The sequence below is a fragment of the Chenopodium album genome, chromosome 3 (assembly GCF_948465745.1).
Source record: "Chenopodium album chromosome 3, dcCheAlbu1.1, whole genome shotgun sequence".
NCBI classification, from domain to species: Eukaryota; Viridiplantae; Streptophyta; class Magnoliopsida; order Caryophyllales; family Amaranthaceae; genus Chenopodium; species Chenopodium album.
Genome location: NC_137836.1, coordinates 44460145 through 44532233, shown reverse-complemented (window position 1 = coordinate 44532233; position 72089 = coordinate 44460145). Strand labels below are relative to the sequence as shown.

Genomic DNA, 72089 nt, shown 5'->3' with positions numbered 1-72089 from the left:
CACCTCAATGTGGTGTTTAAGCAGATGAATGTTCCTATGAGCCTAGTTGATAATGGCTCTGCAATCAATGTATGCCCACTCCGCACTGCAAAGAATCGGGCATAAAGAATGAAGAACTGACTCCCTCTACTCAAGGTATTCGCGCTTATGATAATACTCGTCGTCAAGCCGTGGGTACTATCATACTAAACATAACTACTGGGGCCATTAAACGTCGCACCTAGTTTTAGGTGGTGGACATTAAGGCTTCTTTCAATCTGTTGTTAGGACGTCCTTGGCTTCATGAGCTAAAGGCGATTCCATCGTCGTTGCACCAGAAAGTGAAAGCCATAGTTGGAGGGGTTCCAATTACCATTGATGCCTATCCCATGCGCATTCAAGTTGTCGACACTCCTATCGTCAATGTCGAACATGATGAAGAAGATGAAGATCTTTGGGGGTTTTCACTCGATGATATTCTCATGATCGAAGAAGAGGAGAAGTGTCATCTCGACTTCGATCCTTAATCAAACACCAATATTAATGCCATTACAAAGAAGCAAGGGCATTTCCCTGGAATGACCCTCGGACTCAAAAAGAAAATAGCTGAACTTTGGGGACATCCTGGTGCACTCAAGAAAGATACCTTTGGCTTGTGATTCAAGCCAACAAAAGAAGATGTGAAAAAAGCCCTCTTGAAAATGAAGGCTCGCAATAACGCTTGAATCATGAAGACGGAAATGTCCATGGATCCATATCCATTCACCCTCAATGGCCAATATATCAAAGAAGGGGAAGACTTCCCATGTTATGAATTCCCTAAACCTTTCGTCCACAATGGGAGGTGTGAACCAGGATTCGAGATGTTCCTTGATTGTGACTTTGTCGATGAAGGCGAAGAGCTCTTCACAACTAAGAAACCAGCTAGCCCAAGCTCTGATGATCTAAGCATTAACCTTCTTTTTGGACTAGAGAAGAATGAATCCAAGCCTGTCTGTAATGATAATTCCGAGCTCATTCAAGCAATTATATCAAACAAGGATTTTGACCCCTCCAAGTTAATCGTCCAATCTGATGATATTTCAAAGGGATGGCGCAAGACATTGAGGATCACTACACCAAGCGGAGAGAAGTTTGAAATAACCGCTGGCGAAGGTCCTATGTTCGATGAGTCTGAGTCGTTTAGGTCCGTGTCCGAGTCTGAGTCTAAGTCTGTAGACGAGTCTTTAGGATCTGAGGCCGACCCTCTTTCTGCTACAGAGTCCAATCCCGAGTCTCTTGTTGAGTCTTCTCTTTCTAGCCCAAATAATTCCGGTGAGGTCGCAGCTGACCTTGCCCCTCTTGATGTATTGACCGATGAATTCAATAAAATGAGTACCTTTGCTTACGATGCGTGTCATTCCCCTAACCCTGATCAATACTGCTTTGCTAATGATAAAAATGACAAAGAAATAATAAAAGCAATGGAAGAACACAAAAATATAACGACAGTTATCGAAGATACAGAAATAGTTGATATTTCCAATGATACGACTATTAAAGAAGTAAAAATTGGATTAACACTAAGTCAAGATGAACACAAAGAGCTAATTAACTTGCTTAGTGAATTTGTTGATGTATTTGCTTGGTCATACCAACATAAGCCAGGAATTGACAGGGATATAGCTCAACATACGATACCACTTATTCAAGGTATGAAGCATGTCAAACAAAAGCGGCGCCGAATGAAACCTGATGTCACTCTAAAAATTAAAGAAGAAATCAGAAAACAATTGGCCGCAGGTTTCATCAAAGTATCTAAGTATCAGAAGTGGATAGCAAACGTGGTTCCAGTTCCAAATAAGGATGGAAGGGTCAGAATGTGTGTTGATTACAAGGACCTCAATAAGGCAAGCCCGAAAGATGGGTTCCCGCTACCTCACATTGACATTTTGGTCAATAACACAACAAACCATGCACTCCTATCGTTCATGGACGGCTACGGCGGATATAATCAAGTATTAATGGCCGAAGAAGATATGGAGAAAACTACATTCATCACGCAATGGGGTACTGTAGGAAATAATTTCAAGCGTTAAAACCCCTAGCTTGAACCCCACTGTGATCATACACTAAAGTACGGTGGCGGCCAAAAGGGAAGAAGATAGAGCAAAAGAGTCGCCAACAAGTTTTAGGAACTTGTAAACCGTACACAGGGTGAAGGTTACACCCCTTAACGATCCAAGAGATCGTCAACTCCATAAGGTCCAAATAAGGTTTCGGGGATGAAGGTACAAATCCAACCTAAAAGAGATTGAATCTGCCCTAATAATAGGCCTCTACTTTATTCTGTTCGTATTCATGTGCGCTTTCTGACTAACATGCAATCAGTAGGTTTAACCCTAAACCTGTTTATCTATGTTGGTTGAATTTAATGCACAAACAAATCTATTATTGGCGATCACTTGAATTATAATCATATTAACCCTAACAAGATTATTAATTATCTTATTAAGCGTGATTACAAGTACAAATTCCCTTTAAACATGCATAAAAAGGCGTGATCAAGCAATAAACAATAAATATCAAGCAACATAATAATAAAATAATCACAATAATCATCATAATATTATAATTATCATAATAAAAAAAAATTATAATTAAAATAATAATAATAATATTCATAATCATGTTAAAGCATAATAATAATAGCAAGATCCTAGGCATGATACTAACAAGATTAATAACAAACCCTAGCATGTCACTAAGCAATAAAAATCAAATCTTTAGCCCTAACATGATACTAACAATCATAAATATTAGAAAGAACATAAAAGCCATCATACTAATCATACTTGATATTGAAATTACCCTAGACATGATACTAGGAATCATAATAACAATCTAAGCATGAACTCTATATCATAACATCAATTAAAACCATTAAAGCACTTACTTGGATGCTTCGTACCTCTTTCTAATAACAAAATACACACGTTAGTAACTTCAAGGAAAATAATAAACAAACAATTAAATTAAATAATTGAAAGAGAGATTTGGGACTAAACCCTCAGAAATTAAACCTTTCACGTCTAGGGAGAAGGCAACTTCGAATATGGCTAGGTGTTTCAGGAACTAATGAATGCGGAATTTTTATATTTTAGAGAAGGCTAGTTTAGAAAAGGGAGAGAGAGTAATCAAGGAAAACTTGATGAGAGTTGGTAAAGAGAATAAGAGAGAATCGATGAGAATTGATTAAAACTGGTTTTAGATGATTATCGATGAAAACTGGTTATCGAAAACGGAGTTTTTAATACGTTATTTATAGAGAAAATCAACCAAAAAGATAAAATATCAAAACAGAGTCTGGCGCACAAAAAACCGAACCAGCGCCAACGCTGGTTGTTGGCGCCAGGCGCCAAGCGTAGCGCCAAGCGTAGCGCCAGGCGCTACAACTGTCGTTTGGCGCTGATTTAGAAAGTCACGCGTTTTCTTAAAATCAGATAAAAATTACCGTACAGGAGGATAAAATCGTATTTTTCCTCAAAAATGCTCTTTTATTTTAATTAAAACTCTAAAAAGTCAACAAAAGTCAATTTATCAATGCTAATTGAATTAGGAATGAAAAGAACCTTCTAGAAGAATCTAGAGGACTAAAACCATTCCTAATTGCATTAGGAATGATAAATCATATTAGTCCCTCCTCTAGATCATTGGGCCGCATATAAACCTTAGCTTAAACCGGGCCCTGTTCAGTAAATTGGCCATAACTTCCTCAATATTCATCGGAATTAGGCTTATAATATATCGTTGGAAAGCTCTTGTAAAGCCCCATTTAACTACACTAATATTGGACCCATATCATGGACCAACCAAACTGAATTGGCTGTTTTCTTAAAATAAGTTTTCAAAACAGAGAGAAGAGAAAAGAAATTAAAAACTTTCCGCAACACCAAACTTTCCACACTTTCGCTTCATTTGATTATGATTCAACGTGAAAGGAACTCATCACTGGGTTTGGTTTTGGGGATACACAAATGGGTGTCTACAGAAGCCCTCACTTTGACTGAGTTTGGAGAAACGCAAGTTTCGAAAACAAAAGTCAAAGTATTGATAGGGACAAAGAATGATTCAGAACGTTCTGTGACCCTAAATCACTCTTGTAACGCCGATACCTGCAAACTAGCGTTAGTTAAACAGATAAAAGATTTAAGAAACGCGTATCTTGCACCGTCGAGCACACGTCTCTGAAAGTAACCGATTTGCTGCCGCTTTACTGATTTTGATGACCTCCTGCAAGCTAGAGAATGCCATCCCGCTTGAAAACCGCTACGCCTGTAACTGCTTCCAAATTAGAAGATTGCTTCGCCTGAAACAATCCTCTTCCGCTTTGATAATATTCCACGTCCAAGGGAATACCATCGAAGATAACTTCGCCTGAAATCACCTTCAGTTGCTTTTTGACAACTTTCCGCAATCGATGGAACACCATCTTGCTGTTTGTTTTGACGATCTTCCGCAATCTAGAGAACGCCGTCGATCAATGTTGCTACATCTTGAGTCTTTTCTTGAATCATAGTGACAACCTTTCCAATCATAGCAAAAGTCTTCGAAGACCGCCTCATCATGAACCGCTCTTCTCATATCTTGGTGACAACCTCCACAATCTTAGCGAACGCCGTCGAAGACCGCCCATCTCGTGCTATCTTCTCAAATATTGGGTGACAACCTCCACAATCTTAGCGAATGCCATCGAAGATCGCCCATCTCGTGATATCTTCTCAAATCTTTGGTGACAACTTCCACAATCTTAGCGAATGCCGTCGAAGACCGCCCATCTCGTGCTATCTTCTCAAATATTTGGTGAAAACTTCCACAATCATAGCGAATGCTGTCGAAAATAGCTTTACTTGAAGTCAACCTCAGTTGTTGCGATAATATTCCGATGAAAATTACCGAAGACCAACACTTGTCGATCTTTAAAGCTCGCTTGAACTTTGCTTCCGCTAAAACCAGTATGTCGGTGTCTCCGTGATGAGCCAATTCTTAGGCGCTTTAAGCTAAGTGAGACGATCTTTCGTCAGGTCGATCACTTATTTGCGGTTGTAATCAAATCGACTACTCAATCATGTCAAATTGCTTACAGGGGCTAACTGGCGTACCAAGGAACCCGAAATTGCTGTATGAGATCGAAATAACCTTTCTGAGAGGCTTCGAGCTCTGTCGCTGCTGAAATATCTCTGGCGCCAGGAATTGGCTCTGTCGCCAGACGCTGGGATCTAGCGTCAGGCGCTAACAGCTATTGCCAGACGCTAGATGTTTTCGTCTGGCGCTGGAGTAGGGTCGTCCTTATTCTGCTACACATGTATTCATTTTTTACTATATAACTTTGCTAATCTTTAATTATCTTACGGTTGACCTAAGTTTTAATATCGCTTGACTCATTGACTCAACACGACTCAAGGCATAAACTTGACTTGCTGTGATCGACTGACTCGAGGTTGACTCGACTCGAAGAGTTTGACACATGTGTTAGACTCAAATCAAAGTGATATGACACGACGTGACTTAATGTGAACATGAATCGTGTGTGCATTGTAATGTGATCGTGGCGACTCAAAAATGCAAAAAAATAAAAATTTTCCGTCATTTTTGTGGAGGGTACCGACTTTCTCCCGAAAAAGAAAGACGCGAAAAAAAAAGGATCAAAGTCTTTGAAGGTGCATGTTGAATGAGCTTAGTCAAATGTTGTTTGATACCATCTCTCAAGGTTCAAGTATTAACCCATCCTAGGCTATCTCAATGGTTGACTCAATGATGAAAGTATTTAGGTAACTTAGGCACGGAGGCTTAGCACTTCATGCTTCGTGATGCAATGACAATTGTGATGTGACAAGGCATGCTTCAGCGTTATGTTAAGATTCCATGACAAAGGGTTCCTAATGGAAATTATATTTGGTCATGTATCTGTGATGTGTGTGAAAGTGACACTAAAGTTAGGCCGCAAGGGCTAAGTGTGTGGAAAGATATCATTTTTTTAAAAGAGTCAAATGGTGGTGACTCTTAGGCTAGGTAAGCTAATGATGTAAGGATCAAGCCCCCAAGTCTAGCTCTACATGGATAGGGATGAGCATAGGAGATCTCTTGATAAGATCAATTATGAATGTAAATATGAATGCATTTTTATTACGGTCGCACCTCGATGTGAGTCCGTTAGGAATCGGGCCGAACGTAGCTCTAGCCGAACCTCGCACAAGTGTATGTATACCTCAAAAGGTCTTTTTAAGGGTAGTAACGTGGTTAGGCTAAAGGTTTGAAGAAGAACGGGATAAAGGCTCAAGACTCTCGATAAGCCCCCAAGGTGTGCAACCTCGCTTTTGAATCTTTATATTTTTATGCTTGAATTTCTACTCTGTTTTACCTCTCTTTTTTTTTTCTTTAGCATTTATTTTATTTTAATAAGTGTGGGTAATCTCGATCATGCGGTCTATCACTCACTTGGCATTCATGTTTCTCAGGCACGGTACCGAGCACTCGATAAGAGACGCAATCTGAGACGTGTTCTTATCGAAGATATTTTCATATCAAAGACATTGGAACACTTTCCCTTTTATACACTTTTATTTATTTTTTTCTTATTTTATTTTGATCTTTTGAAATCACTCAAGCCTTTTTAGAATTGCATAAGTTACACACCATCCCATCCCAAGGTTAGGTAGATGTAGGTTGAAAAAAGAAAGGTCTATCGTTAGACGAGGCTCAAAGTGGTTTATGAAGAAAGGATTGTAAATTGAAAGGTGAAAGGAGATATGATGTGGCTACAAGGGGTGCCTCAAATCATTGGTATACCTTGTGCTTAATTCGACATGGATTTTTTTTTTTTAAATGCAATATAATGAAATGATCATATATAAGGAAATAAATGCTCATTTTATTAAAAGAAAATATATAATTGTCCTACAAAATAAATATAAGGATAATAAAAAGGTTCCTATGCTACACTTATTGGGGAAAGGGTAAATAAAAAAGAAATAGAAAAAAGAGGTCACGAAATCTTGTCGTTGAAGCTCGCCTCTTGTCTTGTGTTATTCGCTTCATCATCACTCGCTCTTCTTGTTAACTGGAGGCATGGGAAGCTTGTTATTATCAATCAAATGTTGGATATCCTCCTTTAGCTTCCAACAGCTCTCAGTAGCATGACCCCTACCTTGATGGTACTTGCAGTGTTCGTCTGGATTCCAACTAGGCAATCTCATTTCAGGTGCGGGATCTTGAATAGGTCTAATGGGAGTAATGAGTCCTTTGGCATGGAGTCGATCGAAGGAAGTATCGTAGCTCATCCCAATGGGGGTGAAGTCTTTCCTTAGTTGCTTCTTAGATCCTTGGTTATCCATGGCTAAAACTTCACTGAGATCAAAGGTACTAACATTGTTACTAGAGTGGGCGTTCTCGGAAGAAGAAAGATTGTTGTTCTTCTTTCCTTTCCATCCACCGTGGTTACTATTGTTAGTAGCTTTTTGTTTTGCGAGGTCATTTTCGATTTCAATTCCGATGTCATAAACGGCCTTGGAAGTATTCAGATTGTGTTGATATTTTAAATGCTTCGAATACTTCTCTTGGAGATTCTTGATGAGCATCCTCACATATTCTTTTTTAGTGGGCACCTCAATCATCTTAGCGGAAGTTTCCCTCCATTTATTAAAGAAAGAAGTAAAGCCTTCATTCTCTTTTTTGTATTAGCATCTCAAGTTATCTATGATCGGTTTCAACTTGAATATTGCACTTGTATCCATCAATGAAAGTGTTTACTATTGACTCCCAAGTAGAGGTTTTCTCTTTGTCAAGGGAGAAGAACCATTGTCTGCAAACGGTTTCGAGAGATAGTGAGAACAGAGAGGGGAAAACCTTCTTATCGATACCCTTAATGTTCATTATAGTTTCAAAATCTCTTAGATGGAAGTAAGGGTTATCTGTTGCCTTGAACTTAGGGATGTCAGTGGCGTTGAACTTATGCGGAAGAAGTTCCTTGTCCAGCGAGACCCCTTGTGAACTAAAGCCCTGAAATTTATAGTCACTAGATAGCTTGCTCAAGCTTTCTTGCATGAGGTTCATTTGTTGTTGCTTCACAGGGTCATCAATTTTGAGTGTGAGGAGCTTCAGTGTCTCAGTCACGGTAACCAATTTGTTGCTAAGCTCATTGACTTCTTCTTGACTTGCCATTATCTTTTTAGCCTTCCTCTTTTGACAAATCGGTTTATCAAAAAGCGAGACCTGAATAAAGAGGTTGTCCTTGATTAATCGCCCTTCTCTCCTCGACCAAGTACTGTGGAAAAGGAATTTGGGGATACTTATTGTTAATTATTTGACTCAAACCTTATTCAACATGCAATGGATGGAGGAAGTGAAAAAAGATTAGAATAGAATGTGAAGGAAAATGATGTAGATGGAGGAATATGAAGAATTAGGAATAGGATGTACCCCCCAACTCAAATGACGGAAAAAATCGATTCATGCATGAACCTAAAACATGGTTATGGTGATATGTGTACTCAAAGTGTGTGCTAAGACTAGTGAGTGTAGGTGCTATGTTAAGACTCGTGTCATGACCATGTGGCTAGACTATGTGACTTAGTGTCTAGACTCAATTAATGACTTAACAAGGTATGATTGACAGTAAAAATTAACCGAATTATTTAGCAAACTGTTTAATTAGACACTAGATGATGACTCAATCAATAAACCGAACTGTCGCCAAAACGACAGGACTGGCGTCGCACTATGTAGTGTAGCGCCAGACGACAGAGCTCTCGCTAGGCGCCACACTCCACAGAGTGGCGCTACAGTCAAGACTTTGGCGCCAATGCTGAAGCTTCAATCTGGGACTGTTTTCGGTGTTATTAATCAACAGGGGTATACCTAAAGTCGTACTAGGTCAATTCTGATTAAAATATTAGACTTTATTGACTCAAATTAATTAATTAATTAATTAGGCAAAGTTCTTTAAGTCATTAATTTATTTAATCTCAACACAAGTCAAATAAACGGTTAAGAAAAACATAAAATATATGCACAAAAAATAATGCACAATTAGTCAAGTAGGCACAATATGATGCAATGAGTTTGCAACCTAACCATGGCTCTAGTTCTCTAAAGTTCGGGATATGGTTTAGTCAATAGAGGGTCCATGGTTAATTGTCCAGATGCACCACGCGGAAGCCTAACCGTGAAGGGTTGGCGCGAGTGGATGGGACACCGCGAGTTTTAGAATAACTCGCTTCCATGGTTTGGTGAATTCAACAAACTCGGATGTACCCTTTGTTGCTCAGAGCGTTCAATCAGGTAGATGGAGCATGAATTCCAAGAGGGTTATGTCCATATGTAGAACACATATGGGTTTCAGAAAAGTGAGAAAAAATTCAATCAGGAAGTAGGCTCGAGCAAACAACGCGAAAAACTTGTCGAAATTAGAACGCATATTTCTGGCTCGGTATTGGAAGAATTTGGCGCCAGCAAACAGAGCTTGGCGCCAAGTTTAGCTGTAGCGCCTAGCGCCAATGCTGGCGTCTGGCGCTACAGTTAAAATCTTGGCGCCAATCCTCTGGTCGCTGACGCTAATTCCTACATGCCTCAGCAGCTTTCTGTGCTCGATAAAATTTTCCAGTTTCGCGCAGTGTTATTTCGGTCCTAGTTGTGAAAGATATTTATCAAATTTCCTACGTGTAAAATCCTACGTTTTTAACTCATTACGGGTGGTCTTTCCAATGAGATCTTTTTTATGCATATGAGAATAATATTAATCAAAATTACGCACATGAAATACTTAGAACGTTTCGAGTCTCATCCACTCATTCTAAATCATTGCCGAAACAAATTCATGAATTAAAATAGAAATCCTCCCCAGTGGAGTCGCCAAAAACTGTAGGAAATAATTTCAAGCGTTAAAACCCCTAGCTTGAACCCCACTGTGATCATACACTAAAGTACGGTGGCATCCAAAAGGGAAGAAGATAGAGCAAAAGAGTCGCCAACAAGTTTTAGGAACTTGTAAACCGTTCCCAGGGTGAAGGTTACACCCCTTAACGATCCAAGAGATCGTCAACTCCATAAGGTCCTGAACCAAATAAGGGTTCGGGGATGAAGTTACAAATCCAACCTAAAAGAGATTGAATCTGCCCTAATAATAGGCCTCTACTTTATTCTAATCGTATTCATGTGCGCTTTCTGACTAACATGCAATCAATAGGTTTAACCCTAAACCTGTTTATCTATGTTGGTTGAATTTAATGCACAAACAAATCTATTATTGGCGATCACTTGAATTATAATCATATTAACCCTAACAAGATTATTAATTATCTTATTAAGCGTGATTACAAGTACAAATTCCCTTTAAACATGCATAAAAAGGCGTGATCAAGCAATAAACAATAAATATCAAGCAACATAATAATAAAATAAAAACAATAATCATCATAATATTATAATCATCGTCATAAAAATAAATTATAATTAAAATAATAATAATATTCATAATCATGTTAAAGCATAATAATAATAGCAAGATCCTAGGCATGATACTAACAAGATTAATAACAAACCCTAGCATGTCACTAAGCAATAAAAATCAAATCTTTAGCCCTAACATGATACTAACAATCATAAATATTAGGAAGAACATAAAAGGCATCATACTAATCATACTTGATATTGAAATTACCCTAGACATGATACTAGGAATCATAATAACAATCTAAGCATGAACTCTATATCATAACATCAATTAAAACCATTAAAGCACTTACTTGGATGCTTCGTACCTCTTTCTAATAACAAAATACACACGTTAGTAACTTCAAGGAAAATAATAAACAAACAATTAAATTAAATAATTGAAAGAGAGATTTGGGACTAAACCCTCAGAAATTAAACCTTTCACGTCTAGGGCGAAGGCAACTTCGAATATGGCTAGGTGTTTCTGGAACTAATGAATGCGGAATTTTTATATTTTAGAGAAGGCTAGTTTAGAAAAGGGAGAGAGAGTAATCAAGGAAAACTTGATGAGAGTTGGTAAAGAGAATAAGAGAGAATCGATGAGAATTGATTAAAACTGGTTTTAGATGATTATCGATGAAAACTGGTTATCGAAAACGGAGTTTTTAATACGTTATTTATAGAGAAAATCAACCAAAAAGATAAAATATCAAAACAGAGTCTGGCGCACAAAAAACCGAACCAGCGCTAACGCTGGTTGTTGGCGCCAGGCGCCAAGCGTAGCGCCAGGCGCTACAACTGTCGTTTGGCGCTGATTTAGAAAGTCACGCGTTTTCTTAAAATCAGATAAAAATTACCGTACAGGAGGATAAAATCGTATTTTTCCTCAAAAATGCTCTTTGATTTTAATTAAAACTCTGAAAAGTCAACAAAAGTCAATTTATCAATGCTAATTGAATTAGGAATGAAAAGAACCTTCTAGAATAATCTAGAAGAATAAAACCATTCCTAATTGCATTAGGAATGATAAATCATATTAGGCCCTCCTCTAGATCATTGGGCTGCATATAAAGCTTAAACCGGGCCTAGTTCAGTAAATTGGCCATAACTTCCTCAATATTCATCGTAATTGGGCTTATAATATATCGTTGGAAAGCTCTTGTCAAGCCCTATACAACTACACTACTATTGGACCCATATCATGGACCAACCAAACTGGATTGTCTGTTTTCTTAAAATAAGTTTTCAAAAACAAAGAGAAGAGAAAAGAAATTAAAAACTTTCCGCAACACTAAACTTTCCACACTTTCGCTTCATTCGATTATGATTCAACGTGAAAGGTACTCATCACTGGGTTTGGTTTTGGGGAGACAAATATGGGTGTCTACAGGTATATATTGCTATACGGTAATGCCATTCGGGTTGAAAAACGCGGGTGCCACCTACCAAAGAGCAGCCACAACATTGTTACATGATATGATGCACAAAGAGGTGGAGGTCTATGTCGATGATATTATCGTTAAGTCTAAAGATCACCCAGGCCACATCATTGCACTTCGCAAGTTCTTTGAAAGACTCCGTAAATACAACATGAGATTAAATCCAGCAAAGTGTGCATTCGGAGTCACGTCAGGCAAATTACTTGGATATGTGATCAGTTCTCAAGGGATTGAAATAGATCCCACAAAAGTCAAAGCGATCATGGCCATGCCACCGCCCAAGAATGAGAAGGAAATTCGAGGTTTCATTGGAAGGTTGCAATATATAAGTAGGTTCATATCAAAACTCACGGCGATATGTGAACCTATATTTAAGAAGTTTAAGAAAAATGTCCCAGTCAGATGGGATGATGATTGCCAAAAAGCTTTCGAAAATCAAAGAATACCTGGCAAGCCCACCCGTGCTAGCGCCAGCAATACCTGACTTTCCTCTTCGACTCTACCTTACAGTCACAAGAGAAACAATGGGGGCAATGCTAGCACAAGAGATCGAAAGCAAGGAGAATGCAATTTACTATTTGAGCAAGAAGCTTCAAGGATACGAAACACGATACACACCACTTGAAAAGTTGTGTCTCGCACTTGTGTGGGCCGCACAGAAATTAAGACATTACATGCTCACTCATACAGTGCATGTCGTGTCCAAGATGGATCCTCTCAAATACTTGTTCGAAAAAGCAACACTCAATGGCAGATTATCAAGGTGGATAGTCAACCTTACTCAGTTTGACTTGAAATTTGTACCACAAAAAACCATCAAAGGTTCTGCAGTTTCTGACTTCTTAGCAGATTTTCCGCTATAAGAAGTTGAGAAAGAAGAAGATGAGTACGATTTCCCTGACAAAGATTTACTCATGACCGAAGATGATAGCTGGACGCTCTACTTCGATGGAGCTTCAAACCAAAAAGGTAGTGGTATAGGAGTCTTGCTTGTATCACCCAATGAAGAGCATATCCCAATTTCCATGAAGCTTGACTTTAATGTCACCAACAATGCCGCAAAATAAGAAGCATGTATTTTGGGATTAGAAAAAGCTGTGGCCTTGGGAATTAAGAAGCTCAGAATCTATGGTGATTCTTCACTAATCATTAACCAGATCTCTAAGAGATGGAAAGGAGAAGTGAAAGTCTCGCTACGTATCAAGCTCATTTAGAAACTCTCACGGAGCAATTAGATGAAGTGGAATATACGTACTTGCCTAGAGAAGAAAACCAGTTCGCCAACGCACTAGCTAAATTAGCATCAATGGTGTGAATTCCAACGGATACAATCAGAATGTCGTTGACCATAGAAAGAAGATATGAACCGGCTTATGTTCACGGACTTGATGATAAACAAGAATCACAAGTAGAAGAAGAAGAGCCATGGTATACAGATATCCTTAACTACGTGACAAAAGGAGAATACCCTCCTAATACTGATAAAAGGGCACGCCGTGCTTTGAGGCACCTGGCCTCACAGTATGTGCTCATCAGAGGAGAACTCCACAAAAGGACTGCACTAGGGAGAAATCTCTTATGCATAGCCAAGAAAGAAGCACACAAAACCATAGAAAATCTTCATGCCGGCATATTTGGAACGCATATGAATGCTAAGATGTTAGTCCAGAAGATTCAACGACAAGTTTATTATTGGACTACCATGGAAAGAGATTGTCACGAATACGTCAAGAAATGTATGAAATGTCAAGTCTATGCAAATTTACAGCACGTTCCACCTTCGCTTCTTTACACATATACCTCTTCATGGCCTTTCTTTACTTGGGGTATCGACATCATTGGAAAGATAACGCCACTAGGACAAGGGGGGCATGAATTCATCCTCGTAGCAATCGACTATTTCACCAAATGGGTCGAAGCTGCCTCATATGCTAAGTTAACGGCAAAACACATAGCTCAATTCATTGAGAAAAATATCATATGCCGCTATGGGTTACCTCATGAGATGATCAGTGATAATGGAACGCATTTCCAAGCCGAATGCGCGGAATTATTACAGAAATATCATATCAAGCATCACAGATCATCACCCTACAGACCACAAACAAATGGTGCGGTCGAATCGGCCAACAAAAATTTGAAAACTATCATCGAAAAGATGACGGAAAATTACAAAGATTGGCCAAGTAAGCTACATTTCGCCCTTTGGGGCTATCGAACCTTTGTTACATCAACGGGGGCTACCCCTTTCTCTTTGGTCTATGGAGTTGAAGTTGTACAACCAATAGAGCTCGAAATCCCTTCTCTCCGAATCGCGTTGGAAAGCCAACTAGATGAAGTCGACTGGATTAGAGCAAGATATGATGAATTAGTCTTACTTGACGAAACACGCTTGGCAGCTTTGCATCATGTCCAAACCTACCAACAGCGTATGGCGCGACAATTCAATAAAAAAAGTCAAGACTAGGAACATCAAAGAAGGTGACCTGGTGCTTAAGGCACTTCGCAAAAATGTGTTGGATCCAAGAGGAAAATTCAGACCAAATGGGTCAGGCCCGTACATTGTTAAAGCCATCTTGTCTGGCAGAGCGGCACAATTGGTAGACATGGACGGTAACGGTTTCCACAATTTAACCAACTTGGATCAACTCAAGAAATTCTATGCCTAGTTGCATGGGTTCATGACCCAATAGAGCTACGTTTGGCCTGATTCCTTTTTAAGGATACGTAGGCAACCTCTCAATGAGGCCCGGCCACTTTAAAAACATAAAATCCTCCCTTTGTCGATCAGATATACGCGCCAGTTCAAAATTGCGTCACGACAAAACAGAGCTAAAAAAAAAAAGTTTCCGCGTCACGGGATTATCCACCGTGTCACGGCAGAGTCCACCGTGGCGCGGTGGAATCGCAGCAAAAAAAATTAAAAAAAATAAAAAAAGAAAGTTGTCGCGTCACGGGACTATCCACCGTGTCACGGCAGAATCCACCGTGGCGCGGTGGAATCGAAGCAAAAAAAAAAAAAAAAGTTGTCGCGCCACGGGAATTTCCACCGTGTCACGGCAGATTCCACCGTGGCACAGTGGAATTTCAGGCTTTCCGACTTTTTTTAGTGATGTAGTCTTTGCGAATTCAGTTATTTGTTCGATTTTTTATTTTCATTCTTCCATTGCGTCCGACTTCTTGACTCGCATAAAAAAAAAGTTATAGCAATTTTTATTTAAGGCGAAAATAAACATGCTATTATTGAAATAAATGTGACTACAATTATTGGCATCATGCGCCTTATTTTAAAAAAAAATATAAATCATATAAGCAAAGCAATACTTATCTAATCCTTCTTCACTTTAGGAATCTCCTTCTCTTTTTCAACTAGGTCGGCCTTCACCATTAATGTGTCTTTTGTAGCCCGAACCGTCACACCCCTAGTCGAATTTCCACCCCTTTCACCTTTCTTGGTATTCTTTGGTTGCTTCTCTCTATAAACCATCTTCTCTTTACCCTTCGGATGAGTGACATTTATGTCACTCTTAGGGAGTAGTTTTAGAGCTATTTTCGTGTTTATTTTATCTTATTTTCCCTTTCTTTCTCTTGTTTTCTCTTTAATAACATTTCTTGTTTTTTTTGGTAATTTTGTCGTGTTTTAGTTCTTTTCGTAGTTTTTATTAGAATTAGTTTATTTTCGTATTTTATTTGCTTTCGATTTATTTTATTTCGTTCCTTTCCTTTGTTACTTTCATAGTTTTAATTAGTTTTAAGTTTACTTTATTTGCTTGTATAGTTTTTGTTTAATTTTTGTTAGTTTTAGTTTTATTTCTCTTTTTTCTATTTTACTTTACTTATTTCTATTTTATTTATTTTATTTTATTCTTTGTCACAATTCTATTCTCGGTTATGTGTGTAGGGGTTCGGGTTTCATGTCAAGTGAGTTTGGAGCTCGGGGACGAGTTCAATTGTGCACATTACTTTGCTTGTTGCTGCCCACCTTCGATTATCCACCTTCACACACAGCCTCAACAGCCACACAACTCCCCTGCTACCACCAGCCCAGCATCAATCAAATGAGCAGCCGCCACACCACCAATCACCCCCGCAACAACCATCACCACCAGCACCCATAGCCACCAATCGACTCACCCTCACAACTTCCACTCACACGCACATCACCACCACCATCACCCACCACTTTCACCCTCACCAACACCAGCAGCCACCCAAACCAAACCACAACAACCACCAGACCACCAATTGCAGCAGCCACCTCCAGCTCCCACGCAACTGCTCCAATTCGCAACAATCAACCCCTGCACCACCATAACCACCAATCGACTCAATTAAGTAACAGCCACCACCACCTCCGATCTACCACCAAACACCACCATTTCACCTGACCACCGCAACTCAGAGCAGCCACCAATCCGCAATCAATTGGCCAAATTCACAGCAAGAAGCTACCCAGACCACCGCGGGCGCAGCAGCTGCTTCCGCGAGCGCGACCCTGTCCTTCCACCCCTTATCCAACTTTTGGTAGATGCCGAAGAGATGTATGGGAGATGGCGCGGCTCAGACCACCGCGAGCGCGGCCTAGTCTTCCGCGGGCGCGGTCTTCTAGGTTCATTTTGAACCGTAGCACGAGCTTCACACGTGATTTTAGTAAAAATCAAACGGCTTTGATTAACGCTCAACGTAGGAGATAATGATGAATGATGTTTATTTGATGATGATGATTGCTTAAGGTATTTTGGGTGAGGCGAAAATCTTGGGATTATTTCCCCATTGAAGAGAATCCAATTTCGAAGAAGAGGAGGAAGTTATTTTGGCTGATTGTTGGGTGGGATTTGTGGGTTTATTTTATTCTATTTTCTTTTCTTTTTATTTTTATTTCATTGTTTTCTTTTCTCTTATCTTTATTTCTTTCTTTTTTTTTTAATTTTAGTTTCTTATTTTTACTTTTCCTTTTTAATTTATTTTTATTTTCTTTTCTTTTCTTTTTCTATTTTTCCTAGCTTAGTATATATACCCAATTTTTGGGGTAATTAGGGGAATTTCAATTTGACCATCTATTCTACTCTCTAATTAATTTTAGGAGAGATTCTCTCTCTAGGTTTAGGTTAGGATTAGAGTAGTTTAGAGAGAGAAAGTGAGGGTTTCACCATTGTTGAGCTTGGATATTGAAGAAGAAGATTGATCATCTTGTTTGTAGATTTTCACATTCAATCAATGAGAATCTCTAACTCTCCCTCCTCTATTTTTATTTGCTTTATTTTGATTATTATTTTAGTTGTTGGTATTGCTTGTTAATCATGTTTATTCTTGATTATTTGTTAATTAATCTTGTTATTAGCATGATTAGTGAGTAATTTCCCCATTAAGGGGATGGTTGTGGTGTAGTTGGACCTTGAGCATGTTCTAGGGTCTAGAATTGATTTATTTGTGATTAAAGTCTTTATATGCTTGATATTCTTTAATCTTCTTGCAAGTGCACATTGTTGGTTGATTAAAGGTGAATCTTTGTTAACAAGAAATGGAAGTTGACTTAGTTAAGGTTCATTACTATCGATTATTATTTAATAGTACCTCCTAGTATATGGTTCTAATGTGGAAACATAGAGGCTATGTTAGGAGAAGCCAATTGACCCCGGTAGGCGGCTAGATTGGACCCTTTACTTCGATATTCGAGCATGTTTAGTTCATAATTAATTCAATTTCTATGCCTTTGTTTATGTTTAAGTGAATGCTATACCTAAACCATTTCCCTTAATGTTTTATTTCTTGTTTTAGCATCTTTAGACTTTAGTTTATTTATCTCCTATTCCGGACTAACATAATTGTCGATAACATTTGGTGGTGTTTATCCGTTCTCTATGGTTCGACACCTATGCTTACCTTATACTCGTATTAGGTTTGTTTAGGTTGTATAAATTGTATTTGATCTAGCGATAGACAATTGACGACGCGTTTATTCCCTTGTCAAATTGGCGCCGTTGCCGGGGAACGGCTTCCATTACCGTTATGTTATCTTATTGAGACTAGTCCATTGTTTATAATTTTCTTTTGATTTGTTGGTTTTTATTCGTGTTTCTTTTTCTTTTTTTTTTTTTTGAAAAAAAAAATGCCTTATATTTCTATTCCTCAATTTGATAATGAACCGTTTTGGGTGTATTTCAATAGACTTGCGGATTTCTTAGATGGTGTTAAAGGTTTAACCAAGGGTGATTATTGTGAAATCATCAATTTGGGATTAAATGAGCATTTTAGAGGAGTAGTTGATAATATGTTAAATGGTAAATTTCAAGACATGTCTTCGGATGAAGCTTAGAATTTCTATTCACGGTTAGCTAGGGATAATTATGATTGGGAGAGGGCCAATCATGAGACTTATGTTCGGGATTCACATGTTTTTAATGTTGATGCTAATTGTCATGATTTGTCTAATATGAATTCCCATGATGTGCTAGATGCTCCCCATAGTGACCATATAATGCATGATTTCAACTCCCCTCCCTCTATAGCTCAATGTAATGAGGTACATTCAAATAATGATGAAGTGCATGTTGTTTCTCATATTGCACCAGATTTTTGCATGAATTCTAAAGGTGTGCCCCATACACTACAAGAAAAATCTCTTTTCGTAGCGATTATTTCGTAGCGATTGTACATTCGCTACAATATGCAAGTATGTTGGTGAAATAATTAAGGATGTCGTATCATTTTTACAATCGCCATGGTTTTCCCATATAAAATCGATACGGAAAACATAATAATACATATCAACACTATTTTTACACATTTATATAATTTTGTGAAATCGTATCATTTACAATCGCCACTAAATCCTAAAAATCGATATGAAAAGCCTTTTCAACACTAGATATATAAATATTTTTTGACAAAGAATACATAAAATATATCATAGCTTATTGGTGAAACATTTAATATAAGAGTTTGAGGTTGCATGTTCGAATCTTGTAAAGATCATACGCATGTTTTTTATTTTTGAAGAAAATGAGTTAAACATTTATAGCGATTGTAATCGCTACAATAATCAGCATGATTGGATGTAGTTTTTTGTATCGATTATTGAGGTCAACCCCAGCGATATTGAAAACCACTACTAAAGGCTAAGGCAACGGGGGATATTGTATCGAATGACCATTCGTTAGGAAAGCTTTTTGTTGCAATTACAATCGATACTAAAGGTTAAAATAATCTCTACAAAAAGGTTATTATCTTGTAGTGATAGTCCCCTAGATGATTCCAATGAGCAAGCTTTTGACTCGTCTATCAATGATGATTTGGACTCATTTGAGATTATGGCCCAAATGTTTCTTGAGTTTCAAACGGTAGCCCATAACCTTATGAGTGAGTTCATTGATAAGGATTCATTAGAAAGAGATGAGTTTGAGAGAAATTTTCCCCCTTTCACTCTTGATTTTGATATGGTAGGCCTTGAGAAATTTAAGGGAGATGTTGTTCAAGGTTGTGAAGAGGAGGTTGAGGTTGAATCGCTTGGAGTTTTTGAGCTTGAGGGAAATGTAGAACGTGAGGGTTCTTCATTTGAGGATTCCATGATTTATTTTCATTCCCTCATTAGTGATGTGAGATCTTGTGATGAGGGATTAGCTACCCCCTTTTCCCTTTCTCATACACCTTTCTCCCAAAGGTTTAACCATATCTCCTACTATCCCATGTTCCTCCCTTATTTTCTCAAAGAACCTCTTAGGGATCCTTTTCCTATTCATGCTTCCGAAGCCCCCAACTCTTTCGTTGTTGAAGAGGAAAAGAGTTATAATGCCAACCAAAAAGATTTTTGTAAGGAGATTTTGCCTCCCTATTTTTCTTTTTATTCTTCTACCTTTTCTTCTTATTTTCTTCATTTTTCTTTTTATTCTTTTACTTTTTCTTTTCTCCCTTCTCTCAAGCATAAAGTCTCCTTGTACTTTATGTTTGCTTGTCATATGAGCATCGCGTATGCTCTATTTCTTGATATGTTTGCTTGTGCATATGACAAGCTTTTGGGTTCTTTGTCGGGTTATTTACTAAATTGGTCATGCTTGGACGTTAAGCAAGCCTTTCTCGGGAAGTAACTCGTGTTTTATTTCTTTCTTTTTCTTTCTTTTGTGTTTCTCATTTTTGTTTACTCTCTTATCTATGTGTATAGGTACCCGATGCATATACTCATGTGCAAGGATTTTGGATTGAGCTCCTTGAGAAGAAGCACACCAATGATTGCTTGCATTTGGAAAAGCAATAAAGACGAGGAATTATATGAAATTGTGGATAATGTGCTCAATTGCGGGTTTCAACACCCACCTCACATTTGGTTTACTCTTTCCTTCTTCCCTCATCTTTGCTTTCTTATATGCATTTGGATTGAATGAATATGATTTGTTGTGTGAATGTGTTTTCTTTCTTCCCCTCCCACCCACCCTTTGTGCCTTTATTTTGAGCATTGAGGACAATGCTCCATTCTAGCTTGGGGGAGTAGCTATTCGCTAGCTTGGGGGGTTATCTATATCTCTTGGTGGTTTCTTAATCCATAGTCTCATGATTGCTTGATTTATTTCTCTCATACTTGCCAAAGTCTATTGTTGAGATTGGTTTTCTATGTTTGGATGGCCATGAGCGCCGTATTAAGTTGACTTTTGGTATTTGTAGCTTTGATTAATCATACTTTCATATCTTGCACAATTGTATATGCATTCTTGAGTATTGTTGGCTTTGTGAATATTTGTGTGTATAGTGTCTTTCCATGGCATTCAAGGCAAAGTTTCAAAATGTTTTGTTTTAAACTTGGACATAATTGGGCTTTAGCACCTAGAATACCCTCTTTGCTAGTTGTTAGAGGTTTTCATGCACTTGAATATCGAGGTTGGTTCACACATATAACATTGCCAAGGTAGTATAACTTAAGGGCTATGAGACCTTAGCTCACTTGGTTTGTGGTAAGATGGTTGTCGCTCTCTAGCTAGTTGAAGCTTTAAAGGTGATTTTTGCTACTCCACTACCTTCATTCTTGTGAGGATGTGTCTTTATTGTTCTAGACTTCTACATTTCTTGCATGTGTGGCGTTTGGATCCTTGGCATTGCTAGCTTATATCGAGAATTTGGCTTGATTCTACCCGAGATCGAGACCGAACCAACCTAGGGGAAGACGAAGGCAATTAGGATTTTTGTTTTGTTTTATTATTTTCTATTATTTTGTTTTTCTTTTGCCTTTTCTCATTTAGTAACCCAATTTGAGCCATTTTCCCTTCTTTGGCATAACCACATTACAAACCAATGGACTTTGCTTTATTTTCACCTTTATTAGTTTTTGTGAAGCATTCTTGGGACTTGATTTGTATTTTTGGTTAATGAAAGTGAGAAAACGAATGAAAAAGAAGTGAAAAACTCAAATTTTGGTACTTGTGATTATCTTTGTTATGTTGAATGGTTTGAGCAAATGAGAAGAAAATAAAGGAAATGAAAGAAAAATTCGCTCAAAGTTATAAGAGGCGAGAGCAAAGAATAAAAAGAAATGAAAAAAAAAAAAGAAAAAAATTGAGAAAATACAAAAGAATTTTTTGTTTGGTTGAAAAAGAATAAGCTTGGGGGAGGAGTTGCTAGAATTTTTTGATTTGAAAGTTAGTAGTTTATTGAGTTTGAATTGAGGAATGATCAACCTTGCTTCACTTCTAAGTTTACCACCAATTTCCAAATTTATTTCCACACCCTTTACCCTAGCCTAAACGTTTCAACCCTTTTAAGACCTTTTGACCTTAGTGAGTTTTAGTTACTACCGGTGGAGGGTAATCAAGCCAAGCCTATTGAGCGAGCTATCGATGCCAAGATGTTGGGTAGCCTAAATGTTTTTTCATTTCTTATTTCTTCTGGTTCCTTCGAGGAATCTCGAGATATCACCTTAAAGTGGATGCAAAACTAGAGAGGACGCGGAAGTTTGGTTGGAGATAAGGAGGAGAGTAAGTCCCTCTAAGTTCTCTACCCTTTGCATGCTTTATGTGTGTACCAACCTTAGCTATTCTTTTGCTTGGCTACCTTTAATGTCTAGAAAGGATTGTATTCTTGTGCACTTAGCATGTTGTTTGTGTTTGGTTTGAAATGTCAAAACTCGAGTTTTCTTGATTTCACCTTTGCCTTGAATGTTATGTTTTGTCGAGAGTTGTGGGTTAAACCTCTTAGGAAACCCTCACGAGAGCTTACTCGTCCTCTTTGGCGACATAGGGGTTTAAAGGGCTTGATGCATACGCTAAATGCATCCGTGATTCCTACGGCAGTGAGTTAGTGTACATTCTTTCTCTTTGTTTCTTTTGCTTTCAATAAATCCATCTTGTTCTCTTTTGCCTTAGCTTTGCTCGAGGACGAGCAAAGGTTTAGCTTGGGGGAATTTGATGAGTGACATTTATGTCACTCTTAGGGAGTAGTTTTAGAGCTATTTTCGTGTTTATTTTATCTTATTTTCCCTTTCTTTCTCTTGTTTTCTCTTTAATAACATTTCTTGTTTTTTTGGTAATTTGTCGTGTTTTAGTTCTTTTCGTAGTTTTTATTAGAATTAGTTTATTTTCGTATTTTATTTGCTTTCGATTTATTTTATTTCGTTCCTTTCCTTTGTTACTTTCATAGTTTTAATTAGTTTTAAGTTTACTTTATTTGCTTGTATAGTTTTTGTTTAATTTTTGTTAGTTTTAGTTTTATTTCTCTTTTTTCTATTTTACTTTATTTATTTCTATTTTATTTATTTTATTTTATTCTTTGTCACAATTCTATTCTCGGTTCTATGTGTAGGGGTTCGGGTTTCATGTCAAGTGAGTTTGGAGCTCGGGGACGAGTTCAAGTGTGCACATTACTTTGCTTGTTGCTGCCCACCTTCTATTATCCACCTTCACACACAGCCTCAACAGCCACACAACTCCCCTGCTGCCACCAGCCCAGCATCAATCAAACCAGCAGCTGCCACACCACTAATCACCCCCGTAACAACCATCACAACCAGCACCCATACCAATCAATCGACTCACCCTCACAACTTCCACTCACACGCACATCACCACCACCATCACCAACCAATTTCACCCTCACCAACACCAGCAGCCACCCAAACCAAACCACAACAACCACCTGACCACCAATTGCAGCAGCCACCTCCAGCTCCCACGCAACTGCTCCAATTCGCAACAATCAACCCCTGCACCACCATAACCACCAATCGAATCAACCAAGTAACAGCCACCACCACCTCCAATATACCACCAAACACCACCATTTCACCTGACCACCGCAACTCAGAGCAGCCACCAATCCGTAATTAATTGGCCAAATTCACAGCAAAAAGCTACCCAGACCACCGCGGGCGCGGCCTTGGGTCCTTCCATCCTTCTCCAACTTTCGGTAGATGCTGAGGAGATGTCTGGGAGATGGCGCGGCTCAGACCACTGTGGGCGCGGCCTAGTCTTCCGCGGGCGCGGTCTTCTAGGTTCATTTTGAACCGTAGCACGAGCTTCACACGTGATTTTAGTAAAAATCGAATGGCCTCGATTTGATGATGATGGTTGATAAACGGTGGTGACGGTGAGGCTCTTCAATGGTGTTCAAAGCAGCTAATTCGAAGAAGAAGAGAGGAGCTGATATGTTGTGGGTGGGAATTGATTTTGTTTTTATTATTTTTCTTTTCTTTTTATTTTTATTTCTTTCTTTTCTTTTAACTTTTTCTTATTTTCTTTCCTTTATTTTTATATTAGTTTTCTTATTTTATTTTCCTTTTTATTTTTATTGTCTTTTTCTATTTTTCCTAGCTTAGTATAAATATCCATTTTTGGGGTAATTAAAAGGAGGAGAATTCAATTACCATCTATTCTACTCTCTAATTAGTTTTTAGGAGAGCTTCTCTCTCTAGGTTTAGGTTAGGATTAGGGTAGTTTAGAGAGAGAAAGTGAGGGTTTCACCATTGATGAACTTGGATATTGAAGAAGAAATTGATCATCTTTTCTATAGACTTTCATCTTCAATCAATGAAAATCTCTAACTCTCTCTCCTCTATTTTTATTTACTTTATTTTGATTATTATTTTAGTTGTTGGTATTGCTTCTTAATCATGTTTATTCTTGATTGTTTGTTAATTAATCTTGTTACTAGCATGATTAGTGAGTAATTTCCCCATTAAGGGGATGGTTGTGGTGTAGTTGGATCTTGAGCATGTTCTAGGTTTTAAATTGATTTATTTGTGATTAAAGTCTTTATTTGCTTGATATTCTTTGATCCTCTTGCAAGTGCACATTGTTGGTTGATTAAAGGTGAATCTTTGCTAACAAGAAACGGAAGTTGACTTAGTTAAGGTTCATTACTATCGATTGTTATTTAATAGTACTCTAGTATATGGTTCTAATGTGGAAACATAGAGGCTATGCTAGGAGAAGCCAATTGACCCCGGAAGGCGGCTAGATTGGATCCTTTGTTTCGATATTCGAGCATGTTTAGTTCATAATTAATTCAATTTCTATGCCTTTGTTTATGTTCAAGTGAATGCTATACCTAAACCATTTCCCTTAATATTTTATTTCTTGTTTTAGCATCTTTAGACTTTAGTTTATTTATCTCCTATTCTTGACTAGCTTAATTGTCGATAAAATTTGGTGGTGTTTATCCGTTCTCTGTGGTTCGACCCCTATGCTTGCCTTATACTCGTATTAGGTTTGTTTAGGTTGTATAAATTGTATTTGGTCTAGGGATAGACAATGGACGACGCGTTTATTCCCCTGTCACCTTCCCTTTCACATAGTTCTTCCTCTTAGGCATTATAGGAGTCTTAAACTCAATCACTTGTGTTCTCGGACAAATACGATCTTTATGAGGCGCCTTCTTACTTCCGAGACGCCCCTTCACATCAAAGTTGCGTGATCTGACTCGATCCCTTCTACTTTTAGGATTCAACCATGTCTTGTATGCACTAGATAAGGGAGGTGGAGCTTGGTTACTTGCAGAAACGGTCCACAAAGGTCTTCCAATCCAATAAGCCTCGTACTTGTGAACGTTACTCTCATGCAACGATCCTTCACGAGGACTATCGTTATAGCGTGGAACTACTTGTTCAAGTTCATAATGTTGCATCAATCGAGAAGGACAATAAAAAGTCAGTCTTGAGATACTAGGAACACGCCAATATGGAGTATCATTCGTACCAACCATCTTAGTAAGCCTCTACCAAGGCACCACCCAACGAATGGAAAATTCTCTCTTAGCAAAGAAATTCTTCCAATCTTCATACGACATGTTCACAGAGTAATTTTTCTTCCAGCGGACTAGATCGTTAGGGCCATATTTTCCAACATCGTCGGGGGCTTCAAAAAGTTCTAAACGCTCCATCAACCAAATTTGCAAAACAAAAAAAAATCAGTCGAAAAAAAATAAAATAAAATAAAATAAATAAATAAATAAAATTTGCAGATTCCACCGTGACACGGCAGAATTCACCGTGTCACGGTAGAAGGCCACCGTGACACGGTGCCTGTTTTGTGTCACGGGGGCTACTCGGAGCATGTTTTTACCTTCAGCAGTACTAGAGAGCCCTTCCTGATGGCTTTTCGGACAGCTTTTGCTTCGTCAAGGCCGCGAAAAGTTTCTCCAAGGCACGTAGGCATCGGAGACCTCCCAGATTCAACATGTTCAAGCACAGATGTTAGACAAGCATGTCCTACCCTACCGTTTGCAAAAAAAAAGCTTGCTAAACATGCAAAAAATATAAGCATTTCTACGGTATACATGATAAGACTCAGAGACAGGGAGATTGAATTATAAATTTGCAAGTTTTTCTAAGTCTACCTCAATACCACACACAATTCTATTTAAATCTGGATCTATTAGATTAAGATGGCGTTCAAAGTCTTGGTAATAATACTCACGTAGGGTAGGCATGGCAATAAGATTTCTGGCAGGAAATCCAAAGATGGCACCGAATTTCTCCGGCAGGGGACATATTTCATCGTAATCAAATTTAAAACAATGTGTTTCTGGACTCCAATAGTCTAATGCTGCCCTAAGAAAATCATGTTCAATCGCTACATGTCTCAAGACTAGTAAACCCCTGACATGAAACAATTCCAACTCTCTTTTGTCATCATTGGTCAAAGAATAAGACCAGTCGCGCAATGTATTATAAAAATTCTGAGACATTATTATTAAAATATGAAATTCTAATTATTTTGTGTTTCGTAATTATGCATATCACGAATATACTGGTCCTATTTTATAGCAAAAACGCTCAGAACTACTCAGAATCTATCTTTCTATACGCGTAAACCACACCGTTGTAGAATACGCACACCGTGACACGGGTGTTTCCACCGTGTCACGGGAATTTATGCCGCGACACGACACATTTTGCCGTGACACGGTGTACAGTGCCATGTCGCGGCGCCTACGCATTTTCTTTTTTATCCTTTTCCTGTATTTATCCGGATTTTTATTGTTTTATCTTCACCGTTTATTTTTTTTTTTTGTTTTTCGAGAGTTTCATTCCTAATAAAATTCTCAACTTATTTTATTTTATTAATATTTTTATTTTTATTTTTATCATTTTATTTTATTATTTTATTATCATTATTTCTATTCATCTTTATTATTTATTATTTTATTTTATTATTTACTCTTATCTCTATTATTATTATTTTATTTTCTTTCTTTGGGGAAGGTATAAACCTTGTCCCATTTCCATATATATTTATTTTGGAGGAGTTGTAAAACTTATTAATTTTTTCTTTTCTTTTTATTTCTTTTTTCTTTTGGGGAAGGTCGGTACCCTCCACTTACGTTTTTCTCGTGTCATTAATAAATACACAATATCACACAATGAGTCTCAAGCACACACTAATACACACTAATAAACACATAAACTATGAATAATGTACAAAATGAGTCATAATAAATAAGCAGCGTCAAGCGTCATCACAGTATGTACAAATAAAGACCCTCGGTCAAAAATCTGTAGAACTAGAAGAGTGAGGATCAGTGTCATCTCCAGCCTGTGAATATGGGAGCGGTGAGCCAAAAAGTCTTGCCATCATCCGGGTACGAGGAGTACTATCCCTACTAGTCCCTGTAACTTTAGTAGTAGTCAAACTCAAAGCAGGACCCGTCCAACTGGCAAACGGTGTAGACTGACTCAAATAAATAGGAAGCGTCGGTGGAGGCATCGTCCCATACACTAGAACTGAAAACAAGCTTGGCATCGGTGGAGGAACCCTGGACGATGGAGCTGAATATAAGCCAGGATCCACATGAGTGATGACAGGCCTAAACTCAAGCTGTGAAGACTGAGAAAACGACTGTCGCTGCCACTGACCCTGACCCTGAAAATGCTGGAACGGCTGGGAGGACTGAGGCTGCTGCCACTGAGCCTCTTGAAATGGCTAAGAAAGCTGAGGCTCCCACTGAGACTGAGAATGCCGATGAACCTCAGGAGATCTTCTACCACGACTAGGCTCTCCCTCGTCCGAGCCTCTCTGCCTCGAGCGCAAGCGGGACCTCCGTCGCTCCTGAAGGACACAAAATCAAAAGATGTCAACAGTGCTAGGGAGAGCCTAGTCGTGGTAGACAACTCGCACCACGCCGAAGCTTGATGATGCATTACTTCAGAGCGTCAACCAGCTTCATGAATCTCATCAATTCCGGGCGGATAGGCTGAGAACAAAGAAAAGAAAAAAAATCAGTAACAAGCGGTGTTAAAAGGGATGAATAATGTACCAAAAGCTTACCGGCTCAAAAACATCAGGCAAAGACTCCTGCGCCTATTTGAAACCCTCTGGCGCGTCGGCAATATGGTCCTTAGTAATACCGATCGGTCCCGGGTAGCGGACGGATTGAGGCGGGATCCCAATCCTCCCCACACGGCGAACAGTCGTCTGAAAATACGATCGAATAATCAAGTTATTCGACTGTTTAAACAGAGACTAGCAACAAACTCCTCAAAAGAAATCATACCTCAGGAAGATGGGGTGGAGGAGCTAGAGAGGGAAGCAAGTCATGCGCATAATCGCCCTCCATGCGCACAAGCTCCTGCCTAGGAAAAGTGTAGCGCTATCCCCTGTTTATCAACTCCCTAAGCAAGCGTGAGTCCAGCATCAACTCCGGTGGAGACAAGGGCACCACAAAGCGATCAGCACTGTGCTGACGAATGACACGCTCCCCTAGATACCAGACAAAGCGTCCAGTACCAACAAAGACAGTGCGATACGCTGAAAGCTGCAAGACCTCGGGAAGATTAGTCATCCCAGCCCAAGGCCGATACTGGACATCAATAGCAACCTGAAAACCATAAAAAGTTGCAATGAAGTGTCGAAAATAACGTCAAGATAGAAAATAACAGGCTACGAAAGTAATTCTTACACCAACGGAAGAGGTGCCTCGGCGTAGCAGCCTGCGTAGCGTAGAGACAGACTCCACTCGTGACTCGCCTCGGTCATGTCAACTAGCTCCAACAGGGAAGTCATGAACCGCTCCACGACGCCGTTGAGGGGCCAATCCTGGAAAGTACTCATAGAACCATAGCTGTAATGAAAAGTAATCTTTGAGCACATGAGTCGAACAAATTAAAATAAAACAAGAAGAGAAAAGGATCGTCACCTCTACGACTCTCCATAAACCGTAGACAGTGACAGGGGACTCGTTGTTCAGCTGCCTACAGCCATGACGTAACGACAAGAGAAGATCGGCATATCAAAGGTTGGGCCATCTAGGATCCTATCTCACTGATCCTAAGCAAAGAAGGTAGGTAGCAAACCAGCGCACGCGAACTCCTATCAAGAGCAAGAGTCATGGAATTGAAAATCAAAATGAAGATCCGCACTCGCTGCTCAGGTGATGTCTCCTCCATGTCAAAACCACGGGCCAGAACCGAAGCCAACTCTAATCGCCCGCTCCTAGGACCACCTCGAGACACCGGCTGAGTCCTCATATGCTGAACGATCGGACCTAACAAATCTGCTGCCTTAGCAGCTCCCCAAGAAAGATCAGAGATCTGCGCTACGGCCCGGTCAGTGAAGCATAGACCACTGATCATGCTAAAATCCAGAGGGGTCACTGTCATCTCCCCCCAAGCAAAGTGAAAAGTGTTGGTAGTATCCCAAAAATACTCCAACAACGCGCGAACGACTGTCGCGCCACAACCCCGGGGGCTGCGAAACCCTACGATCGCCGAATAAAAGTCTACTAGACCAGCTGATTCCCATAAGGCGTTCGTAGCGGGATCCCTTGTGATAATCCCATGAAGTCGAGGAATCAAATCTCCGGCTCCAGAACCGTGATGGCGAAGCGTGCCGTCGACTATGCCGGTAAGTGGACGATGAGAAACGTGGTTCTCACGATAGAAAACCAACTGGTCTGGTGTCCACGGAGGTGGAGCCCACCTACCTCTACCTGTAGAGGATCGAGGCTCAGACTCTAAGACGTCATCATCCATACCCTCGGGAATCGTGGGAGTGTCCTCTCGAAAAGCCTGACGCCGGCCATGAGTGGAAAGATCGCGAACCCGTCGTCTAGGCATGCTATTATAAAAATAAAAATCTAAATGCTTAGCATCATTTCCTAAGATATTTAGTTATTTATATCGAGTTGCATTTTAATAAAAACCTAAATGCTTAGCATCATTTCCTAAGTTATTTAGTTATTTATTTCAAGATGCATTTTCTATTATACGCTAAATTTTTACCTCAAGGCTAAAAATTAGCAAAATAATGGAATTATTTATAGTATTTAGTTTCTCCATGACGAACTAATACTATGTTCTCCTAAGTGTATGATACTATGTTCTCCATGACAATGTAGTACATATACAACACAAAACATGTTTCAAAATTGCACGAAAACAATAGATCGACGCATCATGGCATATTTTACAAGATCTACAACCAATATGTCATCATTTCAAGTGCAAAAGAACAACATGAACAACAAGAACACCATTTCACACAAAGTAGTACCAAAAAATGGTGATTTGCTCCATTCTTCACCAAATCATGCAATTTTTGTCTCAAATCGTTCACAAACACACATACATACATATACAAGTAAATTCATGACAAGAATTTCAACATAAACCTCAAAATAAAAAAATCCCAAATTGATTTTTTAGGGTTTTTACATGAAATTACTCATTTGAAGCAAATTCGAGACACAAATCAAAGGAAACTTACATGGATCCTTGTGGAGAATCGAAAATGAACAAAGTAGCAAAAATTTAGAGCAAAATTAATGAGAATTTGAGCTCCAAAGCTCGAAAAACCGTGAAGACAGCAGTGCAGGCCGCCGCGACAGGGTCAGCTAAGCCGTGACACGGTGATCAGGTCCCGTGTCATGGTGTTTCTGGGAGTCGACGGAGCTCCAGCCAGCAGCGGCGAGCACCGGAAAAGCAGCAGCGAGTAGTAGCGGAAAAAAAAAAACAAAAACCCCAGCAGAACCGCCGTGTCACGGTGAACCTAATCGTGACACGGTGTAGACGGTCGTGCGCCGGTGAAGCCCCGCCGTGGCTTAGTAATCTGAGCGATTTAAAATGAAAAAAATGGAGAAATGAAAGAGCAGAAAAAGCAAGAAAATGGCAAAAATGGTGAAAAGCATCCCGAATTTAAAGACAAAAAAATGACCGTTACATGACCCCGTTACCGTTCCACGTTGTCCATTACTGAGTAACGGTGTGTAGGCGCGTGGTACGGTGTGAAGCACGTGGCGCGTGGGATTTTTGTGCCAAAAGAAAATCCCACAACACGGGAATTCCTCCTGTCTGACGGTAATTGCACACCGTGACGCGGGATTATTCCACGTGGCGCGGAGCTCTGGCTACTGTCTTGCACATTCTTCGAAGCTGACAGCGAATATTCCTGGCAGTTTACCAAAATTTTACGATTTTCCGCACAAATTGGACAGTTAATTTTTCATTAAAATTATGCGAAAAATTCTAACTGGCATTTAAAGGGTATCAAAATTACTATTTTGCCCCTAGCAAGCGTCGAAGTCAATTTGCCGACGTTTTAAGCACCTAATATGGCCGGATAATCGATTTGAAGGTGTGAATCATCTGCGGTCCATGTTCGGGGATAATCGAACTATCATACACTTGCAAATTTCAGCGATTACAGTAGTTGTCGGCTTTCCTCAAGCATGGAAAGCGTTATCGGTGGATTTTTCTTTAAGTATAGAAAACCGCCAAGTCGGCTTTCCTCGAGCATGGAAAGCGTTATCGGTGGATTTTTCTTCAAGTATAGAAAACCGCCAAGTCAGCTTTCCTCAAGCATGGAAAGCGTTATCGGTAGATTTTTCTTCAAGTATAGAAAACCGCCAAGTCGGCTTTCCACAAGCATGGAAAGCATTATCGGTGGATTTTTTCAAGCATAGAATGACACCAAATTCATACGTCGACTTTCCTCAGGCATGGGAAGTATCATCCGGTAGATTTCTTCAGGCTTAGAAAGCTACCAAATTCCTTATTCGGCTTTCCTCAGGCATGGAAAGCGATTCAACGAACGTTATCCGGTGGATACCTTCAAGCATAGGAAGTTGCCAAACTCATTCGTCACCGATACACTGGTGCCAGATACGTATTCTTTCCTTTTACTCTTTTATCTGTGGAATTGACATTTTTCTGCAGGTATTAGCGTATACAGAGTGATTTAGGATCGCAGAACGTCTTAAATCATTCTCCGTCCCAATCGACTACTTTGACTATCGTTTTCGAAACTGACGTTTCTAAAAACTCAGTCAAAGTGGGGGCTTCTGTAGACACCTAAAAATGTCTCCCCAAAACCAAACCCGATGATGAACAACCTTTCACCACCACTATTGGTCGGGTTCAGTATTTAATCCCGAGAGTGCTTAAAAAAATCGTATTTAATTAAATTCAATTTTTGAATAGTCCATGGATCAGTCTTGATGTTTAGTGAAAGCATAGTTTTTAATTTTAGCCGAAACCTTTTTTATTTTATTGTTTTATTATTTATTTTTGGCCCAAACTTTTTATTTATTTTTATTTACTTATTTTCTTATTTTAGCCCAAATAATAATGAATCAGAATTGGCCCGAAATTATCAATCGACACTTAAAATGCTGAACGAAATTAGGGTTAAAAATGAATTTAGACGAAAAAGCGGACTGAAAACTCCCGCTTCACGGCAACAGTCCACCGTGTCACGGAAAATTGTCCCGTCTGACAGTGGGGTTTCCCGTGACACGGGACAGCTGCTGTGACACGGGGGTTTCCGTGTCCTTTCCGCGTAAACCCTTAATGTGTTTTCTCCCCTGTTCACTAAATATTTCCCGCGTCACACAAAAGTACACCGTGTCACGGGAATGTTTCCCGTCTGACGGTGGGATTTCCCGTGTCACGGTACACTTTGCCGTGTCGCGGTATACTTTTTTAGGGTTTTTATCATTTTAGGGTTCCGTGTGTTCCCTCAGCACATTTTTTCTATTAATACCCCCTCATTTCTGATGTACGGGGCATCAATTAATTCTCTATTTTTCTCTCTTCTATGCTCTAGCCTAAACACTAGCCTACCCTTCTTCTTTTAAAATTTCTTCTTCAAGCACTCCAAGGAGTCCATACTTTACTCGTGGTTATGTCCTTAAGCCAAGGCGTGAAAGGTAGAACTGTTTGAGGGTTTGGCCCCAAATCAATTCTATTTAATTTAATTTAATTTAATTATTGTTTTATTATTTCCTTGAAGTTACTAACTCGTTTATTATTTTTGTAGTTGCAAGCAAACAGAATCAAAGAAAGAATTATGTTCCTTTTATTTCTATTATTTTTCTAACGATTTTATGTTGTTGGAATTATTGTTAAATTGCTTCCAATATTAATGTTTATTTTATTATATTTATGATCACCATATTGTATGTTTAAAGAGAATATGTAATTGAAAATCACGCCTAATAAGATAATTTGGACGACCGGTTTAGGTTCCTTTTTAATCTTTTTATTAATCGAAGTGATCATAAATATTTGGAAATTTTTTCAGATAACACCTTTTAAGTGAGTTTTTTTTGTGAGAAAACACCTTATAAATTTTTTTTTGTGAAAACACACCTAATACCAGAATTTTTTTTTCATTAAAAACCCTTATGTTGGATTCCGAGATGTTGACCTGATTTTACGGTGTTGACTACCACGTGGTAGTCACGTGCACCGGTTTACCCCCTCCCCCCCCCAACTTAATTTTTTTACCGTTTCTTTATTTTCCCTCCAACAGTAATTTCTCTCTCCTCTCAACTTCTCTCTCCACTCAATTTCTTTCTCCTCTCTTTTAATTACTCCTCCATTAGCCCCCTTTGAAGAAGGTGAACTCCAAAATTGAGCTCCAATTTCTGCAAATTTACTCAATTAACATATTTAAGAAGAAGGTAAGAAGCTTTAATTAAAGTTTTGTTTAATTAATTTTGTTGATTTGCTAATTATCCTTAGTTAGGGTTTGAAAGTCGAATTTTTTTTTATAATTTGGGGGTTTAAATAATCTTACCATTGTTCTGTAGTATGGAGGTAGCATTAATGCCTGGGGGTCAGAAGTGCTTTTGTGGTCTTCCAGTTGATGTTAGGACCTCCTGGACACATGAAAATCCAGGGAGGAGGTTCAAAGCTTGTAAATTTTACAACTTTGAGACAGGACATAGAGGCTGCAACTACTTTGAATGGGTAGATGAGGAAATCTTGGATTGGCAGAGAGATGTTACTAATGTGCTCATTGCTGAAAAGCACAGACTTTCCACTGATTTGAGGTTGGTGCAAGCTAAATTGGATTGTACTGAAAGTTTGAAGAGAAGACTTGCTCAACAACTTAACAACATTGAAAAGAAGAAGTGGAAGCAGAATGAGGTCATAGCAAGACAACAAAATGAACAAATTAGTGTAATTGTTGTTGCTTGTATTGTTGTTTCTGTTCTAGTTAGTGTTATTGTTGTTAAGTTTATTGCTTAGAAGTGGTGTTGTCAACCACATTATGCATTGTAATGGAATTAAAGCCCTTAACATGGCTTATTTGTACTTATTTGACCTTTTAAAGGTCTATTAATGAAAAGTTGTTATTTTGCAAAAGGTTTGCTAATTTAAGTAATTGATATCCTAAATGTTTACCAACTAAATTGAGCAATATACACAAAAACAAACTACCATCCATCCATAACTTAAATTTTGCAATGTCATAAACCACAATTCATAGTTATTGCTAATCAAAGTAGCATATGTTTTAAAAACACACAAAATGTCATAAGTTCTCAAAAAATAGTTACATAAGTAAAGCAAAGCCTACTTTATTGCTTTCTTGTTCTTCTTTGTAGAGGTGACAGCATTAGTTGAAGCTTGTGAAGAGTTCACTGCAGCCAAGGATGATGTTTTCTTTGTTTGTCTTGATGTTGAAGTTGTTGCTGCTTATTTTGTTGCCTTTGTTGCCCTTGTTGAAACACTACAAGTAGTTGGTTCTGTTGCTGTTGAAGTTGTTGCCTTTCTCTTTCTTGTATGAGCTCTAGCAGTGGTTGTGGTGGTAGTTGCTGAAGATGGGCCTGATGCTGGTGCAGTAGTGGTGGTAGTTGTTGCTGCAGTATTGCTTGGTGGCTGTAATGCTGTTGTGGTGGCATCAGGTGTTGCTTTAGGTCTTCCAACCTTCTTCTGCTGAGGTGGCAGAGTTACATTTTGGCAATTTGACTTGTTGTGCCCTACACCACCACAATTAAAGCACCTGTTCTGCTTCTTTGTTCTTTGCACCAACTGCCTCTCTTGAACCTCCCCTGGCTCTTTCACTCTCTTCTTTTTACTTGGCCTACCAGGCATCTTCCTATAAGGTGGGGGAAGTGGCTTTGGGTAAGGTTGAGCTTCCCACTGTTTGTAGCCTAGCATGGCTTTGAAGATAGGGGAATATGTGGATGCATAGGTGCTTACATGGTAAGCCTTGTGTACAAATTCCTCATATTGCAGCCTTCTTTTTGCAATACATGCTAGATCATGGTAACAAGGAATCCCTAACAAATTCCACCTATAACACCCACACACTTTATCTTGAAGATTCAAAACAAAAGTATCATCATCATCAACAACTTCAAATTTAAACAAATCAGCCTGGTTCACTCTCATGTTTGACACATTTTTCATTCCATTCTCAATCATTTTCACTACAGAAGGCATAATTAATCCTTCAAAGTTTTTCAAACCCTCCCTCTTTGCACAACATCTTTTCATCACATATCTCCTAATCCACACCATTAGGGAAATGATGGGTTTGGTTCTAGCTTCTCTCAACACATTATTAAAGCTTTCACAACAGTTATTTAGAATCATACCAGACTTAGACCTTGTTGTGAAAGCATGCCTGGACCAGTTACATGCTGGAATTGCCTCCAAATACTTGAAAGCTTCAACATTTATCCTCTTAATTGCAGCCATATGTTGCTCAAAATGATGCTGAAATATGTAGATAACAATACATAAATTCTCCAATCACTACAACCTTCTGTCATATAATGAAAGTTATAAAAAAAAAGCATTTAAATTACCTTAGTTGAGCTTCTAGATGCCTTCCAAAAGTGCTCCCTATAAATCTCACCAGGGAACTTAGTTTTGAAGTTAGACCAGATATGTCTACAACAAAAACGAATATCAACATTTGGCACAACAGTCTTGAAAGCATCAAACAGACCCTGCACAAGCAATTCATAATCAGTTCAGCATGTTCATCAATAAACCATGACAGGGAATAAAAAAAAATCCAATCAAAGAACCAAACAAACCTTCTGTCTGTCAGACATATATGTCACATCTTCTTCCCTTCCATGCACCCAAGTTACAGAACTAGCTACAGAAGCTACGTCCTTCACTAACAACTCAAGGAACCACTTCCAAGTCTCCGAGTTTTCTGTTTCAACAACAGCCCATGCAACTGGGAATATGTTGTTGTTCCCATCTTTGCCAACTGCTGTTAGCAAAATGCCAGGAAATGGCCCTTTCATGTGAGCCCCATCTACTCCAAGTATAGGCCTACAACAAGCCATAAACCCTTCTTTGCATGGATGTAGGCACACATACATTCTTTGGAAGAGTGGGGGTGGATTTTCAACGCCAACCACCTTCACTATAGTTGTGCTACCTGGGTTGTACTTGCATATAGCAGCTGCATAGTCCCACACTCTGTTGTACACTTGTACTCTTCAGCAGCATCACTAAAAAACATTTTCAAGGCCAATTTCTTTGCAAAATAAGCCTTATAATACACAATTTCAACTTGCACTTCTCTTGTAGCCCTACTAATGAATGGTCCTAATTTCATATCAGGATGATCTCTGAAATCTTCTAAATACCTTTATGCAAGGTATGCTGATGTTACTTTGATGTTTTGATGTTGGTGGCCACAAACATGTTCATGTCTGATGCTCTTAATCTGAAAAGTCTGCTCATCCTTAAGCTTTGTGCAGTGAACCTTCCACCTGCATTTCCTCTTTTGCTTGCATTTATACTTGTACAACCTCCTCCCCTTTTCCCAAGGATAGGCACATCTTTTTGCACAGTAAGCAGAAATTCTCACAGGTGTATTATGAAGAAAATAATAATCATAGCCATTCTCAATGGCATGATGTCTTAATGCTTTCCTAAAACACCAACTGGAAGGAAATTTCAACCCAAATTTCAAGTTTATCTATTGCTTAAAATCTACAGCTGGGTTAAAAATAGGATACTCTTGTCCTTCATCATCTGACCCTACTTTTTCACCATCATCACCATCACTGTCCTGCACCTCATCATCCTCAAGCCCTTCTCCACCATCTAAATCCTCTTCCACATCCTCATCTTCATCCCTCCCAGCACCTAAATCATGCACAATAATCTGTCCAGAAGTTCTAGCCAAGCTCTGAGTCACTGTTTCCGTAATTCCAGCATCTATATTTTCAGCAAAAATGTCATCATCATCTAGATCTTCAAAATCATCTTCACTTAGAATCAAACCATCCACTTCTGCATCAGATCTCATCAACTCTTCAACATCCCCATCCTGCTCATCCTCCTCATCCTCCACAGTCACTTTGTCTAGCTCAGAAGTGTTTGGTACACTCTCAAGTATTGTTTGAGAATCACTACCCTGCACACTCTCAAGTATTGTTTGAGACTCACTAGTTTTTACACTCTCAAGTACTGTCTGAGACTCACTATTTGATTCACTATGAGTGATTGATTGAGGCTCAGTGTTTGGTTTATTCTGAGACTGTTGTTGTACCTCAGTCTCTGGCTGCAGTTGAGGTTTGAAATAGGAGAAGGTAGGTATTTTACTTCTTCTAGGTTTCAAAGGAGATGACTGTTTTTCTAAGGAAATAAAGTTGGATAAGGGTATAGGTTTAGAGAGCAAAGTGGGTGGGTTATCAACAAAAATAGGGTTTGCAAGGGAATCTTGTTCTGGCCCCACTTTTTTTTGCTTGACTCAACACTCACTAATGCATGCCCACCACTTAATAAATCCCCCACCTGTCCTGCTTCTTTTGACTTACCCAAAACTGATGACTCACCCCTCCCATATGCTGACTCACCCATCCCTCCATTTTATTCTTCCCTTTTTGAAGATGTACTAAACACCTCAGAATCTGAGTAAAAAGACACCCCAGGTCCATATCTAAGTGTGGCAGGATCTACTGGTTTCTTAGGAAGGTGAACTAAGTACAACTCATACCAACCATCCCTTTCCTTGGCCTCTAAAAATTCTGGAATGTCAGCATCACACTTTATTTGTTTTCTTCCAGAATGTAAAGTACATCCCTTCCTCCTAAACCAAATTTCCCCAACCTCATCATAACCCAATTCACTTTTAATCCAATGTACAAACTCAAAATAACATACTTCTTCAACATTTGGGTGCAAGGAAACTCCATAATAATCAGAATCACCCTTAACATAGGTTGTTTTTCCATTTTTAGTCTGAAATTCACCACCATACAAAATCCTTATATTAATTGGTTCATCCATGAATTTATACCAAGGATAAAACACAATTATCCTACCATTAAACCTGATGCAATGAAACACATGCACACTAATTTCAGAAGCTATATCCATGTGCAAATAAGCCAATTACACTAAGCACACTTAACAATCCAAACAACACAGACAACAACACAAACAAAAAACAATTCTTTATATACTCAGAGCCATTAAAAACCCATTAATTTAATAAATCAAAGGTCATGCATGTCTTCCCCTTTCCCAACATTCACATCCATTTTCAACATGTAAATAAAACCTAGGTTACTAAAGTAATTAAAAATCAAACTTGGGTTTCTTTATAATAATGTAATTGGTCCCCCTTCCACGCGTCCTCTTTGCAGTAAGCTTCCCTTTTTTAACCATGGCAGAACCACAAAAATAGGACGGAGATAATTAGGCTAGTACAAAAGTAGAAAGTGAAAGGCAAATGTGAGGAGAGAGGAATTTTTTAACTTACCCTGCTACTTGGTCCAAATTAAACCACGAATTATGGCATTCAATTCGTCACTGGCTCACTCTGCCATGGCAGATGACCTTCCTAACTTTAATGGTGAAACAGAGAGGAGTAATTGAAAGAGAGGAGAAAGAAATTGAGAGGAGAGAGAAATTATTGTTGGACGGAAAATAAAGAAACGGTAAAAAAATAAAGTTGGGGGGGGATAAACCGGTGCACGTGACTACCACGTGGTAGTCAACACCGTAAAACCAGGTCAACAGCTCGGAATCCACCATAAGGTGTTAAATGAAAAAAAAATTCTGGTATTAGGTGTGTTTTCACAAAAAAAAAATATAAGGTGTTTTCTCACAAAAAAACTCACTTAAAAGGTGTTATCTGACAAAATTTCCTAAAATTTTAGAATTATATGTTGCATTAATATTAAACCAATTTAGCTTAATAATAGTTTGGAGCAAATTGAATATTTTGTTTGTATGCCTTTGAGATCGCAGGAATCACTTTTCACTATAAGAATCGAGTAGAGGCCAATACGGGCGAATGTGACTCCATAACTCACTTCGTACCATCATCCCCGATCCTCCTTTTGTGGTTCCAAACCATATGGAGTTAGTAATCTCATGGATTATGAATGGGGTGTAACCTTCACGGGTCAATCGTTGTTGCCTTCGTTGTCCTTTTATCGTGGTTGCCTTTTATGATCCGTGAACGGTTTACAAGTTCCTTAAAAACTTGTTGTCAACTCCCTACTTTGCTTTGTCCCTACTCGTTGTCCCTAATCGTAATGTCAATTCCCACTTCCTATGAGTGCCAAGCATATATTCACCACATGCTTTAACGTAGGCGCACTTCGAACAACGCCTACATTTTCAAAGTGGAAAAAAGGGGAACTGAAGGGGAGGTTTTCGTGGCAGGAGGTGGAAATTGGGGTGGTTTTACGGGGGGGGCGGTTTTTGTTGGGTGAGGGTCGAGTTCTGGCGGAGGGGCTGCCGGAGGAGTGGGTGTTAGGGTGGTCGTTGGGGGGGGGGGGTTAGGGGCTGTTGGGATGGGTTGGTTGTTTTTTATTTTAATTATTTTAATGTTTTTTTTATGACTAATTACTTAGTGACACTTGTTACTTTAATAAAAAGAAAAAGAATTTACCCAATGTAATCAAAAGGTGGTATTATTAATAGCAAACCAGGCAAAGATGGGATCATTTGATTTTTTTTAAAGAAAAATTCATCCATCCACTTAAACTATGACATGTGTATGATAAAAATTACTTTATTTATAAACTAAAACACGTTAGGTTGTGATTCGATCCCACGACCTACTCTAAGTGGATGAGCTCCTTACACCACTGAACCAAAGTTTATCTATTGTTATATATCCGGCTATCCGCTGCAAATAAATATTGTATAAAACACTGAGGCCCCCAAATAAAGTTGGACCCTGTACCACCGCTCACCCTGCACCGGCTAAGGGCCGGACCTATACAAAAAGAACTTGAAGCATGTAGCTAATTACTACTGGAGTGGAAAAATTGATGTAGCTAGATTAAGTAAACCCGATCAAACAAGGTACGTTGCTTAATTTTTTAAAGATAACATCACCCACATAAAGTAACACATGTGTATTGTAAAAATTATTATTTTTTTTATTTTTTTTTATTTTTCTTTCAAGCTACTATATGCTATAGTTAACCATTGTAGCAATTTGTACCAACAAAATATACTCCCTCCATTTTTAAATACTTACTCCATTTCTCCACGCGCGGAGTTTTAGGAGAAATTGGAGAAAGTAATAAAATATGGAGGTAGTGGGGTAGTTGAGAAAATAAAAAAATTGTAAAAAACAAAAGTAGTGGAAGAATAGGATGAGATAGAGTATTATATTAGGTCCACTAAGTGTGAGAAATGAATTAAATATTGTAAAAGATTTCCATAAAAGGAAATGGATCAAGTATTTAAAAACGGACGGAAAGGGAAAGTGGAGCAAGTATTTAAAAACAGAGGGAGTACTAGATTAAATATTTAATGTGACAATGTATTGTAACTTACCATTGGAGATGCTCTCAAGATTCCCACCTATACAAACTACCAATTTTTTTTTGGTATTATTATGATTTGTTTTCTCTCACATTCAGATATTTTTGAAACAAAATAATTCATTAATCAATAGTCATACGACATCTACAAATGAAATTTAAATCAGAAATACATAAAATTGAATCAAATAAGGGTTTCCTTCATCAAAGCTACGATCGTTGAATAGATCTTGCATTGTGATACATCACTCGCAAAAATCGCTAGAATATACTGCCTTTTCGGAGAGACGGTACCGGTGTAACGATTTTTACTCTCACATTCGTTACTTTTATAGAAACTATTAATCACACTATTTTATATATACAATTTTTTAATATTGTAATTTCCCGTTTACCTCTTATTTTATTTAAGTCACTAAATTGCCTAAAATTATGTGAAGGTTAAAGTGTAACACTTAAACAAATACAAATGGAGTGTTAAACCTTTTTTTTTTTAACTGAAACTCTATTACTCTATTATGTATGTTCTTTAAAGTTACTCTATCCATTTTTTTTAGTGTTACGCTTATCAAATACGAGCATTTTTTTTAAGTGTTACACTTTTATTTTTAACAAATAAATACATTTTAGTATTACATCTCTCTCCTCCCATAGACCCCCGGAATCAAACTCACTACTACTTTTGTATCCCTCTCACATCATTTATTTACTTTTCAACAAAATTTTACTATAATACTTCCTCCGTTTTTTAGATATTGCACCACTTGCCTTTTAAGGAAGTATTACAAATATTGCACCATTTCTATTTTAGAAAAAGAAATACTTTGTGTTCACACTACAAATACCTAAGATACCCTCACTTTTCAACACATGATTATTTAGTTTATGTATACCATCACATGGGCAATTTTGTATTTTTACCTTTCTCTCTCATCCTTTTTTCCACTACCAAAAAACTCGTGCCAACCTCCTATGGTGCAATAAAAAAAGAACGGAGGAAGTATCTTATTTTATTATTATTATTTTTATTTTTATACCTCAACTACCCCACTTTCTTCTTATGACATTAAAGTTAGCAGTCGTTTGGTTGGGGGTATATATCAAAGAGAATGGAAATTAACTGCCCTTATTCCCTTTGTTGTTGTTTGTTACTATGTTAGACCCTTTTTTCCATTCCCTTTACCCTCTTTATTCCCCAAAATCCTTCGGCGTTGATTCCCCCCTTCATTCCCATTCCCATTCCGTAGCAACACCACACCACCACATCTACACCCTCATACCTACCCACATCATTGGATAACCTAGAAACCACACCACCGTAACGCACCATCGCCCCCCCCCCCCCAACAATACCCTTTGCCTCCCTCCCCCCACCCCTCATTGCCCCTCCCCTCATTGCCCCTCCCTTCACCCTCAAAAAGCCCTCGTCTCCCTTGAAATCCAATCTCCACCCCCGCAAAAACCTAATCCCCCCACCCCTCCGTAGTCTTTGTAAAACAGTCGACTGACACTCCTTCACCCTCGGAACCTAGATGCAACACCTCAAATCTCCCTATACGGAAATACTAGCATGATACGTATAATTATATAATAGAGATAGGCTTAGGCGTATTACTGCCACGTGATAACAAAAGACTATTTTAAAACTTAACTCAATAATTAACTTACGTACAATGGAAACTCAACTCTTTCTTTATTACTACTTTATAATAATTAAACCATTATCATGAGTACTCAAAAGTCGAATTTAAAAAAAATCATCCCTAATTTAGGTGAAATAATCCCAGGACTCTCATATACACATTTCTCCTAGAAATTCACTATTGTTTACCAATAAAACAAACAGGGCGAACCAAAACAAAATAAGAAATACATATTAGCATAATCTGCCAAGAACATTTAAGTGCAATATAAGTAAACTCAATTTATTACTCCCTTCGTGTTTTTTTAAGTGTTACACTTCCTTTTTTGGCAAAAAGTTACATTAAGATACTATATCTCTCTTCTCTCATGGTCCCCACCTAAACCCACTACTACTTTTTTTAATTACTTCCTCCGTTTTTTTTATTATTGCACCATATGGGTTGGGTACAAATATTTTGGTAGTGTAAAAAAGTAAGAGAGAGAAAGGTAAAAATACAAAATTGCCCATGTGACATATAAATATAAACTAAAAAGTAAGTGTGAAAAAACAAGGGTATGTTGGGTATTTGTAGTGTGAACACAAATAATGTTTTTCCTAAAGAGGAAATGGTGCAATATTTGTGAAACTTCCTAAAAAGGCAAGTGGTGCAATAATAAAAGAACGAAGGAAGTATATATTTCCTCTCACATTAATTAATTTTCAATAAACTATTAACCCCACTATCTTTCTTTTACAATTTTTTAATACTCCAACTACCCCACTAACCTCATACGGAGTATTTTATTTAAATCAATTAAATTGCCTAAAATTATGTGTCGATCAAACTGTAACACTTAAAAAAACACGGAGGGAGTATTAAACATGAAAAATAATGAAAGTCAATTTCTTTAATCCACTATTTTTGATTTATACAATTTTTTATTCTTCCACCCACCCTACTACCTCCATATTTTATTACTTTATCCAATTTCAACTAAAACATCGCACATGAAAAAATAGAGCAAGTATTTAAAAATGGATGGAGTATTTTTATAAGGTCAAATGAACCGAGCATTACTATCAGCTAAAAAAAAAACGTATTTAGTAAGTATAGTACTTTAACTAATCGGACGGAAACTAAACATCTAAACTTCTAAATATATTAGACTCAAATATGATAATTTAGACTCAAAATTGACCCAATTTAAAAATTAATCTACTCTGGCCCAAAAATTAACCCGACATGCTATTGACTAGATCTGAAAAAGACCCGATTTGAACTCGAACCTGACCCAAGCATAGTATCTTAGACCCAAATTGATCTGACCCAAATCAACCAGAACGAATTGAACCTGATCATAGTATCTTAGACCCAAATTGATCTGACCCATATTAACCCGACCCGCATCTAATTCGAACAACCTGCTTGCCAAGGTATTCCAAATATGCATCCGAAAGTCCGAGACAAAAGAATGACTGCCATCATATTCATAATTGATGAAGGATAAAAGGGAGAGGAGCATAGAAAGAGCATCAAACCACATCGACTGCACCCCAATATACAAGTCTAGTATCATTAATGTCTCATTTTCCATTCATAGATGAAGGTGCCCATGCAAACATACTCTAATGGGTACCACTTGGTCTAAAAGGTCAGCAACTTATAGACACAGCCTTCACGGACCAACGCCATCGTATCTGTAAAGAACATGTTTTGCATAGATTACTGTAATTTCTCTTGTCAATTTCTACTTAACTTTTACTTATATAAAAGTGGGTCCCACTCCTACACTCCTACTGTAATTATGATATAATCATGTTGAAAAGACTGTAGAAAAAGGTGACTGACTTTTCTAAGCTTCGAACCTATCATCAATTCACGTACCACCTTGCATTTTACGGTGCAAGTGTAAGTGTAAGTGTAATTCCACCTTTTGCCTTTTCATCTACACTTTTTACCTTTTAAATTTGCTGTGATCCCAAAATCTAAGATCAAAGTACTTTGTATACAGAGGAATTGATCAAACATCATCCTTTCAACATTTTTAAAGAAAGTGTTCGATAATTAATATTTGAATTACAAATTTTATAAAAGGCCTTTTTTTTTTTTTTTTTTTTTTTAACCTGTTTAAGAATTTGGTAATTAAAACGTTAAATTATACCCTCATTCTATCGAGTAACACCCGCATTTTAAAATAAATAGACGATTCTACCCTTTTATTTACTCTCTTGTTTTCGCTTATCTAACTCGAGAACATTCTCTTTCCTCTTAATTAACCACCATCGACCACCACCAACCAAGGGGTAAGACATTGCTAGAGAAAATGTTGTTATTTTATATTTTCATTTTGGACAAAGCCACAAATGCCTTTTTTCAAAAACTCAAGGTAATGACCCAAAAAATTCGAAACCGCACTGTTATATGAATTTTGAGGGCGCTTTGGGAGAAACGCCCAGAAATTTTCGTTAACTATGGGTTTCAAAAATTTTGAGCATTTCTTACCATGTTGATTCAAAATTTTAGGCATTTTTCCAAATTATTGAAGAACAACTCAGATTCAGACACATGAATAGTCATTTTTGAATGGAAATGATGTTTTAAATCAACTTGAACCTAACATGTACTTAGATGAGACTATTCAGAGGCCAAATTCCTCCCATAAATTATTTTTTTCAAGGGGTTTCTCCATTACAAACAAATTTTTAAAAATTTAGAACCTTGACTAATCATTTCTTGTTAAGTATTTGATGTGAATGATTTATGTGTTATATACTGCACTTATTCCTAATCTTTTTTATGTAAATTTAAATTAAGTTGATTGATTAGATTAGAAAGGCCTAAATTTTTTTATTTTTTTAACAAAAACCCTATATATATATATATATATATATATATATATATATATATATATATATATATATATATAGAGAGAGAGAGAGAGAGAGAGAGAGAGTAATTGAAATTACAATTGAATAATAATCTCCATATATTCACATAATTAAAACATTAATTGTATTAGTTGTTTTTATTTGAATCACTTAGACCCTGTTTTTATTTGAATCACTTAGACCCTAATTCTTGAATAAAGATTGAATTTCTTAGTTTTTTAGTTTGGGAAATTGATTGAAAATTCATGAGATTCTTGCAATATTCGAATCCACTATTCTTTCCATATATTATGAAGTGACACGTTTTGACTTTTTTGCAATATTTACTTAATTCGTTTTGACTAAAGTTAGTGAATTTTACATTAGGGAAAAATATTGTCTTGTCGGTACTTGTTGGAATCGTCTCATAATTTTTACTTATTGATATTACTGGTCAAAGTTTTACATTAATATACGTTCACAAGAGAAACGTTTTACTTAAAATAAAGTGGTAAAAAATTGACCCAATCCGCGAGCCCGATCTGAACTGACAATGATCTAAACCTGGCATGTACATTAATAGGGTAAAAAAAATTAGTGACCTGTATCCCGACTAAATGTTAAGCGATTATCAATTTGATCCAATACTTTATTATCTGAACCCGAACTTGCACCCAAACTAATAATAATCGTCAACCGAATTAGGGCCTGTTCACATTTACTTAATTTCAGTTCAGTTTAATTCAGCTCCAGTTAGTTTAGTTCAGTTCAGCTCCAATCGGTTCAGTTTAGTTCAACTATTAATTTTTCTCTCTCATAAAATATTCATTTCAGCTCAGTTCAGTTCAGTTCAGCTCCAATTATTTCAGTTCAGTTCAGTTCAGCTCCAATTAGTTTAGTTTATTTCAATTCAGCTCAATTCGGTAAATGTGAACATGCCCTTAATCTGACCCGATAACAACAATACTAGTGTATACTCAACCCAATTAGAGCCTGAAGTCAATTATAAAGCGACACAATGACCTATTGACCCGAGTCACGGTGCCCCGTAACCAGACTTTATTTGACTTATCACTGTTGATACCATTTACTACCACTAAAACTAGCAAGAAACTAGATATCAACGCGACTTGCTATTAGGCAATAACTCGGAACAAGTTTAGCCAAAATATATCTTGAGTATAATTTGTTTACAATGATAAAACTGTAGAATTGTACAGTTTGCTTAGATCATATACCTTTTGCTCCGTTCATATACCAATTTTTTGGGTTAACAAGTTGTTTAGATTATATACCTTTTGTTCAATTCTAGCTCTATTACTAAGCACATAGGCGTAATTATATATATGTTCAAGGTTCAACTTGACCACATCAATATTGATTTGACTTGAACCAAACCCAATAAGGATCCAACTTTAAGATTAATTTGCCTGATAATTTTTTTGACCCAACCTAATTTGAACCCGAATTTACCAACTATTTACCCGCCAAACTTGAAATTAAACCTGACTTGAATTTGACTCAAATCGAACCCAATCAACACCTGAAAGGGTGAATGACCAAAAATAACTTAAACCGAAATTGACACGGCATGAACTTGAGCCTGATTTAGAGGCTAGATTCACGTGGTATAATCTGAACCTAATTTGACCTGATTCGTAACCGACTTAAATACCTTAATTGACAGCTCTACTTTAAAATATACGGAGGGAGTGCCTAATATACATTAATCCTCAATCTTTACCGCTTTGCTAACACCATTTAGATTATGGTAAAAGAAATCCATTTGAAATTTAAAAAAGAAAGAAGAAACTAAGCTAGAAGACAATAAGAAAGACACTGGTGGAGTCTGTAGCACTCTACCATCCTACTCATTTCCGGGAACAACAATTCACAAGCACCTACGCGGCTACGCCCTACCGCAGCCTCTCTCAGTATACACACCTAATCCTTTTTTCTTTTTTATCACGAGCTAAAGATCGACAAAAAAAATTAAAGAAAAAAAAAATAAAAAAAATAAATAAAAGTGGGCCTCCATTTTTAAATCTATAGCTGACCGACCGACTACTTGGATAAAGCGAAAAAGACGACGTTTAGAAACAAAGAAAGGCAACAAACAAGCCAATTATTCTCTACTCTCTATACTCTCATCTTCTCATACTAGTTTATTTTGGTGTTTTCCTGTAAGAGGGGCGGAGCTAAGATCAAAACAAAAACAGTTCAACTCAAGCTTTCGCCTTAATTAGTTAATTCTAGTTTGTAGTTGTTACCAAGTTAACTATATTGTAATAAAAATAATAAAAGTAGTAAATTATTTTTTGTGCTAGCTTAGTTTTCTTGTTGTTTTGGTATAATCCGAACAGATCATTGAATACTTGATCGAATCGAGTTATTAACTCGAAACAGTCCTATATACACCCAAAATACAGACTACTACTATTATCTTTGTTGCTTTCCTTTCTTACCAGAAATGAGAAATCTTAAGTTCTAGTGGTTTTTCTTGGAAGTTAGCTGTTTTATGTTTTTTTTTTCTTTGATATAAACTTCCAAAACCCAAGAAAATAACAATGAATTTGCAAGGCATTGGAGATGGTTTTTCTTTACGTCCGTCAATTACTGGATTTCCTCATGAAAGTCTTATTCAACAACCACCACTTCTCAATAACTGTAACCCTAAACCTTCGTCGAATAACAACAACAACAATAATAGTAATAATCCTCCGGTTTCGAAGAAGAAGAGAAATCTACCAGGAACTCCAGGCAAGTAATTATATCTCATATCTCTTTCGTTTACCATTTGTTTCTATTGTTAATTGAATTTGTTACAATGACTTTTCCCCTTTTTACAATTAATAGATTACTGGTTTTGATGCAAAGCTTTAAGTGATTTGATTTATTAAAAGCTTACCTCGAGTTTTGTCTTAGTAGTTGACATTTTACTAAAGTATTTCGTTGATTGTTGAAGTAACTTTGCTTATAATTATAGGAAGAAAACTTACTTGTATGTTCTTATCCTACCTTATAGTGATTCGAGCAAATTTTTGACCAATATGATGGATATATAGGAACAACTTATTTAATATGGATGATGTGTGTTTATTTCTAAACCAACCCATTTTTAGTCAAAAATACACGAAACTACAATCATGTCAATCGTCTAATTTAATCTCAAATATAGATTTATCATACTCTTTACAAACAATTTTTGTTAGACCCTCAGTATCAATTTAATTATACGTTTCAACTTTTCAAATAAATATTTTACAAGTAGATGAAACTCATTATTTTTTAATGATTGGATGATTGCTTTTGGTTTGTCACTTAATTCTTATTATGATTATATCTCGAATTACATGAACAGATCCAGATGCGGAAGTCATCGCTTTATCACCCAAAACACTTATGGCAACAAACCGATTCATTTGCGAAATATGCAACAAAGGATTTCAAAGAGATCAAAATCTCCAGCTCCATAGGAGGGGTCACAATTTACCATGGAAACTAAGACAACGAACGAACAAGGAGGTAAAGAAAAAGGTGTACATATGCCCGGATAAAACATGTGTACACCACGACTCGTCTCGAGCACTCGGCGATCTCACCGGAATCAAAAAACATTTTAGCAGAAAACACGGTGAGAAAAAATGGAAGTGCGAGAAATGTTCTAAAAAATATGCAGTGCAATCAGATTGGAAAGCTCATACTAAGACTTGTGGTACTAGGGAGTATAAATGTGACTGTGGTACACTTTTCTCTAGGTATGTACAAATTTAATTTTATTCTTGCTCTTTCTTGTTTTAGAATATTTTTTTTTATTAGAAATTTGATGCAATAAATGTGAAGAATATATTTACTTCCCGTCCCTTTATTGATAGTCCTTTATGATCGATTTTAAGTCTTAAAATGATAGTCTCATATGCTTTTTTCAAATACTATTAATATTATTCCCTATTAGTTTTTATTTTTTACGTGATACAGGACCGACACATAGTTTTAGTCAATTTAATTGACTTAAATAAAATAAGAGCTAAGTGAGGTAGTTGGAGAATTAAAAAATGGCAAATGCTAACGAACGCCCTGGGGCGGGCGTCGGATAAGCTAATTAAAAATAGAAAGATTAAATTAAATTACATTAATTACACCGATCAACGAGTGATTTTGTCATGCTTTTCCAAATTACTACCTCCGTTAATTATTATGTGCAACAAAGGGGTATTATTTGTGAGATATAATATATTTTTTTTGTTACACATAATAATTAACGGATGTAGAAATAACACTTTAGGTAAGAAATACATGCTTATCCTACACCTTGGGGGCGTTCGTTCGCAAAATCCTTAAAAAATTGTACGGAGTAAAAGAAAGATAGTGGGGTTAATAGTTTATTGAAAAATAATGAATGTCAAAGGAGATATATATATATATATATATATATATATATATATATATATATATATATATATATATATATATATATAAAATGTAGTAGTGGGTTTGGGTGTAGATCATGAGAAGAGAGAGATATAATACTTTAATGTAGCTTTTTGCCAAAAAAGAAAGTGTAACACTTATTAAAACATGTTCAAATTTGGTAAGTGTAACACTTATTAAAACACAGAGGGAGTAACTTTTTTACCAAAATTCCCTCTAATTTGCAATAATACTTTTGTAAATTTAACTTTTTCATGAAAATTTTGCTTTTCCATGTACTTTATTACTTTTTCTCCCTAATTTTTTGCATACCCAATGTGAATTTGCTTTTCCAATGTAATTTTACTACTTAATTCTATTTATTAAATCCCGTGAAAATTGCCCATAAGGGACTATCAATAAGGGACGGACGGAGTACAACCCTTTCACTCTCTTAGTCTTTCATTGGTAGTCCCTTACGGACAATTTTCACGGGAATTCATGAACATAAATAAGTACTCTCTCTTTATATAAAAAATATAAATAAATAAATAAGTACTTCCTCCGTCCTATAATATAGTTTTTATTTGTTTTTTTTCATAGTAATTAAGAAATAGGAGGAGAAAGTGAATGGAGTACACTACTACAAAAACATGAATATAGAACGCCTAAAACATACAATATAGAACGCCTCAGAGGCGTTCTTCTGAGGGGGTGCCCTATAAAGTCTACAAAACGCCTCAAAGAGGCGTTTTATATCTAACACAATACAGATATCTAAGATAGGCGCTTCATATTTAAGGTACAAAGTGAATAAACAACAAGGAAAAGAGAGCGGTCATCTTAGAAAAGGCGCTCTATAACTACATAAAACCAGAACGCCTATCATAGATAGGCGCTCTCTATTCCTCTCTTTTTTAAATAAAAAAAAATATTATATAATAATAATAATAAATTATTATTATTATTATTATTATTATTATTATTCATACGTAATAAATAGAACATAATAACAACAACATTTTATTTATAAAAAAATTAAAATACAAGTATTTCAGTCCTTTGAGGAAAAAAAAAATTATGTTACAACAAGGTTTCTAACATAACTAATTAATTCATTATCAACACTTTTGATCGAAGTGCATCTACTTGAATTGCACCGCAATCATCCACAACCAGGCCAGCTCGCTTCCACCAACCTCAAAAATAGAAAACCTGCACCGTATCAAACACCCGCAAATCAAAAGTTTTAAAATCAGAAATTAATTCCAATTACATCATATAAATCAATTGATAAAAGATAAAATTCAGAATTTATTACATGAAAATCAACTAATAAGAAATGAAAATCGGATTATGACATGAAAATCAATTAATAAAATCACGAAAATCATAAATTTTAAAACATAAAAATCAATTGATAAAAGATGAAAATCAGAAGTTATGAGTTTATAACATGAAAACCAAAACAGATCTAAAATACTCGTATTTGAGAAATAAAACAAAATTATAAAATCAAAATCAACATTTTGAATTAGAATTAAATCATGAACTATAGATCGAAAAAAAGCCCATAAAAATCATATTAATTACTTTAAAACGACCAAAAATCGGATTTAAACATTAAATTCAAACACAAATGATATTACCCTTCATATACCGTACCTTTATGCATCTTTAGACTTCACAATATGTTCTATAGTAGCAACACCTCATTTCAACTGACCCAGATCTAGCGACGGCGGCTTATACGACTCGATCGACGGCGGCATCAAATTAAACTTTTGAAAATTTGAGGGAAATATTACAAAAAAGCATGCGTTAGTCTTTGATTTTGAAATTGAAAAACAAATTTACTAGCCTTCTAGTGGGGTTTGAGAGGAGATAATAGAGGAAGCGGAATGGAGATGAGATGAGAGAAAGAGGAGAGAGAAAGACTGAGGGCAGCGTGAGGTTAGAGAGGAGATAATAGAGGAAGTGGAATAGAGATCAGAAGAGAGAAACAGGAGAGAGAAAGAATGAGGGCGGCGTGAGGCTGATTAGTGGAATTTTATTTGCTAGGGTTAGAATTTTATTTATTTAGTTTTTTTTTTTCAATCATGTTAAAATTATATAGATCGCTTAACTTAGAAAGGCGTTCTCTATCTATAATCATATTTTCTACAAAACATCTATAGAACGCTTAACTATGAGAGGCGTTTTATAGGTTTAAACATACAAAGCACTTATCTTACATAGGCGTTCTATAGAATGTTAGAGATCGCCTATCTAACTTGACAGTTCTATATTATGCGTTATTTATTCTCTATTTTGTGGTAGTGGTACATTAATAAAAGGGAAAAGTACAATTATAGACAAAAGTTAGAAAGAGAAAGTGGAAAAAGGTACTCCGTATAAGACATGTGCAAAATTCAAGGATAATGTAGGAAGTGCAATGAATGAAGTTAAAAAAGTGAGGGTATAATAGTCTTTACATATTATCCAAAAATAAAAATAGGAATAATATTTTGGAACTCCAAAATAGGAAAACAGGAAGCTAAGTATATTATGGAACAGAGCGAGTAGTTTAAGTACATTGAAAAGATAAATTTACATTGAGTATGCAAAAAAATAGAGAGATAAAGTAATAAAATTTCATGGAAAAACAAAATTTACATGAGTACGTAAATTAAATTTGAACAAATATTATTGTAAATTGGAGGGAATTTTGATAAAAATTAATATTAATGGTTGTTTGAAAATGCAAATGGGGTGTACATTTTAGGACTTAAATTTAGCCCAAAAACACTATCAATAAGGGACGGATCAAGGGAGTATATTATTTGCAACGAATAGACGTTTTTTACTCCCACTTTATATCAAATTTAGCAAATAATATAAACGGAGGTAGTATATAGTACTAGTATAATTTATGATTAATGATTTTGGTCATGAATTTGTAGGAAAGATAGTTTTATCACACATAGAGCATTTTGTGATGCTTTAGCTGAAGATAATGGGAGGACTACTTCATCAATTGTACCTCCAACTCTAAGTTTCAAGACTGATAATCCTAATAATAAGACTATAATTGATAATCCTTCTCAACCCGGTTTTCGTCACGAGTTTGTTAATCAAGGGATACTAGATCAAGCCTGTGGAATTTCACCGTTCAACTCGCTTTTCCGGCCCGATTTCATCTCCATGGACGGTGGCAATACTCTTACATCAGGTTAGTTCAGCTTTCCATTTGATCGCTGCGAGTGTTCATGTGTTTTATTATTTTAGTAAGCAACTGAAAACATGTGACTTGACAATCTATTAGAGAAAATCTACTCGTAAATCTCTATAGTCTGTTGTCATACACTCATAACTTTTTACGTAATCTATTAACTATTACTAAAACAGAAGTTGCTGACGTCACTATTGCTCACTTGTTGCTTTGTCAATAAAAAAATTTCCGCTTAAATGCAATGATGATGTCATCTTTTATTTATTTATTTATTTATTTATTTGTAGAGCTATCATATTTAACATTTTTTTTGAAATTCAAATATTGGAAGCTTCTACATTACAACTAAAACATATCTATTTATCGTAGGAAATTGAAACAATTTTAAATAGTACACTAATAAATGACCTCGTACATTGAATTATGAATTAGACAACGTTGAACAAATAATGTATCATAATTTTGATGAAAATAAAAACTATTAAAATTAAAAAATATACATAATTCTTATTTATATTCATGTATAGCGATTTACTTTTAAAATGTACAAATTTAAAATAGGTTTTATATAAACCATGCATAGTGTTTAGGGTATTTTTACCCTGCCACGTGGCCCAATCAGAGGGTGACACGTGTCAGCCTCAGATTGGTCCAAAATGGACCAATCCCTGCTTGACACGTGTCATTCCAGAAATAAAGGGGAAAAGGCGGCCTTCAGGTCCAAATCCCGAGAACGCCGGAAAACGGCGCAGCCCACCAAATGATTAGGGTTTAGTGAACTAATCAGGGGCAATTCCCAATGACCCTATAAATAGGGAGATGTCCCTCATTTCGGAGGCACGTTTTGATCATTTAATACACCTGCATTCTCTTACATCAGAGAAACACCTGAGCTTGGAATCCGAGCAGATACCCACCTAAATTTCCGTACTCTTTATTCCTTTTCAAGTTACTAACTTGATCGTTGGAGGCGGAGCACCACCCAACAGGTGTCTCCGTTTGTTTTGCAGGTACAGCTACTCCCGGATCAGTCTTCGTGTTGTAACTCTCCCGAGGGACAAAAACCCCCAAAACATTTGGCGCCGTCTGTGGGGAGAGTACCTCGAAGATGGTTCAAGAGTCTGTACCACCCCCTAACCGTCTGGGTGAAGACCCAGAAGTTTTTACAGACCACGAGGAGGATGAGGATCCTCAGGTCGAAACCTCTACAGCCGAGGACGGCTCTCTCAGAGTCAAGCGCATCCGGCCCAAAGAGACTTTGGAGCGGGGCGCCTCCCAGGCGGGTCCGAGCAGACCTACTGGGCAGCCGGAAGGGGCAACCCAAACGGCAGCTGGATCGGCCCCTGTCACCCGAGACGAACTCATGAGGTTCATGACGAGTTTCAAGGGTGAAATTACAAAGCTGATCACCAAAAACCAGGCTGGCCCAAGTAAAGGTCAGTCGGTGAAGAAGACTCCTCCAGAGAAGGGGAAGTCAGTCAGAAACCGGCAGCCCACTCCTCACCCAAAGGAGAAGGCAGCCGGGACCATCGATTGGTCAAAAATTCTCCTTCCTGGGGGGAACACCAATAACACTCGCCGGCCCCAACAACCGGTGAGAAGTAAAAGACCAACTTCTGATGCCCGGGAAATTATTAACCGGAAGAGAAATCAATCGCTGTCTGAGTCGACTTCAACGTCGAACTTTCCAGACAGCTTCAACTACGTTTCTGCAGGGAGTGCACCCTCTTGCATGAGAGTCAGACAGGCGGTAATACCGTCCATTCTGGCCCTCATATGATTGGAGCTGTCCCGTATATGCCTTCTCCGGCTTACGGGCAATATCCTCCTCACTTCATGCAGCCGGCCCTTTTTGGGGGTCAGGCGGCATATCCAAATGTCCAGCCTCTGGACTGGCAGCTTCGTTTGCTGCGCCTGGGTGAACAACCTTCTGCGTTCACTCGAGAGATAACCGAGGCGGCTCAGCCGGCCAAGGTTAAAAATGTGTTGGTTGGTACCTATGACGGTACCTCCAACCCGGAAGATCACCTCATGGCTTACACCAACCTCATGTATCTGCAGGGGTTGGATGATGCCGCTTGGTGTCGATGCTTCCCGGCTACATTGAAGGGCATTGCCCAACAATGGTTTGGTAATCTGCTAGCCGGGTCCATAGACAGCTTCAGGAAGCTTGCCTTCCTGTTTGCCTCTAACTTCTCAATGAACATCCCTGCTAAGAAAACAAGCCTTGATCTGAGCACTGTTAAGCAGGGAGAGAGAGAAGGGCTGCGCTCATATGTCAGGCGGTTCAATCTGATAAGAATTCAAATTCAAGGACTGTCTGACGAGGTAGCTTTTACAGACTTTTTTAAGGGTCTGAGAGACGGGTCGACCTTTAAGTTCGACCTCGTCAGAAAAGGGGCTTTCACCCTACAGGCGGCCCTGAGGGAGGCGGAAAGTTATATTCAAGCTACCGACCTCTGCTCGCCTGGCAGCCAGTCGGACTCTAAGAAGTTTGACAGACAAAAAGACGGCCGGCCTGCTCAGCCGGCAAAAAAGAAAGAAGAGAGCAAGAAGAGAAAAGAAGTCTGGGCGGTTAGTGACTCTGACCAGCCGTCCCAGAAGAAAAAGAAAGAGTTTAAACCGTACGTCCCCAAGTACGAGTTTAACAAAGACTCCAACTCCATCCTCATGGAGGTAAAGGACCGGCTGTCCATTGAGAAGCCGAATCCTATGAAGAGTTCTGTCCAGTCACGGAACAAGAATAAATTCTGTCAGTTCCATGAGGAAGTTGGCCATGACACCAACGACTGCTTCAGTCTTCAGCGTGCGTTGGACCGTCTGGCTGACAAAGGGCTGTTGAAGTCCTACATTTCTAAGTCCCCAGCCGGGGCAAAAAAGAAAAACAAGGGTCAGTCCTCCAAGACTACCCCCCAGCCTGCTAGTAGTTCGGATACCGACAAGGAGCCGGTCTACACTATAGCGGGCGGGTTCTCATGTGGTGGCCCTACCATCCGGGGCACCAAGAGCCATCTTCGAAAGATGGACAAAGATGATGATGAGCAGGCGGAAGCCAGCTCCTCCTTCCCAGACGTCCTGGATCACTGAGAAGGACAGGGGCAGCGTCCGCCGCCCGCATGATGACCCGGTGGTCATTGAATGTAAGGTTGCCAACCAGCTGGTTGGACGAATCCTTATAGACACCGGCAGCTCATCAGACATCATCAGCCTCCGGTGCCTGCAAAAGCTGAAATACAATGTCAGCAGCATGCATCCGGTCACCCACCCCTTGGTTGGTTTTGGGGGTGGGATGGTCTACCCAGCCGGGAGAATTGACTTACCCATCCGGCTGGGGGAGAAAGGCCAGGGACGACACATTGTCGTCAGATTCTTGGTTGTTGAGGAGTTGACCGCCTACAACATCATCCTTGGCAGGCCAACCCTTAAAGTAGCCAAGGCAGTAATCATCCCGTCTCTCATGCTCATCAAGTATGAGAGGGATGACGGCTCTATTGGTTCCTTGAATGGGGATCAGAAGACGGCCCGAGAGTGCTATCTCTCAGCCGTTCGAGATACCGTGGCCCCAGGCGGTCAAGAACCAATAGACCTTGACAATGTCAAGGATGCCGACCCAGCTCCCGCCCTACCAGCAGCCGGTAAGAAAAGAAAGGCACCTCTGTTGGTGGAGGTGAAGAAGGAGAAAAAATAGCAATCACTGACCGGTGAGCGGTCAGATGAGCTCCGTCCCCAACCGGCTGACGAATGCATTGATCTCGTTCTGGATGACAGCCGTCCAGAACGTACTGTTAAGGTTGGGACGGTTGCGCATGCTACCTTGGGTGCAAGCCTACACATTCTGCTGAAGGAATTCAAAGACATCTTCGCCTTTGAAGTGGAAGAGATGCCAGGCGTCAGCCCAGATCTCGCTGTCCACAAACTTGCCGTGGATCCCAAAAAGAAGCCCATCCGGCAAAAGAAAAGAAACCACGGTGAGGAAAGAAGTCAGGCGGCAGCTGCCGAAGTCAAAAAGATGCTAGATGCCAGGTTCATTCGGCCTTGTAGTTTTCCCGACTGGGTGGCCAATGTGGTCCTTGTTAAGAAGCCGAATGGGACCTGGCGCATGTGTGTTGATTACACAGACCTCAACAAGGCGTGTCCAAAGGACAGTTATCCGCTTCCAAAAATCGACAGCTTGGTCGACTCTACAGCCGGCCACGCCTTGATGAGTTTTATGGATGCCTATTCCGGCTTCCATCAGATACCCCTGTGGAAAAAAGATCAAGAGAAGACGGCCTTTGTCACTGATCAGGGGTTATTCTGTTATACTGTGATGCCGTTTGGCTTGAAAAATGCGCCTGCCACCTTCCAACGAATGATTAATACGGTCTTTGTTAATCAGATTGGGAGGAATGTGGAGGCGTACATTGATGACATGATAGTCAAATCTAAGCAGCAGGCGGATCACCTTGCTGATCTCCGAGAAACCTTCACCACACTCAGGCGGCATAAGGTCATGTTAAATCCTAAGAAATGCGTCTTTGGTGTTGAGTCTGGGAAGTTTCTCGGGTTCCTGATTGATCAAAGGGGGATCGAGGCTAACCCTGAGAAGATACAGGCGGTGATTGACATGCAGTCACCCCATTCTGTCAAGGAAGTCCAGAGACTCACCGGTTGCCTGGCTGCCTTGGGAAGATTCCTCAGCCGGTCAGGCGACAAATGCCTCTACTTCTTCCAAGCAATCAGGAAGAAGACCAGATTTGAATGGGGGGATGATGCTGAGACGACGTTCCAGAGGTTGAAAGAGCATTTACACTCTCTACCTAGGTTGGTCAGCCCTTTGCCTAGGGAGATGTTGTACATGTACTTAGCCGCCTCAGACCATGCCCTCAGTGCCGTTCTCCTTGTTGAGCGAGACGGCGTGCAGCTCCCGGTTTACTTCGTTAGTCATGTTCTTAAAAATGCTGAACTCCGGTACCCCATGGTTGAGAAATTTGGCCTTGCTTTGTATATGGCATTCAAAAAATTGAAGCCTTATTTTTTGGCACATCCGGTGGTGATCTACACGGACCAGCCACTCAAGCGGCCAATGTCCACCTTGGACTCATCCGGGAGAATGTTAAAATGGGCTATTGAAATGCAAAGCCTTGAAATCACTTACGAACCAAGAAAGGCAGTGAAGGGTCAGGCGTTTGCCGACTTCATTGTAGAAATGACTCGTCCGGTGGCTCCGGATAATTTTGATCAGGTTTAGAAAGTGTATGTAGACGGGAGCTCTACAAAGAACGGCTGTGGTGCAGGTGTAATTTATGAGTCTCCTGAAGGAGACAGATTTGAGTATGCACTACGCTTCAAGTTTTAGGCCTCTAACAATGAGGCGGAATATGAAGCCCTGCTAGCCGGCATATGCATGTGTAAGGCGGCAGGTGCCATGAAAATTGACGCCTACTCTGATTCTCAATTGGTCGTTAGCCAGTATGAGGGAAGTTATGAGGCTACCCATCCGGCTATGATCAAATATCTTCGGGCAGTCAAAGAGGAGGCCGGGGCACTTGAGGAATTCCGGTTGAACCAAGTGCCTAGGTCTGAAAATAACCAGGCGGATGCGTTGTCAAAACTGGCATCTTCCGCCTGCCATGATACGCCTCGGTCTGTCTTTTGGGAAGTTCTGGAAAAGAGAAGCATCAATGAAGATCCCATTGGAGTTTTGGACCGAAGCTCTACCTGGATGGATGGCATCCGGGCTTATCTTTCAGACGGCACACTTCCTGATTCGCCACAGGAAGCAGCCGTCCTGAAGAAGCGAGCTGCAAGCTTTGAGTTGAGAAATGGAGAACTCTTCAAGGCGGGGTTTCTGAAGCCTTTGTTGAAGTGTGTCACCCCAGAAAAGGGGAAAGAAGTTCTCGAAGACTTGCACTCAGGATTCTGCGCCTCTCACATAGGCGGCAGGTCCCTAGCCGTCAGAGCCAGACGACATTACTTTTGGCCCACTCTTGAGGCAGACGCCAAGGAATTGGTGAAAAAATGTGACAAGTGCCAAAAGTTTGGAAAACTTATTCATCGACCGGCTACTGATTTGACGGCCATCCACAGTCCAATCCCGTTTGCAAAGTGGGGTATGGACATTTTGGGTCCCTACACGCCTGCTCCAGGCGGAAAGCGCTATATCTTAGTGGCTGTGGATTATTTCACCAAGTGGGTTGAGGCTGAGGCGGTTAAAAACATCAAGACCTCAGACGTCATTTCCTTCATCTGGAAGATTGTTATCACCCGGTACGGGGTACCCATGTCCATGGTGTTTGATAATGGTCCTCAGTTTGAGACGCCTCAGCTAAAAACTTGGTTGGGAGATCAGGGGATCTCAAGTTATTTTGCATCTGTTGGACGGCCCCAAGCAAACGGCCAAGTTGAAGCTTTCAACAAAATCATCTCAGACGGCATCAAAAAGAAAATAGAAAGAGCCGGTGGCTTATGGGCAGAAGAATTAATCCATGTCCTATGGGCCATCCGGACAACAGCGAAAGGGGCAACCGGTGAAACCCCATTTCTCATGGTTTACGGTGCTGAAGCTGTCTTGCCCATCGAACACTACAAGCCGACCCTCAGAGTCATGCTGTATGATGAAGAGGCAAATTGGGAAGCAATGCGCCTGGCATTGGATTCACTCCCAGAGCGCCGGGGCAATGCCGCCTTGCGTCATGAGATTTACCGCCTGAGAATGACTAGAGCCTACAACAAAAAAGTACACAAGCGTCCTTTGAAAGTTGACGACTTAGTGTTACGAAAAATGGAGGCAACCGGTAGGGCCAATGAGCTGGGGAAGCTAACCCCAAATTGGGAAGGCCCCTACCGGATCTATGAAGAAGTAAGGGACGACACCTACCACCTGAAAACTCCAGACGGCAGGCGCCTGCCTAGAACTTGGAATGTAGACAATCTAAAAAAGTACTACTTCTGAGATTGTAATTTTTTGTAAACAATGAGTCAGTTATTGAAGATTAAGTCTTTGTTTGCAAATTTGAGTTATCGTTTGATTATCCATCCGGGTAATATCCAGGCGGATTCCCCATCTACCTAACTAAGTTCGACACTTGGTAAAGGTTACATTTGTTTATCCGCCTGGGTAATGCTCGGATCCCTTGTTACTTAAGTTGGATACTTTGTTTATTCAACAGCTTAACCATTTTTCTAACTAAGTTTGATACTTAGCATGATCCGCCTGGGTAATACCCAGACAGACTCGTTTGATTAAAAAACTAAGTTCGATACTTGGTGTAAATTCAACACTGATTAAGAAACTAAGCACAAAAACGTTTAGTGGCTACACAACCGGTCTCAAACAAGACCAGAGGCTAAAATGGCCGGATGGTTACTCTCTTTATAAAATCGCATGTCCCAACATGGACAAAGGCGTCCGGCGACACCCCTCCGGGTGCAATCGTCGCAGAGAACAGATTCTGTCGGTTCTACGTATCCATGCAGACGGTAAAAATTGAACGACCGAATTGGTCAACTCATAGCCGTCCGACCGAAATAACCTACGAAGAACGAATAAGTCCCTAAATACCGGATGCCCATAGGCATCAGTCGGTCACCGGCTGAAATTCTCACTTAGGTTATCCATTCCAAAAATTGCACCTCACCCCAATTGGGGCAAGAGTTCAATGGCTATGAAATCTCTACCAAGACGGGCGTAACCCGTCTGGGTAGTGACCGAAACGCCTGTTGGTGTACGGCTGTGCACTTGGTTTGGGGCAATCACTACTGTGATTGATTGACTTACAAACATATCATGCTCTTTGCAGCATCAGACGTTTTCAAGTCAATCAACCAGCTCCAACTGAAACCAATCACACAGCCGTCCAGGGACAAGGACAGCCAGACTATTGACTAGTTAGGCAAAGAATCGCCGCATGCTTTTCATAAGATAGGCAAAAATTAAAAATTCAAATGCAAAATAATCAAAACCGACTTAGTCGGTGTAATTCATAAAAGTCCATCCAACCAAACGGTTGTAATGGATCAAATGTTAACCGGACCTCGTCCGGGAGAGAGAAATTGTAAATTAACACGGCTCCACAGCCGGTAAATACAGGGATACTCGGCACGCAGGCCGGAAAAAGTAAGTTTTGGCATACATCCGCTGAATAAAAAGAAAATTAAAGGAAAGCAAAGATTGGCATACTGCCGCTGAAGGGTCACTTCTGGGCTGCAGACGGAGCCTCCGGGTCCTCTCCCTTCTCCTCATTGTCTGAGGGAATTTCCTGCGCTTCACCAGGACCAGGAAGCTCAGGCGCGGACGACTCATTGTTGCTGAGCCAGGCTTCAAAGGAGGCAGGCTCTGGCTCGCCTTGCTCTCTCAAGTACACCACGTACTCGGCATAACTGTGCGCCATTGTCCAGATGCTATAATCAGCGTCTGGATACAAGGCAGCCCAAGCAATCTTCATGCGGGCGTCGTTGTCAGCATCATTCTCAGCAACAAGGCGGTTTTGCTCCGCCTCCAGGGTTGCTGCAAAGTTTTTCTGAGCTTGAGCAGCATCCTTCTCCATCCTCTCAACCTTGGATTTCAGTTTGCCAAGGTCCGCCTGGGCCTTCTTGAGCGCCTCTTCAACCTGTTTGGCGCTCTCGTCTGCTTTCTTCTGGGCCTCCTCCGCCCCCTTCTTGGCCGCCTCAGCATCCGTTACCCGCTGGTCGGCCGCCTTCAGATCTAGCTCCAGCTGCTGGATTTTAGACGCCTGTGTCATAATTATTGCTTTAGTTTCAAGTTCATTTACGATAGTTGAGTGGAAAGCAATATTATCAGCGTCTATGGCAGACTTCTTGGCCCTTTTTACCTCTTCCCGTTTGCGGGAATAAGGACGTTTGAGCCCGTCCACCCGCAGCATGGCCTGCAAAAAAGCAGGCGGTATAAGAATTACAGGCGGGGTAATTACTTGGAAAAAATAAATTGAATTGACAAGTTTCCTACCTCAGCCAGAAGGGATAGAATGCGTTCAAGGTTGAACGTCTCTATCCCAGGGATTTCGTCCTTATCCCTCTTCCGGACGGCCTCCAGCATGGCCTTGGCATGCTTCTGGACGTCTGGCCAGCGGTGAGATTGAGTTTGATCTGCACCACAATCAATAGGTGATGAGTGCGAAACTAAGGCAGCACCTATTTGTTGCCGACCGTCTGAGGATGACGTCTGTTGGGAGTGGGATTTCACCCGTAAAGGCCACCCCAGCTCAAGTGGGGATTCAAAAGGGTTCTTACCTTCAGAGCCGACCAAGCGGGAGACGCTTGCGGGCGTGGTGAACCCCGCGGCTGCTGAGGGGTTGACAAGATCAAGGCACACGCTGCCGCCTACCTTCTCGAGTCGCCCCGCTATCCGCATCGTCTTAGCCCCGGCTGAGGCGCCAGGAGTTGACGTAGAGGCAGACTTTTTTATTTTATTGAGAACGGCTGGGGCCTCCTCTCTAGCCCGTTTGAGATTCTTCTCAAACGATTTCCCAACTTCTCCCCCCTGTGAAAATAAACAAGTAAAGGTTAGTATCCGGGCAAGACAGTCTATAAAATAAACTTAAGAAAGGGCCAGGCGCTCAATACCTTGGCCCTGACCTCGGCCGCAGCTTTCTCCGCAAGTTCTTTGCGGATGGCCGCAGAAGACCGCTTGGGAGTTTTCTCCGTCTGCAGCATGTTCAATGCTTCTTCTGCAAAAAGAAAGAAATTGGTCAACATCATAAATCAATACCGATAGAAAAATACTACAGACGGTATGAACTCAGGTGCATACGTTTATTAAACATGTGCCCTAGCCCGCAGGCGGCTAAGAAACATTCATCCCTGAACCAGGCGCTCTTGGGAATCCAGTTCTTAGGGACTTTTATTGTTTCCCCGGTTGACAGAGTTGCGTCTGTGAGGCCGAAAAAGTCTGCCTCAATTATTTTGTCAAAGTCTTCCTCTGGGATCCGGGGAAGAGCGCACTTCCTGCCCAACAAGTCAGGCTTCTTATTGTACAGACGGAATTCATAATTCTCCCGTCTGGTTGGGGCTGACATCAGGTAGAACCTGTGCTTCCAGCCATCGAACTTGGAGACCTTATCCAAGGTCATCATATATTGCGGCTGCGTGGTTAGAGTATACCACGCTCTCCAGCCGCCTGGGCTCCTACTGAGGTAATGCATGCTTGCAAAAGCCTCCCAGCCGGGGTTAAGCCCTTGGAATTCGCAAGCGGCAACATACCCCAGAATGTTGGTCCAGGAGTTGGGGGTAAGTTGCCAGAGCCCCAGGCCGTAGCCTCTCAAAATTGCCTTCACCGCCTGGTGAAGGGGGAAGCGAAGGCCGACTTTGAACGCCGCCTCATAACAGCCAAAATAGCTGTTGGCGTTCTCTTGATCATCCCCCCAAGCGATGGTGCCCAGCTCAGGCGGTACCCGGATCTTATACCCGTCTCCAAGCGGGTGCATTTTCTTAAAGCTCTCTAAGTTTTCCCCCATTTGGATCCGGTCTTTGGAGGAGACGTGGATGCTGAAGGGATCGTCCTTCTCACTCCATTTTTTCCTTTCTTCCTCCTCGCTATCCGGAAGAGGGGGCAAGTCATCGCTGCTCTCGGAGGTAGAGGCGGAGCTGTCACTCTCCGACTCCCTCTCACTTTGGTCCATGGGGGCAGAGGCGGCATCGTCGCCGCCTTGGTCACACTCGTCCAAGAAAGAGTCAGCAGGGGTTGAAGGGGCGCGCGGAGGGGATCTCTCCAGAGCCGTCTGGTCTCCCTGACCAGACGTTTCTCCCTCAGGCGTTCGGCCGCCTGAGCCTTCGCTTCTGTAATTTGGATCATTGGCCGTCTGCATTGTCCGAGCCATGATGTCCTGCACAGACACATAACTGGTCGGAATCCATGGCAAAGGGTGGTCCCAACACCCCGAGCCGGCACTCCCAGTCCTAGACTCAGCCGTCCCTGGTGACCGGCTGGACTCTAACCTAGGCTGTGCCGTGTGTGTTGGTGATGCATCCATTTATTGCAAGAAATATGTACAAGCGGTGAAAAAAGAAAAGAGCTGAGAGAGACAGAGACGGTACCTTTGGATTTGGTATCTGAAGGAAGGCGGGTCCGGCTGGGTTGCGGAAGAACAAAGTTTCTTGCTTGCGCCTGACTCAAACGGATGACTTCTGCTCTCTCAAAGTTTTTCTCTCTAGAAAATTTTTGTAAAACGTACAAAATAATGAGGGTAAAACGGCTATATATAGAGGGTAAATACGGGGACATTTCCGTAATTTACCTAGAAGGTGAACGGTTACTCTGTAACGGTAAAATTACCACCAACCGAAGCGTGACATGTGTCACAGATGCCACGTGGCATGCCACGTCACATCTGTGAGGGGCAAATGTTTAGGGTATTTTTACCCTGCCACGTGGCCCAATCAGAGGGTGACACGTGTCAGCCTCAGATTGGTCCAAAATGGACCAATCCCTGCTTGACACGTGTCATTCCAGAAATAAAGGGGAAAAGGCGGCCTTCAGGCCCAAATCCCGAGAATGCCGGAAAACGGTGCAGCCCACCAAATGATTAGGGTTTAGTGAACTAATCAGGGGCAATTCCCAATGACCCTATAAATAGGGAGATGTCCCTCATTTCGGAGGCACGTTTTGATCATTTAATACACCTGCATTCTCTTACATCAGAGAAACACCTGAGCTTGGAATCCGAGCAGATACCCACCTAAATTTCCGTACTCTTTATTCCTTTTCAAGTTACTAACTTGATCGTTGGAGGCGGAGCACCACCCAACAGGTGTCTCCGTTTGTTTTGCAGGTACAGCTACTCCCGGATCAGTCTTCGTGTTGTAACTCTCCCGAGGGACAAAAACCCCCAAAACACATTGAATAGATTCTAACCTAGTTGTTAATACTAAATAAGCGTAGCTAACAATTTAACTAGGGGTTTAGTATATTTGTCCAGAATTTAAAGTAATTAAGGCCTTGTTTGTCTTCATTTATTTAAATTATGGATATAATTTAACTTCCTTAAATATAATTTTACAAAATAATTTACTCCTATAATTCATTAAAAAGTAGGAAAGTTTGTAAAAGACCACCTTTTTATAAGAAGCTTTTTGGAAGAAATCATCTTTTATATATATATATATATATATATATATATATATATATATATATATATATATATATATATATATATATATATTTATATATGCAATGACAACTTAATCAATTTTTTTTGGCAATACCACGCCTTTGGCTGAAAAAGAGGGTTTGACCCTGTTTCCTAACGTTGACCCGACCACGTGCGAGACACGTGACTTCGTAAAACCACTCTCCAACGTACTACGCCACCCACCAGAATGCCACTAGAGAGAGTGGTTTAGGTGGTGGTGGCCTGGTGGGGTGGGTAAGACGGTTTTGATGGCGTGGTTAAGGCGGTTCCAGTGGCGTTCTGGTGGCTGGCTTAGTTGAAGAGTTGTTTTAAAAGGTGAGGCATGTGGGGTCAACACCTCTGACAGGGTCATCAAAGGTATGCCATTGCCAAAAAAAATTAATTAAGCTATGTCATTGTAAAAAACAAAATTTATAAGGTGGTTTCTGCAAAAAAATTTCTTATAAAAGGTGGTGTATTGCAAAATTTCCTAAAAAGTAATCGTAAATGAAAATATAAATATATTTATTAAAATAAAACGATATTTCTACTTCTATTTTTTTTTAAATGGATTACTTTGACTTAAGTTTTTCACCTCTATAAAATAAATAAATGTTTATAATATATCATTAGATTAGTCTTAATGTCTAATTTCTTAATATAATTATGTTACAATATTTACTACACCCTCCGTCTCTTTATTAATGTCCACTTTCTATCATTTATTACTCACATAATAGAGAGAAAGTGGATATTAATAAAGAGACGGAGGGAGTAATAGACAATAAAAGATATTAATGGTTAAAGTTACGTCTCGATAAATGTGCCGGTCAAAGTGATGCAAATAAAAAAAAAAAAATAGGAAGTACAAGGCATGTGCAAAATTTAAGGGTAAAGTATGAAGCTCAATAATAAAGTTAAAAAATTGAGTGTATAATAGTTTTTACATACTATCCAAAAATAAAAATAAAAACAACATTATGGATCTCCAAAATACGAAAACAGGAACTATATTATGGGATGAAAGAAGTAGAATGAAAAGACAAATTTGGAAACATTTGTGTTGGAAAAACATTTTATCAAGGGTTAAAAGTTAGTAGTTCGTTGCAGAAGGTTTGACCTTGTACACTAATACAACTTTATACAAGTAAGTGTTATAATACTACTTCGTTATAACTTTTAAACGTGAAAAATTATTATTCCGTATGAGTGACTGAAATTATAATACAACACATTTTTCAACTAACGTTTCCTGGTACTTGTAAATTTATTTATGAGTCAATCAATTGACTCTAACTAAAATTGTCAATGGATTTTGTAGGTTTTCCTGAGATGGTGCAAATGGCAGCGCAGACTAACCTTTTTGGTTCATCTTCCATCCCCAACTTTATGATGAACAATCAATTTTCATCATTAGACAAATATGCTACAACTCCATCCACAACTGCAAGTCTTACCCTATCATCCTTTCCGCCTGCGATGAAGGAAGAAGGAAGAGAAAAATATAACAAAGCCGGTATGGCTGAAGGCATGAGCTCTATATATTCACATGATCAAAATAACTCATCTTCTTCCTCGTCGAACCCTTCAACTCCCATGGCAGCCACCGCGCTCCTACAAAAAGCAGCTCAAATGGGCTCAACAAGGAGTAACCCTTATTTTCTTGGTACATCTCTTGGAGTCAGGACAAGCTCACCATCTACCAATAACATCACTTGTAATGAGCCACAACAAGTGTACCACATCCCAATTGATCCGACTCATCATCAAGAAAATCTATCAGGTGCCCCAATATCCAATACTGGGGCGTCTGATGTAGGTAGTGGTGGTGGTAGTGGTAGTAGTATTGGCCTGCTTGGGAGCTCGAACATGGGTGCCATAAATGGGACTTCTGTGAGCAACCTTAGCCATCAGTTGATGATGCACTCGAGTGCAAATTCAGTGCACAATACTTCAAACCAACTTAGTAAGCTCCCTTTTGTCTCAATTGGTCAAACTAGAGACTTTCTTGGCATGGGAGCTGGCGATGGAAGCGGTCGCCCCTTTTCGCCTCAAGACCTTGCTAATTTTGTGTCAATTAGCTCAGCTATGGGACTCAACCATTCTGGTCACAAGTAGTCGCTTTTGATTAGCAACAAGTTATTATGTAGCTATTAAAGAATGTAAGATTAACAACAATCAGGGTAAATGAGGTTGTGCAGTAAGAACTTGTTCAACTCCATCCTGATTGTTGAAAAGAAAAGGCGGGGACGTAGGGTCGAAATCTATCTTGTTGTCCATGCTATATTGCTGCTGTCTTCACATGTTTTTTGATAAGTATATTTTTCCACTTATTATGTATTCCCTTAGAAATGATACTACTGGCCGGTTATATTTTGGGAGAAAAGTTGATAGTTTTAGCCAAGTACGCCGTAATATTTTTTGTACTCACATTTTACAAAAGTTAAGTATTCAAGTTATGAAATTCATAACTAAGACTTGCTTCAACTATTATTTTAAACCTTTAATTAATTAATAAGTTGGTCTTGTGATATGACATACTAGCCTCGCGAACCCAAACCGTTAAACCTGACTATTTTAAATCGATCCAAAAGGAACCGAATCATTAGAAACCCATTTTTGAAAACCAACCCAACCAAATTTTTTCTAACCCGAAACTGGACTGAATTGAATTTGTGCAAATCGTTAATGACCTGACCCATTATCAAGCTAAATCATTACAACCCAAAATCGAAAGCAACCCAAACCGATTACGTCCGAACCCGATAGTAACCCAACCCATTATAAACCAAAAACTGTTTAAACCGGTAAATACAAGTTTATCTGCTAGCTAAATAAATTTTCGTTAATCTAGTGACATTTCTTTAAATATATTGAAAAAAGTGGTCATTTATTCAGTACTTTTGGTGAGCTGTCAATTACTGTTTGCAACTTGCATTTACTGTTTGGTGAGAAAATTACACATGTACCCCTCAATTAGTACATGAAAAGACGCATGTACCCCTCCACTAGTACTTAAAAAGACAATTATACCCCTAGATAAACATTTGTTTATCTGAGGAATTAACTGGGCACAACTCCGTTTAAACCGGCAAAATCGGATAAATCTGAACTGTTTCATTTCGTAACCTGTTGTGACTAAACCGTTTGTAAAGCGTAACATGTTCGGATCGAACCCTTTTCAAATTGTAACCCGTTGAGACTGGACCACTTATAACTCGTAACCTGTTGCAATCCTAAAATCGGGCAAATAACGTCAGTTTTTCTACGACAACCATCAAAATTGTCGTAAGTTTTTTTAATTCTACGATGGTTTTAGTGGATGTCGTAATATTACGACAGTTTTTATAATTGTTATTGATTTACAACGGTTTATGGCAATTAAACTGTCGTAATAGGCATTAAAAATAATTATAAAAAAAATTAAATATTTACGAAAGCTATAAAATATCGGAAATTACGACGGTTTTGAAAACCGTTGTAATTTGCGACAGATTATGGTTATTGCAAAGTTATTACTCCCTCCGTTTTTTAATGCTTGCTCCATTTCTCCATGGGCGGAGCTTTAGGAGAAATTAGAGAAAGAAATAAAATATGGAGGTAGTGGGGTAGTTGAGAAAATAAAAAATTGTAAAAAGCAAAAGTAGTGGCAAAATAGGAGGAGAGAGAGTATTATGTTGGGTCCACTAAGTGTGAGAAATGAATTAAATATTGTAAAAAAAATTCAAAAAAGGAAATGGAGCAAGTATTTAGAAACGGCCGGAAAAGGAAAGTGGAGCAAGTATTTAAAAACAGAGGGAGTATTTTTTTTTTTAAATTAGGGGTATTTAACACGGAGTACCCAACAAGCCCTCAAACCCTAATCTATTTCTGCCGTTTCTCTCCTCTCTCTTGGTTTTTCCATTTCTCTCTCCTTTTCTCTTCCTCTTTCTCGATTTCTCTCTCTTCTCCTCCTCATTCAGAGTTTCTTTGTTTCTCTCTTCTCTAAGTTTCTTTATTTCTCTCTTCTCTTAGTTTTATTTATTCCTCTCTTCTCTTAATTTCTTTCACCTCTACTCTCTGTGCTACTCACTTCTCTTTCTTCATGGTTGCATTTCTTGGGCGAGGTAGTTTGATTTTTGAGGTCCAATTTCGTGAGGTTGGAGTACATTTGGTCAAATTCGACCATAAAAATTCTAGATCTGGAGTTTTTATGATCGGATTTCACCATGAAAACCCAAATATAAGGAAAATTTTGAAGGTATGTTATTTTTTTTTGTATTTTTTGTTTTTATTATTGTGATTTTTGTTTATTTTCTGATTGTTTAGGTCTAATGATTTTCGTTTTATTTGATGATTTTTATTGTTTTATCTTGGTTATTTATGTTTATTTTCATTAATTTTAAGTCAACTTTGATTTTTAGGGGTGAATCTGCTTTAAATGGTTATTATTGTTTATGTGTTTAATTTCTTTTACTTTTGTTTGATTTTTCATGAATAATTTGTGGGTTTTTTTTCCATTTGATTTTTTTGCCTTTTTTGGTCAACTTTTGTACTATATATTTTCAATAATTTCTGCTATATTAATCTATTTTGTTCAATTTTTTTTGGGGTTTTGATTAATAAAATTTATATTTTGTATTTCTTGTTTGATGTTTTCATTTATCTTTGTTTATTATGTTGGGTTTTTTGTTAGATGTTTGTTTGTTCGGTTTATTTTTAGATTTGAATATTCTTTTTGTAAGTTGAAGGGGTTGTTAGTGGTGGTGGGAAGGGTGAGTTGGTGCGTGGCAGTGGTGCAAAAGGTTGCAGTGGATGGGAGTAGAGGTGGGGAGCCCTGGGTAAGGGGGAGCAGGGGAAGGGCGTTTATTTTTTTAAATATTTTTTGTATATTTTGCGACGGCCAGCCGTCGGTAAAAACTTTTATTTACAACATGCAATTTTTTTTTCTGACGTAACTTTGTGACAGTTTTTTTCTGCCGTAGATTAATTACAACGACAAAATACAAAACGGTCGCTTGAATTAGTAAAAGCGTCGTAAAAATGAAATTCTGCGACAAAGCTGACTGCCACAGTTGACGGTCGTAACTACTTTTTGCGACAGTTTTTGCTATTTTTGCGACAGATTTTGGCTGTCGCAAATAGCTTTTTTCTTGTAGTGAATTGAGGGTGAATCGTTTACAACCCGTAACCTAATATAAAGTGATCTGAGTTGTTTACAACTCGTAACACAATATGTTTATGATCTGATTCGTTTTAATCCACTATTCGATAAACCTAACTTATTTAAGACTTAACTCGATTATAATTGACATGTTCCTATCCGTTATATGATTGACCCAACTCGATCGATAATGATTCAATTTGATTTTAATCCGATATGATTTGAATTGAAACCCGCTTCAAATTGGGTAAACCCGTTATCAAACCAACCCAGCTCAATCCAAACCGATTATGATCTGAACCAATAATGACCCGACCCAATCTCACTCGATCCGTTTTGAACCGAAAAACGTTTTTAAATTGACCTAATTTAACACAAACTAATTATAACCTGAACTGATTACAACTCGACTCGATTAGGACCCGAACAGGTTTGAACAAAAAACTGCTTTAAATTGGTTGAACCTGTTTTTTAACCGACCCGGTTTAACCCAAACTGAGTATGACCTAAATCGAATACCACCTGAGCTGATTAGGACCCAACCTTAATAAAAACCGCAATTAAAAAAACCAAACCGAATTGATTCAATAATTTTCAAAACAAACCAAACTGACTCGCTAATTATTTCAACCCATTAGAAATCGATCGTTATAACCTGAAATTGATAATCCCAACCCGAAACTGAACCGTTTATCCGAATTGACACCCCTAGATGCGTGCGATAATTTTAAGAATAAAATACTTTACTACGTATTCAATTTTCTCTTGTATATACCTTAAGAAAAAAAAACACTTTAAATACTAAAATTTCGATGAAAAAAATATAATTAAGAAAGGTAATTTTAGAAATAATTGTCAAAAATCAAAGGACATTTCACGAGTGTTAAAAAAAACCAAAGACCCTTTAGTTGTTCCAAAATAAAACAACCTTTAATATCAGAATCTGCTCAAAATAGAACACAAAAATGGTAACTTGTTTAATAGGTTACACCGAGCACGTATTGCATTGTGATTACACTACAAGAAAATGTAGCAAATTGTGACACAGTTGCTATGACGGTTTAAAAAAGGATGGCTATTTATTTTTTTGTGCCAAAATATTAATTACAGGTATTGACGCTTTTTTAAGACAAACTCTATTTTTGACTCTTTAAAATATCATTATATTGAAAATGAACATGTGGTACATACCTCTCAATTACAAAGCCCAATGAACTAAAAAATTTCACACCTTAAAAATTGCTAAATCTCCGCTCATTTATACTCTACCACATCCCACCTTCTCTTCTAATTCCTACAAATTCCGAACCCTAATACTATTTTCTCGTCATCTCGGATTGGCGGTTGCATAGTTCTTCAAGATTTTGTTTTTTCTCTCTTCCATCATCAAAATTCTTCGCTGTGTTACTCCTCCTACTCTCTCTTGTCAATCATCGATAAAATAATTGCATTTTAATCTCTTAATTTATTAAGTTTGAATTGATTTAATTGACACAATATTTGTAACACCCCAATAATTCTCTCTTTAAACTTACGAATACCTTTAATTAAATGTAAGAGAGTTACTGACGTGTGACCGCCATACGTTAAAACGTTAAGGCAAATTCAAAATTTAGCGGTGGAAAAACTAGCTCAGTGGTAATAAAGTTTCAAAACCAATAAACAAAACCAAATTAAGTCTTACAAGTTGGAACCATCAAGGCTCTTATTCAAAACCCAATGGTCAAAGTAGTAAATAAAATGAAACCAGCGTTTCAGTAAGTTCAATGTTCATGCAAGTATTAAACCATAATTAATTACCTAACTCGATCTCCACTCAATTTCCCACCACTTGATGCAAGTACAACTATGCAAACACTTGTGATTAATCTTCTCTATAATCATACAAGTGTATGTAAAAATTGGATCATCACAGGGTCATTGAAAGACGAAGGCCATGACCAAGAAAACATACACAAAAGCACGGAATCTGCGAAGCTGAGTACATATAAGCAACGAAGTATTACAATAAAAATTCCTAGCATGCTACTAATTATCAAACAACACCCGAACAATTTACTTATTAATGGCATGATTCAACTATTTACACTTCTAAGACTTTTCTAATTAATATTAATTATTTAATTTCATTTTATTCATTAGATTAAACAATAAACAAGGTTCTCTTCCCATACTCCAATTAGGAACATGTAACACCCCCAAATCTCCCTCTATGGAAATACTAGTATAATACGTATAATTATACCGTAGAGATAGACTTAGGCGTATTACCGCTGCGTGATTACGCAAGGCTACTCAAAACTTACTAAACAAAACCAATACTTTGTAGCGGAAAACTTCAATACTCTTCTTTTATTAATAATAAATCATA

General features: G+C 38.7%; 1 protein-coding gene across 1 annotated transcript; it reads left to right on the top strand.

Annotated features, from left to right (window-relative positions):
* Nucleotides 1-47377: 47377 nt before the first annotated feature.
* LOC145613668 (zinc finger protein JACKDAW-like) lies at nt 47378-67036 on the top strand. The gene is made up of 4 exons (XM_081668755.1): nt 47378-47607; nt 48209-48605; nt 52200-52468; nt 65897-67036. Exons 1-4 carry the CDS (start codon nt 47415-47417, stop codon nt 66691-66693), a joined length of 1656 nt encoding a protein of 551 aa, XP_081524881.1. The 5' UTR covers nt 47378-47414; the 3' UTR covers nt 66694-67036.
* Nucleotides 67037-72089: the final 5053 nt, after the last annotated feature.

Bases quoted from the DNA above. Each gene is read 5' to 3' on its own strand.
- LOC145613668 (XM_081668755.1), top strand. From the start codon at position 47,415: ATGAATTTGCAAGGCATTGGAGATGGTTTTTCTTTACGTCCGTCAATT. The intron at 48,606-52,199 runs GTATGTACAAAT...ATGAATTTGTAG, and splicing joins TGTGGTACACTTTTCTCTAG to GAAAGATAGTTTTATCACAC. The intron at 52,469-65,896 runs GTTAGTTCAGCT...TGGATTTTGTAG, and splicing joins TGGCAATACTCTTACATCAG to GTTTTCCTGAGATGGTGCAA.